The following is a 70729-nucleotide window of genomic DNA, read 5'->3' as shown; positions in this document are numbered from 1 at the left end:
CTTCAGGCTGAGGGTTAATGTTGCCTCATGGGCGACTCTACAGGAGCTGCATGTCAAAGTGTGTGTGCCTGACGTTTCAAAGTGTGTGTAGTCGATGTCTAGAATCTGGATGTTGCCTTGTTCTGATTATCATGCACTCAGCTGCCAGCTGGCCACTTATTTTAGACCATCAGTAATGGAGGTCAAGTAAAAGCTATATTATGCTGGATGCTGCTGCATCATTATGCAATGTAGAAAAGTTTTAATGGCCGGGTCATTGATGGAAATAATGGGTGCAATAATGGAGATAATGGGCAGGTCAGTGGAATGCCAGTCACACCCACCTGCCTAAAATCAAAACTGATTTGTTCATCCTGAGCTTGACATTTGTTTTGTTTTATTAATTTATAAGAAGATATACATAACTGCAATAATGATAGACCACCACCATGTTGCAGATACAGTGACTACCTAAGTACACAAATCATAAAAGATAAGGTAATACAAGGCTTCCAGATGCCCCAGTACCTATCCACACAAAATCAATGCCTCTATGAAATATATTTGAATGTAATAAATTCCTCCAGGCATTGTTTAATATCTCCTTTTTTAAAAAAAGCACATGGTGTACAATAAAACCCTTGGAACATCACACAATTATAAAATCATAAAATGCAGAATCCATTACCAACAAATCAATTCTCTAAAAAATGATGGGCAAAGAAAAACATTTTCAATAAGAGATGAGAGATCAGAATTGTAGGTGTTGGTTTGAGTGTTCCAGGAATACTGTTCCAGATGGCAGCTGCAGCTACACTAAAAGCCTTAGCTCACGTACTAACTAAAGAAATATAATCTAAATGCGGGATGGTCAGGAGGGCTTCTTCCGATGACCATAGAGATTTGGTCAGCATGCAAAGGACAAGACATTCAGGTTACCTGGTTCTAGGCCAAAGGTGAGGTACTTCTCTTTCTTTCTTTCTTTCTTTCTTTCTTTCTTTCTTTCTTCTTCTTCTTCTTTGGCTCCATGGACCAGATCCTTGTAAGGATCAGGCTTGTTAACAGGTGGGCAGGATCTCTCTGTCACACCTGGATCAAACTGGATCACTTTCCCTTTGCATCAACTATTGGGGGAGTGGAATTCCTGCACAGTGTTGAGCTCTGGTGTGTGAAAGAGCTCTCTGCGTGGAGCTCTCTGGCATGCCTAGACCAAGGAGGATCAGCATTGGCTAATGTGAAGGAGGAGCAATCCTGCTCAGCGCTGGGTCCCTGCTTTGTGCAGTGCTCCAAAGGTTCCAAATGACCAGCTGGTTGTCAGGCTTTTGGCAAGCCCTGCCCTTATCTGTATGATGTCAGTTGTGGGGCAGGTCGACATGAATTGCCCAGTATGGCCTCATGGCCCTGGAGAGCCAGGCTTGGCATGTGGACTGGAGGTTTCCCACCCCTGTTCTGAGCCATCTATGGCTTTACACACTAGCAGTTCAAGGCACAGTAGAGGGTCAGAAAGTTGTATTTGGTCTTGTTTGCATTATGTGCATTTGATGCAAGTGTAGTGTTTCTGTGTGTTGGCTTCTGCAGCCCCATGAGACTTCCTCAGCCTGAGATTCTCCTAAAGACACCATAAATCTCTAGCATTCTCTTAGTGTGCTTTCTTAAGTGCCTCCAGGAAAGCTCCTTATTGCTCAGTTCAAAACAGTGAGTGGAATTCAGTGTAGTGCTAAGGAGATCATTCAGGTAGTGCATGCATTTCTGCTTGTCCGACGGAACCACCTTCCCTTTCCTCCCACAGCATGCTGCTCCAGGAGATTTCCCAACCCTCCAGAGTAGATTTGGGGGATACTTGGGGGGGGGGGGACAACCCCTTTGTACTAGCAAGAGCCCTTCCTCTGCCTTCTGCTAGTGGAACAAGGTAAGTTAATCTGGCTCCATATGTTATCTCCGGGGCGGTGGGGGGGGGTGGAAATAGCAATAGGGTTTGCAGGGAAACAAGACTAATGTAAAGTCTTCCTGCATTCATGCTTCATTCTTCTCTGTTAATTGTTCAGGCTATTTAGACCCTGTGTACTCTGCATCTTGCATTACTGATCTCCAGTGAGTGAAGAGAACACATGTACCCACTGCCTGAGGCTCAGTTTTGCTTAATCAGCATATTCCTTCCTTCAAATGTCCTAAAATGCCTAAAGGCAAAGAGGCAACAGAGTCTTGTGGCAAAACTCCAAAGTAGTTGGCATGGAAATGGTAAAATGATAAGCTAGGACAAAAGGGTGTAGAATATTTTCTAAAACTACATATACCTTGCCCAGTTCTGTGGGAGATTGAGGCAGTAGGCAGTGAACAGGCAAGGTCTGGTCAAGAGGAGAGCATTCAGGACCTTGGACAGCTCAAAGGAGCCCTAATGAGGCAAAAGAAGTTGTCTCTGCAAAGAGCTACAGCCAACTTATATAGGCTGACCAGACCTACCATGTGGGAGACTCTGGAGAAGCTGGCTGACTGGTTAAAAGGACTTCACCTTAAGCTGCCACTGCTGCTGTTGATAAGTTTGTACATCACTCTTCATTTGTAGATCTCAGGGCAGTGCACAACATAAAAATACAAAATCAAAAACCCAACATACATAATAAAAACAAAAAAATAAACCAATAATGTCCCCACCCCCAAGTTGAATCTTACTTATGAGACAGCATCTGAGAGCAACCAGCTTCCTTAGGGGAAAGACATAACCCTGTCCTCACTGCCACTATGTGCCCCCAGCATTCCTCACCAGAGAGGACTTCTTAATGGTGGATCTGACCCTGCATCTTGGGGAAATGGAGTTTCAGAGGCACAGTACTCTTGAAAATGTTCGAGAATTAAGGCACAGCTTCCAATTGACTACAGGAGCTTCCTGCACTCAGTCGGAAGGTGCGGAAACTGCATCAGACGTTCAGCTTCCAAACAACGTTCACAGACTGGAACACTTCCGGGTTTGCGGGATTCGGGAGCCAAATCATCCAAGTTCCAGGGCGTTTGAAAACCAAGGTACAACTGTATATAAAATTTCCTTGAGGAATCAAGAATCCCTTACTCCTGACAGATGTGTGCTGATTTTGTTTTTATTTTTAATAGATCAACTTGTTTTGAACACCTGGCCTTCATTGACAATTTTAATGTATATTTTGTATAAAAGTGCATATAGGCATTTACCATTAAGCAGGGCACACATTTAGTTACATAAATCAAAATGAAATAAACAGTGATGGCAGTAAGGCTGAACCAAACCTTGTTCTCAGTGGTACAGCACACACTTAACCACATGTCAGAGTCAGAGAACATGCCATACTCATGTCAGAAGGCCGGGGGTCAGAAGGATGGTCAGGATTGTGATTCAGCTAGTTTTCCATGAATTAGTGTGATCTTCTCCAAACAGGTGCCCTCCAGATGTTTTGATCTACAACTCCCATCATTCCTGACCACAGCCCATGCTGGCTGGAGCAGTTGAAAGATGTATCCAAAACATCTGGAGGACACCAGGTTGGGGAAATCCACACTCCTGGATACAACTGGGAAACACTGGCCTGCGAACGCTCCAGTTGGAGAACAGTCTTTACCAAAGGTGTCATGGGCTTTGAAGATACTCGAACTCAGGATGAAAGTGAGAAACGTGCTAAGATGAAGGCATGCTTAGCAAACCCTCACCATGATCAACTCCCGCCCGGAAACCTACTGTAGAAGGACGTGTGGATCCAGAATTGGCCTCCACAGTCACTTACAGACTCATTGTTAAAACCGTGCTTATGGAAGACAGTCTTTCTCGGCTACAAGTGATCACCAAAGAAGAAGACTCTTGGATCTGCTGGGCTGTGTACTTCATCCCTCAGTTGCTGCATGGAAGTTCATGGTGGAACAACCTCCACAGACATAGTCTTAGGCTTAAAATCTTCTGTACAGCTACACTCCTACTCAGTCTTAGGCCTTCTGATTGTTAATACAGCTGGACAGCTCCCCTGCTTGGTTGAAAAGGCCCACATGGGACAACTGGAAAGCTTTATCATTTATTGATCTGAGGACTCAATAAAAAACTTACAGCCTGCTAAGAAACAAATGACTACATGTATTTTAAACTTGGGAGAGGCATTGCTTTGAGAGCTTACTCTGAGAAAGTCAGAGTTAAATGATCTGCGTGAGAAGAGAGTGATTCGCTGGAGGATTTAATCAACTGGGATATCCCAACGACTAATCCATCAACTCAAGTGTCAATTGTGTGTTCTATTTCAGGGTGTACTAAGGCCACAATGTATTTGGCTCTGCTAATTGATTATCCTATGGAGCCTTGGGAGGAAAAGCCCTGGATTTCGTAGGCAGCCGTTCCAGATGATGAGCAAAATGGATGGATTACGCTACGCTTTCCTATGAGCTCTGCAGAGAAGCAAGAAGCCTATAGGTGTTGGGTATGCACTTATTTATTAAGAGTAGGGTTTTTTTTTAACCCACTCTTCCTTGCCAATCCATCCAAGGGCAGGGCACAATAAGAACCAAGCTAAAAGCATGAGTAGAGTTCTATCAAAATAAAATAACAGGGCTGGTTGTCATGAACCCTGGGGAGCTGTCACAGTATAGCTGTCAACCTTCCCTTTTTTTGTGGGAAATTCCCTTATTCCAGCGCTGTTTCCTGCTGCTTCCCACTGCTATTCCAGATTGTTAGATATCCCATAGACTGTCCCTGGGACAGGTGAGGCTGTTGATCCCTTATTTTCGAGGCTACTGATCCCTTATTTTCAAATCTGAAAGTTGACAGCTATGTGTCACAGTTGGCTTGGGTTGGCCTGCTTTGACAGAGGAAGAAACAGAAGAGGGAGGAATAGTAAGCTCCCGGCTGTGAAGGTGGCACCTTGTTCTAGGCAACAAGGTTGCATCCTCCTGCCTGGGCTCCTATTCAGCCTCTGCTGCCTTCTGTTCAGCCTCTCCACTTAGCTGATCAAAGTCTTCCCTGGCCGCCACTGAGGCTTCCCACTCTGCAGGAACGCCGTGGTTGGTAAGTCAGCATCTCTACTCCCCCTTCCCACCTCCTCCAACCCAGATATTGCATTTCTATCCCACCTTTCCTCCAAGGAACTCAGGCTGGTGTACATGGTTCTCTTCCTCCTCATTTTCATCCTTATGACAATGCTGCGAGGTAGGTTAAGTTGGTCCAAGGTCACCCAGTGGCTTCATTCATGGCTGAGTGGGGATTTGAACCCTGGTCTTCCAGGTCCTGGTCCAACACTCTAACCACTATGCCATACTGACTCTCAAGCCCTCCCCGTTTCTTCCTTCTGTGTTAGAGCTGGTCAACCCAGTCCCAATCCCGGCAGAACTGCAGGTCACATGTCACCCTTATAAGCCACCACAAATACATTCAATTGGTCAATACTGGCTGCCAATGAAACTCTTTCATGGCTGGCATTGTATGGTACTGATAAGCTGGTCCACTCAAGAAGGGAGCAGCTGCATTTCGCACAAGCTGCAGCTTCAAGATGTTTTAATGTGTGGTGTTCTGTTCTGCTGTTGTTGCTGTTGTGTTTTTGTATATTATGTTGGAAGCCTCCCAGAGTGGCTGGGGCAACCCAGTCAGATGAGCAGGATACAAAGAAGAAGAAGAAGAAGATCTTCAAGGGCAGCCCTATATAAAGTGCATTGTTGTTGTTTAGTCGTGTCCGACTCTTCGTGACCCCATGGACCAGAGCACGCCAGGCACTCCTGTCTTCCACTGCCTCCCGCAGTTTGGTCAGACTCATGCTGGTAGCTTCGAGAACAGTGTCCAACCATCTCGTCCTCTGTCGTCCCCTTCTCCTTGTGCCCTCAATCTTTCCCAACATCAGGGTCTTTTCCAGGGAGTCTTCTCTTCTCATGAGGTGGTCAAAGTACTGGAGCCTCAGCTTCACGATCTGTAATGCACGATAAAGTGCATTACAGTAGTCTATCCGGCAGGTTACCAGTACATGGACCACTGTGGCAAGGCTATCCATGTCCAGCTGCAGCTGCTTAAAAACACTCCTTTTCATTGAGACTATTTGCTCCTCCAGAGACAATGAGGGACCTAGGACAAGTCCCTGCCCTGACTATCTACATCTTATTTCAAGAGGATTGCAACCTCATCTATAACAGGACTTCTGCCTAATTCCTGAACGTGGAGACAACACACTCAGGATTTAGTCTCAACTTAACGCTCTGTATCCAGCTAACAAAGCACTGGTCCACCAGTAGTCAGGAACTGCTAGCTTCACTAACTCAGGCACTCGGTCCCGGCATTATTACACAGTCTTTCCGAAGATGAAACAATCATCTTGGTTTATTGTGTTGAGGAACAGAGACCTGAGATGGGGAGCCAGCCATTTGGGTTACCATGGCTGCCGAGAGATATTTATTTTGGTCTGTGTCACAAGCCGGCATAGAGTAAACATATGCAAATGAGCCTGCCACTTGAATGTGAGCTGGAGATGAAAGCAATTAAAAGGAACTGGGAAATTCCATAATCCCTTTGATACCTGGGAAATCTTAGGGGAGCATGAAAGGCCCCTATCCATTATCTCAGTGACACTGCAGCAGCTGTTGAGAATAATGTGCAGCCATGCTCTATCAAGCTGGGTAAGCGATGAATGGGGTTAGGGGGAGCCACAGGGGATAGGAAAGAGGAGCTTCTGCCTTCAAAGCAACGCCCATTTGCCTCCGGTAAAAGCAGCTAGGAGATGAGGCACTTGGCAATATTGACACAAGGAAAGGGGCGGAGATCATGATCACAAACACACCGTCTTGAGTACTTTCAGTGAGTCCCATAATTTTCAATGGGTCATAAGTGCAACTAGCATCACCTGGATCCAACCCATTGAGTAATATCCATTGTTAGTCATGACTCAGAGCAAACACATTGAAGTCAATGGACATTCTGAGTATGATGTAGTTTCATGGCGGAGAGGGCTATCAATAGCTATTAGCCATGATGGCTGTGCTCTGCTTCCACAACCAGAGGCAGTGATGCTTCTGAATACCAGTTGCTGGAAGCCACAGGATCATACGATCATAGAACTGTAGAGTTGGAAGGAACCCCAGGGGTCATCTAGTCCAACCCCCTGCAATGCAGGAATCTCAGCTAAAGTATCCATGACAGATGACCATCCAACCTCTGCTTAAAAACCTCCAAGGAAGGAGAGTCCACTGTCAAACAGCTCTTACTGTCAAAAGGCTTTCCCTGATATTTAGTCAGAATCTTTTTTCTTGTAACTTGAAGCCATTGGTTCGAGTCCTACCCTCCAGAACAGGAGAAAACAAGCTTGTTCCCTTGTCCATGTGACAGCCCTCAAGATATCTGAAGATGGCTGTCATATCTGCTCTCAGATTCCTTTTTTTGCAGGCTAAACATACCCAGCTCCTTCAACCATTCCTCATAAGGCTTGGTTTCCTGGCTCTTGATTATATTGGTTTCCCTCCTCTGCACACGTTCCAGCTTGTCAGCATCCTTCTTAAGTTGAGGTGCCCAGAATTAGACACAGTATTCCAGGATGGGAGCGTGCTGTCACGCTCAAATCCTGCTTAGGGGTCTGGCCACTGTGAGAACAGGATGCTGGACTAGATGGGCCGTTGGCCTGATGCATCAGGATCTTCTTATGTTCAGTTCACTATCACCCGTTGTGCCTTTGGGACCAAACTCTACTTTACATTGTTTTTAATCTGCCTCATGAATCTAGATGGACAGGCAGGCGGGGGATTAAATACTGTAAAGAGACAAACAAACAAATACCGACCACCCATTGTTAATTTCCAAACTAGCTGCAGACTAGGGCCGGGATTTGATTTCCTATGCTTTGGTTATTGTTTTGGAGTGGGCGGATGTTAGTGCGAGGCTTGCATGCAAGTCGTCTTGCATCTTTCATAAGCTGCCAACCTGATTTCACGGGGACTTAGAGGCATGCTCTCCCAGGAGTTGTCCCCAGAACATCTTGATGCTTGGGATGTGCTAATGTTTGCTTTGTATTTATCCATTATCAGATCTCTGGGCAATGACATCTGCACAGCCTCCCATCTGTCAAATATCTTCAGCATGGAGGTGCTCTTTCCCTTAGCAGTGGGGTGGAATATCTTTCCCATTTGACAGGTGTTTAATTTCAAGGAACCGCCAGACAAAAAATAAAAATAAAAACCCAGCTTGTCTAGTACCCATAACCTGTGGTAGATCTTCTGGGACTAATGTTGATGGACTGTCCACTGCCCCCCCCCTGCCCCCCAGCCCATCTCCTTGGAGCATTCAGTGTGGATTTGAAGACTCGGTTGCTGTTTTACAACAGCAGCTAAATAAACCACTCTTGTTTGGGTGGCAGATTCATTTCTATGTTGCTCAGGAGGGTTGTCAACACTAGTTTGAAACGAGCCAGATTTAGATGGGGTGATTTCAAGGGGGTAGTCAAAAGGGGGACATGGCCATCTGTCATTCCTCCCACCCTCTTCAGCTCAGCCTCTGCACTAGACAACAGGCATTTATTTGTTTTTTAAATGTGAATTTGTATTCCTTGTGGGCCCCCGAGATGCTGCAAACAACTCATGGAGGCAAACTAGGGATGGGGGAGGAATTTGACTCAGTTCACACTGAAAGGCAAATCCGTCTCATTTGCGCTTTAAGGCAATGATGAGTGAATCAAAAGGAAAAGTCGCATGTCTCTGAATTTTGGAATGTTGTTCTCCAGCCAAAGAAGTCAAGCAATGTGTATGCTAGCAGAAATGCATGTATTGGTGAAAATACTGCAAGGAATTGATTATTTTGTGTATAATTGCACACCCAAATGTGTGCACTAAGAGAAATTCACACTAAAATGCTGATGAGTTTTCATCGAAAGCCTGGGAGAATGTCTGCAAACAGCATCCTGAACCCACAGCGGCCAACCAGATGTGGATGGGAAGCCGGAAAGCTGGACATGAGCCCAACAGCACTCAATGAATCAATGCTCTGAGCTTCTGTAATACAGCTTCCAATGTTCCTTTGCACATGAGCTACCTAAATTTTTACCACACTCTGTTAGCTCAGCATAACTAGGCATGGTGTGTCATTGCAGTTCCTGTGGCTTTTTAGGAGAATTGAGGAATGGGACACGGGTGGCGCTGTGGGTTAAACCACAGAGCCTAGGGCTTGCCGATCAAAGGTCGGCAGTTCGAAACCCCGCAATGGCGTGAGCTCCCGTTGCTCGGTCCCAGATCCTGCCAACCTAGCAGTTCAAAAGCACATCAAAGTGCAAGTAGATAAATAGGTACCGCTCCGGCGGGAAGGTAAACGGCGTTTCTGTGTGCTGCTCTGGTTCGCCAGAAGCGGCTTAGTCATGCTGGCCACATGACTCGGAAGCTGTACGCCGGCTCCCTCGGCCAATAAAGCGAGATGAGTACCGCAACCCCAGAGTCGGTCACAGCTGGACCCAATGGTCAGGGGGCCCTTTACCTTTACCTTACCGTAACAGTATAGAACTGAGGTTCCCTCCAGATCTTGCTGGGCTCTCAGTTCTCATCATTCTGGACCATTGTCCATTTGGACTGAGGCTGATGGGAATTGTACCCCAGCCACGTTGGGAGGGCATCATGCCAAGACTCCCAGGAATAGGAGGATCTGCCATCATCACTGTGGAGCTCGGAGATGTGGACTTCACCATACAGTGGCCCTGCAGTTTGTACAGCCACTCTGCATGCTCTTGAGTTAAGAGCTGCCCACTTACAGGTCAATGGCACCAAGTCTTCAGAGCTAACTGGAGCGACGTACTTCAGATGATTCAAAACAGGCGCAGAGTTAACGAGTGACCATGTGTAATTATTGTTAGGTGACGAGGCCTTTCGGCTAGGGAGACAAGGATGCTGATTGAGCTGAATGGCCAGACAAGCTCCAAAGGGCAGGGCGTATCGATTGGTCTGAGTTTTCCTGATGGATGGAGCATCTCTGCTGGGAGCGCTTTCTCCATAATGATTAAATGCATCCAGGCCAGACAAACAAGACAGTTCAGCTGTTCTTCGCAAGGAGAGTGGGCAGGAGGTCGACACGTTTATGGTCCAAAATTATCTTAACTGCAACATAGCAAGTTGCAGTGGAAGATGGAGCCCTACCTCAGCGAAAGCCTTATTGAACAGATCCATTTTTAAAGCCTCCAGTAGATTCTTAAATATGTTGATGCTTGGTGCCTGCCTCATTTCAGACGGTCATTGCTTCCAGAGGGCTGCAGCTGCAACACTAAGGCTGTGAACACAACAAGTGTTTGTGTTGCCTCTGGTGTGCTCTCCCCTTCAGTTAGTGAAGCTGTGTACAGGACGTAGGAAGGGGGGCAGGGGGCGGACCGCCCTGGGTGCCCACGCTGAGGGGGGCGACGTTCGGCGCACCGCCCGCCCGCCTGCAATTCCCAAGCCTACCCCGAGCCATCAGGGTAAGCGGGGGAGCTGTGCCACTTTGCTGACAGCATTCCCCCCTTCCCCCTTCATTTTGACAGCTTGGGGAAGGCTTGGGAGTCACGGACAGGTGGCGCGCCGAATGTCTGCCATGGGTGGCTTGCTCCGCCTTCATGTCTTGCTCCGCCCCTATGGGTGGCTTGCTCTGCCCCCAGCAGCAGGGCATGCACGCTGCTCCGGGCACCAAGCGGCTATCCAGCGTCTGGGAGGCACCCTCTGCGCCACACACCCCTTGGGAGCGTGCCCGCCCTGGGCAGTCCGGGCATATGTTCTGCCACTGGCTGCGTACATGATATTAACCACAACCCCCATCTACCTTGCAGTTTCTAGAGAAATACAGTGGTACCTCGCAAGACGAATGCCTCGCAAGACAAAAAACTCGCTAGACGAAAGGGTTTTTTGTTTTTTGATCTGCTTCGCAAGACGATTTTCGCTATGGGCTTGCTTCGCAAGATGGAAACGTCTTGCAAGTTTGTTTCCTTTTTCTTAACACCGTTAATACAGTTGCGACTTGACTTCGAGGAGCAACTCATAGAACGTGGTGTGGTAGCCTTTTTTGAGGTTTTTAAAGACTTTGGTGATTTAAAGACTTCCCGACACCGTGCTTCGGAAGACGAAAAAAATCGCAAGACGACAAAACTCGCGGAACAAATTAATTTCGTCTTGCGAAGCACCACTGTACTGCATTTGGATAATAATAAATAATAATAAATTTTTATTTATACCCCACCTTTCCCGGTTCAGAAAACTGGGCTCAGGATGGCTAACAACAAATTTAAAACACTTACGGTAATTGATGCTACAAAGAACAGCATAAAATATGATATAAAACATAAATTACAGTAAAATCAAAAATCAATTTAGGGGGAAATCCATCCAATAAGCATTAGATGATCACCAGGGCTAGCTGGCTAAATTAGCCCTATTTGGGCCAGCAAGGAGACCAGGGGAGAATTAGCTGTGGGATCCCAGAGCGGGTAATCTTCATAAAAAGGGGAGGGGGAGGGAAGGAAGGGGAAGAAAAGATCAGGCTAAGTTCAAATTGAAAGCCAGGAGGAATAGTTCTGTCTATGTCCCCCGCACCTTACAACCACCTTCGATTCGATTTGAAAACATAAGCCGTATGCAAACTTTCACATCCTGTCCCACCCACTGGTGTGGACAGAAAGCAGGCGACTTGGAAAGGTAGCATGTCACCATGCCACTATGTACAATGGTATGCAAAGGCAATTTGAAACATGGCAAAAGAAAAGGACCTTGCTGCCCACACAGATATTATTAGCTCAGTGATGGAAAGAAGATAAAGGTCCTACCAGAGAAGAGTGGCAGGTTAAATTCATGGATTATGCCGAAATGGCAAAACTGACCAGAAGAATCAGAAATCGGGAAGACCAAAATCATAATAAGGAATGGGGGAAATTTATAATTTATCCTAAAAACCATTGTAAACAGTTAAAACCGTTAGTAGGATTGGAATAACACTTGTAGTTTCGTGGTGAATTTTGGATATAATGGAGAGGTAAAAGGTTTGGATTATTATAGAAGATGCAGGAGGAAATGACTAACAATAGGATCCACAAAGGGGAAGAGGGAAGTCCAGAAGATTCTTTGGAATCTTATTTTTATGTTGGATACGTGTTTGAAAAACTTTAATTTGAAAAACCCAATAAAAAATTATATATAAAAATAATAGTAATAAAATGTTAAGGGGACCAGAAAAAAGAGAAAAAGAAGAAGAAAAGAGACCTCTCTGCATTTTAATTCTGCTTGAAACTCCACTCCTCCTGTACAAACCTAGCAGAGGTCTGGGGCATGCAGTGTTTTCAGAAGTGCCCCATCTGAGGAGTGCATTCGTCAGGCAGAGATGATGCAAGCTGGTCATGCAGGGCACATGGGAGCCCGAGTCCAGCTGGCCTTGTGGAGGGAGGTGCATCATGGGAGGCCAAATTGACATGAAGTTAGCGGGCCGACAACCTCTTCAAGTAGCAAGCAGATAAGCCCAGGCTGCCTCTTCAAGAGGCATCTCTATGCGACACAGACGGTTTTTATGTAGATCCCTGGACAGATTTAATTTATAGCGGAAAATCTCTTAAGCAAATGCCTCCTTTCAAAGAATAAAGCTGTTTAAGAAAACAATTTTCTTTGCTCCAGGATTACGCACCGAACAGTTTGCTGCTGTAATGCCTTGGAGATTTCCTGGGCTGCTGTTTAGGATGACAGCCAAAGCATATCTCTGCTCCCAGCCTGCTGCCTCCTAGATTCCACCCCCCTCCCTCCGCTCCAAGCCTGAGAAAGAAGAAGCTGCATTTGAAAACAGAGAAACTAGAAGATGGGGAAGAAGGGGGCCCATTATGCTGAGGAGCCGGTGGTCCCCTGGAGGGTTTGATAAGGGGAAAAAGGAACACTGTTTAGAAATCCTTCAAGAACTGAAATGATAAGCAAATAGTCTAATCCTCCTTTTATCAGCTCCACACTCCATCTCCCACAATTGCCCCAGGGCTAAACTAATGCATGGCATTCACACGTTATTCAGGGAAGTCATGACAAAATGGCTCCCCATACTGGAAGCTGAAATTTTGCCATTACTTTTTAAAGTGTTTCATACATTCACTACATAAATAACAGTGTGTGAGAGAGAGAGTGAGAGAGAGATGCACAGTCTACTCTATAACCATCAGAACCAATACAGACCCTCCAAGTGTCCCTATTTTCCAGGAACTCTCCCAGATTTACAGAAGCCACCCCGGTTTCTGATCTGATCCTGGCATGCCCCAATTTTTCCTTAGGACGTCCCTATTTTCATTGGAGAAATGTTGGAGGGTATGGAGTTATGCAGCCCCCGATCCAAGGAGATAAGGTAACTATACAATCTTTAGAAGACACCTGAAGGCAAAGCTGTACATTTGTTTTAATGTTTTAATGTTTAATGTTTTATTATGTTTTTATACATTTTGGAAGCCGCCCAGAGTGTCTGGGGCAATCCAGTCAGATGGGTGGGAGATTATTATTATTATTATTATTATTATTATTATTATTATTATTATTGAATAGGTGGTCCCTATTTTCATTAGGGCACAAGGAGAAGGGGACAACGGAGGACGAAATGGTTGGACAGTGTTCTTGAAGCTACCAGCATGAGTTTGACCAACCTGCGGGAGGCAGAGGAAGACAGAAGTGCCTGGTGTGCTCTGGTCCATGGGGTCACGAAGAGTCGGACACGACTAAACGACTAAACAACAACAACAATTTTTATTAGAGAAATGTTGGAGGATATGCCAATAAGGGTTTTGACATTGGGTCCAAAGGTCTTTACCCTTCTGTCCTAAAGCCTCTGGGTCTCCCCCACCCCCTGCCCTGCCCTCTTGGTCTTGAGTTGGCTAGAGTGCTTACAGTATGTTTCTGTCTCTCAAAAAGTGCATAGATCTGGAGGTGGAAGTTGGAAAAAGTAACAGATTTCCCTTTTCAGCTCTGTGTGCTTTTCAAAGCTCATATTAATGTAACCTCTCCTCACAGGGGAACTGCTCCAACTCCTTTTTCATTTTTATTCCCCTTTTCTGTACTTTTCCCAGCTCTACAATATCTACAGTAAGATTCTAGCAAGGCACAGAGAGAGAGAGAGAGAGAGAGAGAGAAGGAAAAGGGTCATAGCTCAGTGGTGGAGCATCTACTCTGCAAGCAGGTTCAAATCCCAGCAGATCCAAGGTGGAAAATACTGAGCAACATAGTCCAATGTTCTGACTCTGTATAGGGCAGATTCCTAAATTCCTAATAAGGGCAGTTATCAGGGACCACCCCTGATCAATAGGAGAATCTGGAGCTTATGGAGCAGACCACCTTTGTCTAGGCCCTGCCTGGGCTGTGATGGTGCTGAGCGCGTTCTGAGCACCACCCTTCCCGTGATTCTTTCATCTCGAAGCGGCTTTTTCTCGCTCCGCAGTTAATTACTCTGGCGGTCCCTGACTGGGTGATTTAATTAATAAGATGCACACTGCTCGCATTTATTGTTCGGCTGTTATGTTTTTATATTGGGTAATTACTTGTAAAGGCAGCTGCCTTGCAAGGGCACCCTAGCAAATGAAGGTTTTGGTCTCGAGGGCTTCCTTCCGGTGGCAAGGCTAATAAAGCAGGATGAGGCTGCAGGAAGGGCTTAATATTTCACGTGTGCTTTAACTCCCACCTCTGAGTGCATAAAGGGAGCAGCAACGACCACAAGGCTGGATATTCCTGAGGATAAAAACTGGCACTATAAAAATGATCAGTCCCTCCCTTCCTCTCTAACACAAATCACTTTTTGGTGGGAAATAAAAAGTGCTGCTGTGATGAGAAATCATAGATAGTGCCATTTTTGCTGGGCCTTTAGGGATGTGGTCAAGGTGTTGGATTGTTGCCTGCTATAGAGACTGATTGCAGGCGGCGCTGTGGTCTAAACCACTGAGCCTCTTGGGCTTGCTGATTGCAAGGTTGGCGGTTCGAATCCCCATGATGGGGTGAGCTCCCATTGCTCTGTCCAAGCTCCTGCCAACCTAGCAGTTCGAAAGCATACCAATGTAAGTAGATAAATAGGTAACACTGAGGCGGGAAGCTAAATGGCATTTCCGTGCGCTCTGGTTTCTGACACTGTGTTCCCTTGTGCCAGAAGCGGTTTAGTCATTCTGGCCACATGACCCGGAAAGCTGTCTGTGGACAAACGCTGGCTCCCTCAGCCTGAAAGTGAGATGAGCAACCCCATAGTTGACTTAACCGCCCAGGGGTTATTTACATTTACCTTTTACTTATAAAGACTGACACAGGAGAGACATGTTTATTTGTAGCTGGGGCAGATGAAGATGTCCAGTTGTACTGCTGCAGATGCACTATCACATTTCTTCTCTCTGTTCTGCCCCCAGCAGCCATTTCTCCTCACTTTATTGACCAGGTCTGTCTGGCTTAAGGCAGGCAGAAGTTGACTAGTGAGACACAATGATCTGATGTCTCCCACCGACAGAGGCAACCCGTAGCTCTCATACCTTATGCCAATCGGGTTGAGCTTATGACTTGAAACTACTGCCTCCCATGTTGTTTTTGCAGTGTTAGCAGCACTGAAGTGACTTCTATGGGGTGCAAGCTTCGGCAGTGTGTATGGAGGTCTTAGGCTGCCCAGACGACAGGACCCCACCCCCCTCACTGATGTGGTCCAAAGGAAAGAAAAGCAAAACATTTGGCATCAGCTTGGCTGCAGGAGTTGCTGGGAGGAGGTGTGCGAGATGCCATCCAACCAACTTAGGGAGTCCAGATTTGTGTTTGCAAAGGCTTGAGAGCATAAATAAGGCTTTTAATGGGCAGTGATACATCACCAGCGTTGGCACCTGCCTGAGCCGGGGTTGCCCAATCTGCCTTTCAAAGGTCTCCAAGTTGGCAGCCATCACTACATCTTTGTAGCATCAAGTTCCTTTTTTGGGTCTGTCCTGAATCTTCCACCATACTGCTTGTAGTGGCTGGTGCTGGTCCTTTTATTTTGAGTGCAGGAACATATGCCCCTCCATGTGGGGAATGAGAGACACTGACTTTGTCAGAGGTGTGTGTGTGGTTTGGGAGCTGCACGGTCAGGGAAAAAACAACACTGTCCAGGGTTGTAAAGACCGCGGAGAGAATAATTGGGTGCACTCTTCCCACCTTGGATCAAATCTATGCTTCCAGGTGTGATAAGAAAGCTGCAGAGATAGTGCAGGATAGTGCACACCCCGGAAATGATCTCTTTCAGCTTCTGCCTTCTGAAAGAAGGTACAGGGTTATAAAGATGAGGACTAGCTGCCTGAGAAACAGTTTCTATCCAAATGCGCTTTTTGGTTTTAAATGCAGTGTAAGGTAGTCTCTATGGGAGTATATTGTATTTAATTATGGGGTATCAGAGTTTTTAGGGGGTTAACCAGGCTGGGATAGCTGGGATAGCAGGTGTGGTGGTTTTTGAATGTCTGATGTAGATTTTTTCCATTTCATTGTTCTGTATGGGACAATGACAATAAAGATTATTGTATTGTATGGTTGCATGAGTCAAAGCCATCACAAACTGAGCTCCCCACATTTACCAGTAACCTTACCATTCCACCAGACTGCCTCAGTGGGATAGGTAGGAAACAGGGCTCACTCCATCAGCTTTGCTGAAAAAGCAGCTTTATCGGTCACCTCCTACTTCTGAACTGTGCTAGATGCTCATTAAAAGAACTGTTTAGGGATTGGTGCCTGAGTTTGATTTCTCCCCTTCCTTCCCTGCCCCTTTCCCCTTGTGAGTCTTTTTTCTCTCTGATTGTAAGCCCACAGACAGGGACTGTCATGTTTCAATTGATTAAATGTAAGCCTTTTGGCGGACAAGTGAGGTACAAATGCTTAAACCATGGGCAGGCAAACTAAGGCCAGGGGGCCGGATCCGGCCCAATCGCCTTCTAAATCCGGCCCACAGATGGTCCGAAAATCAGCGTGTTTTTATATGAGTAGAATGTGTGCTTTTATTTAAAATGCATCTCTGGGTTATTTGTGGGGCATAGGAATTCATTCATTATTATTTTTTTCAAAATATAGTCCGGGCCCCCACAAGGTCTGAGGGACAGTGGACCGGCCCCCTGCTGAAAAAGTTTGCTCACCTCTGTAAACTAACTAACTAACTAACTAACTAACTAACTAACTAACTAACCTAACTGTCTCTCTGTCCACTGTCTCCACACTATGCGTAATGCTATTTTGTCATGCCATCTGCTTTAAAAACAAACTGCATAGCCCTAAACTCAGAATTCAGGCCAGACTTCGTCTGACACAAATCAGGAGTTGCCATATGACTCACTTAAGCCGCATTGATCTCAACGGATCTGTACTAAGCATGACTAAATCCAGAACTGGCCCATCATCATTGTTAATCATCTGAATCAGTGCTTACAAGTCCCTCCAATAAATACACAGCCTTCCTTGGGGACAGCCCAAGGCAATTTGGCACTGGAGGTGAACTGCAAAATGGCACATCCCCCACCGGGGAAGAAGGGGCAAGTGAAGATCTACATCAGGAACAATTGGGGGGGGGGGATAAAGATCTACATTGGAACGAGGGTGGGAGACCAGCAGCACCTCCTATTCACCAGGAGGTTGCTGTAGAGATGGCATTGTGGGATCTGCTTGGGGGGAGTGGCAGTGGCGGCGGCAGCAGCACTCCTTGGAGACCAGATCTTTTGCCCCTGTGGATCCTGCCACCCGAGGCAGTTGCCTCATGGGTGAGCCAGTCCTGGCCTTCCTTGATTTTCAGCTAGCTGCACCCTGAAGTGGCCCAGCCCAGAGTCATCGCCTCTGTGAGAATTAGGCCATTCTTTCCATTATGCAGTCCCAACGGCGCAGCTGCCAAAATCCAAGTGCAGATTGGTGTAGCCACACGCAAATGCGCTCCAAGCGACCTCTGCTCTCCTTTGTTACCAGTATTGCTTACTGACATGAAAATCTTCTACGCAGCCAGAAAGCTTCGGCATATCTGGGTGACACTGTCATCTCTAATTAACATCAATCAGCCTTTTCCCTTATTAGTCTCGAGCTGCATGGGGCATCTTCAGTGCACATGTCAGTCATCACTGATCAACAAACAAGATCTCTCCTTATAATCTACACCTCTCATTTCCCTTAGGATGCTTCTTAGAGGGGAAAGCTAGGATATAGCATTGGTGGCGGTCATAAAACCGTGATGCAAATATTCATTCTTTTCCAGTGGAGAGAGCTGGTGATCTTGCAGAGACCTTTGTCTCACTGTGGACCGGTGCGGCACGATGGGCTATAGACACAATTTTTTCCCCGTGCCCTCCCTGCTGTTGTGAAGCACTCTGGTACTCTGGGGACTTGCAGGCAAAGAAACAGGCTGGATGATGACAAGAGCGCAGGTGGCATAAATCTCATTCTTGAGGCTGATCGAACACTGGCTAGAGCGCATAATTGCATCTACCATGTGGCAGCAAGGATAGCAAAGGCAGCATACTTTACTGCTTCTATTGTACCCTCAAGTACCCATCTAGGGTAACTCTTCAGGCTGGTTCAGGGCTTACTGTTCCTGTAGGACACACCACTGGACTCCTCGAAGTCCTGTTGTGACATGTTCACATAGCACTTTGTAGATAAAGCTGCCCATTTTCAAAACAGCCTTGATGCTATATGGCTATGGCAGCTCCTAGCGAGACAGCCACAATAGCTTTAGCTTGTTTTGTGCGGTTAATTTCAGCGGATGCAGACCAAAGCCACAGGCAAGGTGTCTGCAGTAATGTTCAAACTACCTGTACCCTCAATCCCTGTCCCACATGGCTATTTAAATCTATTTAGCAGGGGATGAACAGAAGGGTCCAGGGTGACAGTTCCTACTGTCTTCAAAGAGGCAGTAGTACAGCCACCCCTAAAGAAGGCCACCGAGGACCCAATGGTTTGTGACAGCTACCAACCATTCACAAATAACCTGCTCTGAGGAAAGGTGACCACAGGAGACAAAGTGACAGAGGACACATTGACTTAAGACACTGATCTTTGACTAGTGGGCCAAGACCTAGTCACAGATTGCTCTAAGGTGGGTCACAACAGCAACACTATCACTATACAAAATAATAATACATTTTGTTTTATTTTATTATTTACCAACCAACCACCCTATATAGGTCTCAGGGTAGTTCACAGAACAAAATCAAAATTTAAAGCCACAAAATATATAATGAAAATAAAAAAAACCCAATAACACCCCCCAATGTTTTTTTAAAAGGCACAGCATGTCAATCAAATCAAGCAAAGGCCTGGTTAAAAAGGAACATTTTTGCCTGGTGCCTAAAGGTGTGTAATGAATATTAAGATATCAGTCCCCCAGATGCATGCTTTGCCTTAAAGCTTAGATTGAAGGCTGCTGACTTAAAGGAATCCCTCGCTGGATTAGATCAAAAGGAGTTCAAAGTGGCAAGCTCTTATTCTGTGCAATAGGTATTTCAATTTATAAGGGCAATAGCAATTCTAGAACCACTTACAACACAACAGTGCTAAAATGAAAACATTTGTCTCATCCGTTTTGGAAGATCACTGGAGGATTGGGGGATAAGGCAGCTGCACCTTATGGAAAACAGTATAATCCATATATGCTCATTCTTTACATGAGGGATAGCCAAAGTGGTGACTTCCATTTGCTGCGGGACTACAACTCCCATCATGCCTTCCCATTGGCCATTCTGGCAGGGGCTGGTGGGAGTTGCAGTTCAGTACCTGGCAGGTACCACATTGGCTAGCCCTGCCCTCCCTCTTCTCCTGCAGCTCAACAGGTTGCAACTTCTGCTTTACAGCTGTGTTTGCTCCCTGTACAAAAAACTGGATGGTAGGTGCCTGCGAAAGTGACTCAGACACTGAAAGTGGTGGGAGCTCTTTAATTTACAGACACAACACTACTTCTATTACTGAGTGAGCCATGCCACGTGATTCGGTGCACACTATACTGAAAAGATGAGAACATCCAGTTTTGGGTTAGTGAAGATCTTTCAGAAACATTAGTCTCATTGACCCCCCGTTTTATCCCAATAAGAATCAACCTGCAAATCTTAGAAGCTTGGGTCCTGGGATGTATATGGATTCATAAAAAGCCAGCTTCCATCCCACCCTCAATATAGAAACAGGCCAATCTGGTTTGCAAGCCACAATCAAGTATAGACTAAGCCAGATTTCTCCGTTGTCACCTACAAGCTGTTGGGATGAACAATTCCCATTTTAATACACTGAAGAGTTCTTACACCCAAATTACGCAGATGTTTTCAAACACTTTAGCCTCCATTAACCTGAGACTCTTCTTTTCTGTTTGTGATTTTGGCAGCAAATTGGCAAAACGGCTGCTTTTCTGCTTTGCCACACTACCAACCACACATTTATATACATATTTATTCTCTCATAGGAATAGCAAATTCTGTGCTTTCCAGAAACCCTTGAGAATTTGTAAAGACGTTTCCTACCCTTAAAAACAATGGAAGAAACAGACTATCATTTTGCCAACTAGAACAGATTCGCTGAATGACACCCTGTGAAGATCCACAAAGAAGGTATGTGCTGAAACAATACTTCCTGGAAAACAATTCTGGAAGCCACCCAGAGTGGCTGGAGAAGCCCAGCCAGATGTGTGGGGTATAAATAAATTATTATTATTATTACTTGACCATCATCCCAGTACATCAATGGAACATTATTAAAAGAAAGTAGAATATCATCTGTGGGGCATCATTGCCGCCTGTGAAATTAAATTTTATACTATTGCTTATTTAGTTGTCCATTTTCTTTTCTTTTTTGCCCTTTGTGTGATGTTCTCTCCCCCCTGCCCTCTGTAGCTTAAACACTACTGAATAATGGCAAAAAGTATACATAGCAATAAATTCCATCGACACACAGTTTTTGCAAAGTATTCTATTTATTTTCTGTATAAAAATGACAAGCAAACCTGGAGGGAAACATGAAATATTAAACGCTCCACATTTTACAAGTGTCAAATGATTTCAATAACAAGCCGAAAGCACATTGTACAGGGAAAAATAAGAAATCTGTATGTCCATCTCAAAAATCTTAATGTTTCGAAACCAGAAGCCTTTTTAATATTCTGCATAACATGGTCAAGAATTCAAGGAGGGATCCTCTAAAACACAGGTGGTTAATATTTAACTCTGTACATGAAAGGGCATTTTCTGAAGTCTCTTCATCTTCCAAGACTTTGTGCAGAAAGATCTAACTTGGCCAGAAGCAATCCAGTTCCACACATCCAAGATGACAACGGTGCTGGCTCTCTTCCTCACTGGATCTCCCCCATATACAGCCTTTTGTCACTAGATGCAGAAAGTACTAATGGGAAGAAATACAAACACATTTGAAGAAAATGTGAAGGATCAGTTTTGACCATCTTATTCCACCCCTCTTGTACTTCCAGTATTGCTTGATAACTAAATTGACTCTCACACGCATGCCTCAACGTGTATGCTCCGACCAGAATGGCCCAATTTTTCTAAAATGCAGAGTTTGCATCTTTCATCTCCTACTAAAGTTCAGGCAGCTACATAATTCTAACAGTAGCAATGTTATGACTTCCTCTGCAAAACAAAACGCTAGAAACTGTCAATACTAGAAAGTAGCCACAAGAGGGTGCAGCCTCTCAAGAATCTTTTTCATCAACGAAACAGAGAAGGGATGAGAAGTCTGTGGCCCTCCTTGCGCTGTTGAGCTCAAACTCCCATTGGCCCCAGGCAGCATGGACAATGGTCAGGAATAATTGGAGTTGCAGCCCAACAACATTTGAAGGGCCACACAGCACTATTATGGCACCAGTAACAAATTCTGAGGTCAAGCATGAGAAAGAAAAAGTAGATCTCTTCCAGCTTGATGTTTGCCTGCTCCCATCTTAAAATTTATGTCACCCCGTTAAGGGGCTGAAAGTTCTCTGGAGAGGACAGATCCAACCTACTGGAGTTCAACTAAATCCCCCCCCCCCCCGCCCAAAGTATGTTATATTTCTGTTCGTGTTTTGTAGAATTACTATACCAAGACAACCCAAAAGAACAGGGCAGGGAGGGAAAGAAAGAAGGAAAGAAAGAAAGAGACTCTCTGTGCTGGCTAACAGATTCTCTTTACGATCATGAATTCACAGAAGTCATGTTCCTTAATTAAAAGCACCCACTTCCAGGCTTCCTGGCAATTCAAAGAGAACTTACTAATTGGCTCCTCTGGATGAAAAGCCACTTCATTTATTGAACCAGCATGGCCTGGCAGCTTGTAGAGAATTCTTCTGGAGGTCGTATCCCACACATAAACAAACCTGTAATGAGAAGAAACATGAGTAAGAGCCTCCCAATGGAATGAACTAAAAATAAAAGAGCAACTCTGTTTTGACCCAGTTACTCAATATTTCAAGATCTCTTATAGCTATGAGCGGCTGTGTTTACTAGAGACTACCCAAGAAGCCCTTTTGCTGTACCTGGATCTGGTATCAGCCTGTCATATTACTGTAGAAAGAAAACCTGTTGCCTGCATGACCTTAGTTTGACACCACCTGCTGCTGGTTTTAAGTTAGTAAAAGAAAACCTAGCTAATTGACAGATATCTTGAATTTGGAGATGCAAGTCACTGAGTCTGAATGTAGCATTGCACGTTCAGGTGAACAGATGTATTCACTTAATGATCTACAACCTGAAGACTGTTACTCATTTCATGACTCATGAAGCAAAACTACTGCATAATTTGAAAAACCAGCTTGCTTGCTTGCTTGCTTGCTTTAGTGATATCATGGGATATATATTTCTGTAAAAAACTAATATTGCATCACTGTCTGACTCAGTACTGTGGATAAAGTAACACTGCTTATTTCTAATATCTGAAGTCTGTCTGTATACAGTAAGCCTGTAACTTATTTTTAACTGGTGTGCATTCAGCTTCATTATTTGTCCTCAGTACTTAATCTTCCACAAAAACTATGTGCTGCTGCATTTGACAGCCTCGAACCTTAAGACTATAGGCAAACACGTCTTTTCATTTGCAATGGAAAGTTGCAATTTACAGTTCACAAAAGTTCACTAAAATGCAATGTCAAATCTTTCAGAACTTCATTTCTGATCATCTGCTGCTTTAGCAAACAATGCTGTCCTGTAACTTACAAAAGCATCTCTAGTCACAAGGTGTTTTTTCTGAGCATCTGAAAAATTCCAGTAATTTGCTAATAATGCTTTATGAAAATCTGCCCCTCGGATCTTTGCACAATAAATATGATGCATTATATTTTCTATTACATTCTGGCAACAGACACAAAACGCTCATGATGTGGAATATTTTTGTTTCCCATCCAAGTATGTTGTAAGATATGGTTTGAGTGTACTCAAATGAGAATATGTCTTCTCCAAAAGGGGTGAGCAATTTCAAACAGAATATAGGTACTCTGGAAGACAATAATGGGCTTTTTAAGTGACAAGAAGTGAGGAATACTACTCTGTGAATGACATATGAACCAAACTTAAATGGCTCACTAAGGCGATGGCTGAGCAGTCCTAGATAAGGACTTTGGTCACAATCCTATGCACAGTTAGTTAGAAGCAAGATACATTGAACCCAGAGGGGATTACTTCCAAGTAGCCATGCACTGGCTGCTATTTGACCTAGAAGTACAGATGTCACAAGACTTGTTTGTGTTTGCTGCAGCGGATGAACACAGTTACTCCTTCAGAAACCTTATGTTGATATGCATGGGAGGCTCAAGACGCAAGATTTAACAAGTTGACTCTTCAGTGCTAATCCTAACACCCTGCACTCAGATTCCTTCTGTGACTTCAGCCAGTTAAGCTCTCAAAGCTATTGGGTATTAAAAACTGGTTAAATAGCTACTGCCTCAAAAATGTTTCACTGCCTTTCAGTTCTTTCATCATTTGAACCTTGCAGTACGGGGACTGGAGATGAGAGACTTATGCTGCAGAAAGCCTGATAACCGAAACTTTCTAAAATTCAGTGCCCCCCAACTTTAAGAAGTTGCCATTCTGAACTGAATTATGACCTTGTTATGGTCTGATTCATCAAATCCATTAAGTATTTTCCAATGTGTCTGCACTGTTCCCTCTCATCTTGCTTTGGTTGTGTCAACTTTGATGCACATGGCAAAGGAACACAGAAGTATTTAATGCGCTTGCTTAGTGCCATCAGTGAGTCTCCAAAGAAAAGCCCAGCTTTTAAGCATATCACAAAACAGGGAAAGAAATTTTGTAACACCCCATAAGACAGGAACTAATGCTCAAAATTCAAGGATTTTACTACAAATTGCATTATGATACATACTGAATATTAGTGATGCTGAAAGACCAGTTTTTCAGTAGTTATGACTTTCACCAGAAAACAGGATGGAGACCTGTCCTGTTTGTAGCTGGAATTCATATCCTTTACTAAGTTGTAAAGGTGCCCTCAGCAACATATTGTAAGCAACACAAAAGAGCAGCATACCCCTCCTACCATAATTACTACCTTCCGGATACACCCCCCTTCTTCCCCCTTTATAAGATCACCAGATACATAAGCCACTGCTCATCACCAATCCATCAACATGGACTGAAATAAGTTAACCAGCAGTTAATGTACTATATTTAGAAAGCTGTCTCACTTACTCTGGCACCAACATTTGCACAGGAGGTGGGGAAGGAAAGCATGATCGCAAAGCAACTGGCTGGACTGAGCAGGCCAAGGTGTCCTTGAGTTAGGAAATGTCACTATGTACATCAAAAGAACATATACTGCATATATTTTCAAGGACTGCAGAGAGCACTGCTTGAACTGTTAAAGCCAAGTACTTTTCACCCCTTTCATGCCCCCCCCCGACCCCAGTTCATTATGACTAATAGAAAAGATTCTGCTATTAAGCTTCCTTTCCTAGAGATGAACAAGTCTCAGAAGAACAGTTTGGTTAGATATCTAGATTACATAGCCAATAAAAACTTATGTGTTGAGTAGGTCTCTAGAACAGTGTTTTCAAACTGATGAAACAGAGAAGCCCCCTTCAAACATGCACACACTCCCAGTCAAATATCCAATAATTATTCTACATGGAACACACTGAGTGCAACCAGATACCTTCTAGGGTTTAGAATGTTGCTTTCTGTGACTTTATGTTCTTCTCACAACCTAGACCACAGTGTCATAGAGTTGGAAAGGACCACGAGGGTGAGTTAGTTCGACCCCCTGCAATGTAGGAATCTTTTGCCCAACATGGGGCTTGAGTACACAACTCTGTGATTAAGAGTCTTATGTTCTACCGACTGAGCTATCCCAGGCTAAAGAACAGATTCCATTCCTTTCAAGTAGTATCGTGCTACTGCAACACACCTATAAGGCGATACCAGTCTGTCTCCGAGCACAATGGAGAGTGTGAGTGTTAAAGTCCCATGCAGCTTGGTACCTAGAGCACTGGTTTTCAGATGAAAATAAGAGGGCTTTACCTGTCTGCAGATCCAGCAGCTATTTTACTTCCATCTTGTGACCAGGAGCATCGCAGGAGATTCTAAAGAACAAGAAAACTTAGTAGCACAATTCCAGGCATACCTTCATTTCCCCGATTCTTTTCGAACTAAAAACTCGCCAAGGCTTTAAGACATTAACACCACTGCAGTAATAATGGCTTGCCTTTGGAAGCTTAGTCTGCAGATATATATTGTATTTTATTGCCAGAAATACACAGTATCTTGTTATCTTATGTGAAATAGATTGTGAATGTCAAGATACTAAAATTTATAGGCCATTACAGCTGCACTTGGGGGTTAAAAAAAACCTTGTTGCAGCGGCTTTAATTGGAATTTCTTCTCTCACATTAATCTTGAGCACAGACCTTGTTAAGAGGTTTGTGGCAATCTGAAATTTTAAAAGCCATTTACTTATGAATTAATTCTTAGCTGCCATCCATAAACAAGGAGCATTTCAACCAACACAGAACTCACCTTCTCAAAATTATGTACATTCCCTTGGAGGATCTTTACACATCTCTCTTTAGGGGCAAAGGGCCGAACATCCCAGATACGAACTAGAACAGAGCCCATACAAGCAGTTAAGAACCGTAGTAACAAGTTGAGTATTATTCCACAATATCGCAGATTTGATGGTAAGTAAGCTGATAGGTTTAAAGACATAAGGAATGATCTGCTCGATCTGACCAGAGAGCCATCTAGTTCAGTATTTTGTTTCCCACACTGGTTAAACAGATGCCTCTGGGAAGGGCAAAAACAGAGGATGACAACAAGCACACAGCAGCACGATGTTTTTGAACATGCAGGGTCCATATAGCTATTGGTAGTATTTAGGTAAAGGGACCCCTGACCATTAGGTCCAGTCGTGGCAGACTCTGGGGTTGTGAGGCTCATCTCGCTTTATTGGCCAAGGGAGCTGGCGTAAAGCTTCCGCGTCATGTGGCCAGCATGACTAAGCCATTTCTGGCGAACCAGAGCAGCGTATGGAAATGCCGTTTACCTTCCCGCTGGAGCGGTACCTATTTATCTACTTGCACTTCGTGCTTTGAAACTGCTAGGTGGGCAGGAGCAGGGACCGAGCAACGGGAGCTCAGCCCATCACGGGGATTCGAACCGCCTACCTTCTGATCGGCAAGCCCTAGGCTCTGTGGTTTAACCCACAACACCACCCGCGTCCTCTTGGCAGTATTTACCCACCCCAAAATTTGTCAAAATTCCATTTAAAGCCATCTAAAGTCAGTGGTGGTTACCACATCCTGGGGCAGTGAATTCCATACTTTACTTATGCATCATGTGAATAAATATTTCATTTGTCCAGAATTTACTGGCCATCACTTCCATTGGGCAAGCCCAAGTTCTAGCATGGTGAGTTCAAGAGAAGCTGCTTTCATTATACACTCCCATCTAAAAGCTACACAGTCTCAAAAATTCCAGCCATTTTTCACAGGGAAGGTGCTCCAACCACTCAATCATTTTGGGTTACTCTCCCCCCCCCCCCCAACTTTCCCAGACCTGTAACAACCTTTTTGAGATGGCAGCAACCACAACTGCAGACAGAATTCAGCTAGAGCATGGTTTCAGCCACTGACAAGCAGCCTCTAGATGGTGACATGGCTACAACTTCACACACACAACTTCACACACACAGTGAAGCCTTCAGTGTTGATTGACTGAACTGGTGTAGTGGCAGGGAACATTCAACTGCGCAGGGAACAGAGGGAACATTTTTGCAGTCTAGCTTTTAGTGAGGGAAGGGGTGAAACTTCAATTTGACTGAGATTGTCATTTCACAGAGTTGGGCTGAGGATGTTGTGCCAGGGTGTAGGGAACCTAAGGGTCAGGCAAGCCAGAGACAAGGAATCTGAAGGATGGACCAAGAAAGAAGGACTTGAAGGAATGGTAGGTGGATTGAGGAAAAACGTAGTCATCAAAGAATTTGTTAATCAGAGAAGCAACTTAAAAAACCCACTGTGGTGCTTAATGGAGGGGTGCAGAACCTCCAGGTGTTTAAACTCTCACAACCTCTGACCATTGACCATGCTGACAGCATCTGAAGGGCTGCAGGTTCTCCAACCCCAAGTTAAGATCAGGAAAACAGTATGCTATGATGAATGCGGGAGGGAGACAAAAGTCCTACAGAAGCTTGTCTAGAGATGAAAGTTAAAGGAAGTCAGTGTCAAGTCTGCATTTTGACAAGAGAATCTGCCAATTGTGGCTTCTTCTATCATTGTAGCAGTGTGCCCTGGCGGCCCTAATGGGACACAAAGCAGGCTTCTGGCAATAATAAATCGCATCACACTTCACTTATAGTTTTGGCAACTACCCAAAGTCTTGGTGCATTTTAGGAGACATTTCCAAGTTCTGACATACTGGCTGCAAACTAGTAAAGACTAGGAGTAGTATGGTTGGTTACATGTTCCTTAATGCTTAATTTTCCAACAGAAACAGTTACCTGTATTGTCCATGGCATTAGAAAGCAAGTAAGAGCCTTCTGAACTCAGACTGAGACCTGTGACAGAATCAGCATGTCCTCTCATCGTGTAAGTTAGCTTGTTCTGACGAAGGTCCCATACCTTTAAGGATATATGAGCAGATATATGGTGTCACATACACATACATACACACAAAGAGAGGTCTTTAAAGTAGTTAGCTCTATATATGTTGAAGCTTTCAAGTGAAGTTGCAAAATGAGGAGCAGAGCCCAAAAAATTCATGGTGATTTATTTATTTGTGATATAGTCTCTTAGACTTCCAGTGTCCTTGCAAGACAAATAACCTATGCCAGGTCTTGAAAGACAGAAATCCCAGCATATGTTGACCAATTGCCCTTTTAAAGGGAAGGGACAGCCCATAACAATTAATTAATGGGTCTCCTGTTTCTGATACAAGGCCTTTCAGGTCTCACTGTGTGCCATCTTCCTGGCACAGGGAGAGCTGGCACTGCCTACTCGTCTTCACAGTAGAACCTTACTTCCACCACCCGAGAGAATTAGAAGCTACCACTGTTGTTCTGTTTCTTCCTTGCTCCTTCTGGAGGTGGCTAAGTGTTCTAAGGAGAGAAGAGAAGGGTCTGGGGCAATGCAAAACTTAAAACTCGTTTGAAACTAGTTTATTTTTCAAGTGCAGATATGCCCTTTGTCCAAGTTACAAATATGGAATCTAAGGAAGGTTCAGTTCAACAAACAGCTTACCTTGATATCATTGTCTATGCCTCCAGATATTATCTGATCACTGGTATCATTGAAGGTCACTGCTAACACCTGATATGTATTTTGAAATGTTTGAACAGCAGCTTTTTTCCTGATGTCCCATAACTGGAAGCGAAAGCAAACAAGATAGACATTCATAACCCACCCTTCACCACAGGGTCCAAAAATAGCTCAATACAACTAAGCCATGAAAGGTCTCGTAATCCTGAAGGCCTGTGCACAAAAGGTGCACCCTGATTCAACATTAAAAAGTACTTACTGACAAGGGCAGCTGTCCCTGGGAGGGGATGGCATTCAACAAACTGGGAGTCAACACAGAAAAGGCTCTCTCACACACTGCTGCCCCATGAACTTCACATAGTGTCAGAACTGAGAGCAGGGCCTCCTCTGCAGATCTTTTAAAAAGTCTACATGGGAGGAGGTGGTTCTTCATATATTTGGGAGCCAAGTCTTTTAGGGCTTTGTAAATGGCGGCACCTAGAATTGGGCTCAGAAGCACAATGGCAACTGTAAAAAGCTATTTAAGAACTTGTGTCCTGTCAGTTGTGCCCACCAGCACCTTGGTCTGTGCACCAGTTGCAGCTTCTGAACAGTCTCCAAGAGAAGGCCCACATAAAGCACATTGTAATAGTCCAGACTTGAGGTTTCCAGAGCATAGATTGGTGCGATTATCATGCTCACATTAAGAATGAGTATCTTCAAAATGATAAGTCTACAAGTGTAGGTTTTCACAGAAGCTGGAACCGGGTTCACATTTGACTAGCTGATATTGGTGGAAAGAAAATAACAACTCCGTATCCAAAAAGAATGTACCTCTTTAACAGAACTCTTTACTCAGCAAGCAGCACCTAACAAGACAACTGCTTATTGATCACATAAACCCACACTAGTATTTACTATTTACATCGCAAGATGACAATTATCCATACTAACCTTTACTGTCCCGTCATCACTGCCTGTACAGACCAGCTGAGGTCCACGTCTTGCTGGGTAACAGGAGTTCACAAATGATGTGTGACCTTTGAGTCTTTTCACCCTCTCTCCTGTCTCACTATCCCACACTGCTACAGTTTTATCGGTGGACGCAGAGAATAGCATGCTAGGAGAAAATGAAATGCTGATGAAGTGCTGAAAAGCAGCATTTCACATGTAATAAAAGGTATTCAACATTCAAAAAAATGACCCTTAGGTAAAAGACAGTTAGGGTTAGGGTTCCTCACCTACTACTAGCTGTCAAGCATTTTGCCCAGAATGCCAGCCTTCTGATGGAGGGGGAAAGGGAAGGCAAACATACTCTTTTGGTCACTGCTTAGTGACAAAATCCAGTTATGCCAAAGGGTTTCCAAATATGCAGTACAATGGAACCTCGCGAACGTAATCCATTCTAGAAGACCGTTCGAGTTCCGAAACATCTGAAAACCAAGAACTCACTACAGAAGCCTCAGTTCAATTGAGAAAATTGAAAAGCAACAACAGAAGCCATTCGACTTCCGAGGCGCGTTCGAAAATGGAAACATTTACTTCCAGGTTTTTGGCATTCCGAAACATTTGGCTTCCGAGACATTCAAAAACTGAGGTTCCACTATATACAACTATCGCAGAATCTTTATTTAATTGAAACATTTTTACTGTTGCTCTTTACCTAAAAATGCTCTCAGAACTGCTTACAAAAACAAATAGAGAAAAATCAGTAACTGTAAAAATAGGTGGTGTGTAAGTTACAAAATCTTGTATAAATCCCTAGGTGTAAGTAAATCGCCATCGTGAATAACCTTGTTCTGCCAGGCAGCCATGCACCACTCCAGTCCCCAAAGGCTTTTACCACTATTGGCATGTTGCTCCAGGATCTGTTTGGCAGAAATCAGGAAAAGCAGCAGGAAATAGTGGAAGAGATTGAATGGCTACAATGTGATGGTGCCTACCTGCCTGCATTCCTATCCAATTTTTCTCCCTCACATCATAGGGTTGTATTCAGTGCCAGTCCTACTCACAGTAGACCCACTGAAGTTAACCCACATGACTAAATAAGGCTCATTAATTTCCATGAACCTCCTCCAAATAGAACTTAGCTGGATATAACCCATAGGAAGTTCATTTCTTGCACATGCTTTCAGAATTTGTTCTGAAATATTTTGACATATTAAAAAAAAAATCACCATGTGACTAGAACCAACAAGCAGCAAAATATAAGTACCCAAGCTTCAGTAATATACTCCAAATGACAAAAAGTCATTGCTAATCAATTAAACAACAGATAAAAATATCCACAACAAGAATTATATATGTACTAACCTGCCATCAGTGTTATAATGTAGTTCCATAACTGCTCCACTATGTCCTTTCAGAGTGGCATAATTATCACAGTCCCCATACACGTTCCATAACACTAGAATCAACACAAGATCAAGATTAAATACTGAAGTCATGTTGGCATTTCCAAGTGATAAATCCTCTTAATGAATCAGATGCACTTTTCAGATCTAATGCTTAGCCTTCAAGTAGGTATAACTTCCAGAAACAGATGGTGGGTGGTGGTTGCTTTTAAGAAAAGAGCATCATTTTTTACCTGGGGAAAACTCTTCTATACCTAACAAAGGCAGTGAGAGAAAATATTCACAATCACTTCAAAGAAACTGTATTGCAGTATGTAAGCACACGAAAATGTCTGTGGTTCATCATGAATGCAAGATCAGATTCTTTTCAATTTAAAATGTTGATCTTCACACTATGTGTGTACTTTTGAGTTCACAAGTAAACCTTAGTAGATACTAGCATGCTAGTACAATGTGGCCTATGTGTTTTTAAAAAGGCTACCATCCTACTGAGTAACAGATGAAAAGAACAGATGCTCTCATCTGGCTTACTGTTGCATCCTATGTGAACATCATGGTTTGTTTCACTTCCCAGGATTCTTGGTTCAAATTAACTGAGGTAGGGATTGTGATTTTTGCTCCCACTAGAATTAGAGGAGAAACAAACCAGGGGTTGTTTGAGCAACCATGGCAAACCATTGTTTATCATAGCATGTAAACTGGTTCAGGTATTCTTAATATTAATTTAAACTAGGGTTGCAACCTGTAACTGATTATGGACCTTTCATTAAAGCATCTATAATTAATTACTTTTCCTTATAAAACTACTGATGGCTTTTCTAGCGGATAATATCTCTTAAGATTCCCATTGTGGCGACTTCTACTCAGCCAGAGTCATCAACCTTTATGGCCTGTGGGCACCCAAGAAACTGTCATTGGCACCATGCACAGCAGACAACCACACACACATGTGTCGTCACTCCACCCCAGCCAGCAATTAGGCTTTAAAATGCCCTAATTAGTGAAGGGTGTGTAGAATTCCTGACAAGTCCAGCTGGGGAGGCAAGAGTTAACCTTCCATCCCCAGCTGCAATCTCCAGGAAGATTCCCCACCACTATTTTATTATTATTATTATTATTATTATTATTAATTAAATCTGCATACTGCCCTACATTCATAGATCTCAAGATGGTTCACAGCATAAAAACACAAGATAAAAACACAAAATACATAATAAAAACAAAACAAAACAATAACTCCCACTTCCCCTCATGCTTGGGGGTCACATAACTAGCTAGCATGGTGCAGTCTTATTTGTTATCAGAATTAACCAGACAAATTGCTCCACCAACTAAGAACTGCCATACACCACCACTATCATGGAGCCAATTGAAAGCTTTTTCTAAAACCTATTTATCAAGCAGCAATTTGGGGGAAGGGTGTCGCAGCTGGGGGAGAAGGATTGACCCTGACCTTCCCAGTCATGATCCCAATATCACTTCTCCCTAGTTGCAATTAGGCAGGGGTAAGACTATTGGCTACAATAGAAGGTTTCATTCAATGCAAATATGAGGAGAGTGAAGTGTGGGACTCCATTGCACTCACAAGCACCATGCGGGTGACCCATCACATACACCATTAAAACTTTGGTATTAGTCATACATAAGTTTACTTTTAATTAATTAAATTAGCTTACTTTGGTTGATTTACTGTTATGTGTCCTTGGTTAATTTAATATGCTGTATGCTTTTCTTTAAAAAAAGCACACAACTAACCCAATTAGTTTTAAGCAAACAAATTGTATTTAGAAGTTTATAACGTAGACTTACATATCAACCTGTCGAATCCAGCTGATGCTAAGGTGGCTCCATTAGGATGAAACTTACAACAGTAAACTTCTCCTTCATGCCCCGAAAGCAACATTATAGGTGCCTGGAGAGAGGAACATCTTGGGGGGCCCTGAAATATGAAAAAATGCAGAATACCCAACAAGCTATAAGAGAGTCTGCATCCAAATGCAGAAAAGAAGACTATTACTCATAAACCAGTGATGAGGAACCTGTAGCACACAAGATGTTGGACCCCAACAGCCTCAGCAAACATGGCTAATGATCTGAGATGATAAGAATTATAGTCCGATATCATCTGGAGGGCAACTGGCTCTCCATCCCTGATCTAATGTCTTGTGGCAAAGGTAAGCACTTCCACCAGTCTGAAAACATGACAATTTAGCTCTGAAGATTAATTCTAAAAGCTGTAACACAAACCACTTACAGTTTCAACAAGTGCATTAAAATACCCTAACCTTGTTCCATTCAGATGTTTTGGACAATAGCGCTCTTCAGTGCTAACCACTGAGCAGGCTAGTTGGGGCTGATGGGAATTGTAGTGTAATATCTGGAGGGTCTTGCAAGGATTATCCCTGGATTTTGGTATAAAAATGACTGGCAATTGGCTAACACTGAGAAAATAACTTCTAAATTACGAAAAGAACAGAAAAACAAATTTTATGTAACACGGTGGTCATTTATTCAATATATAAATAAAACTGTCCTTAAAGATAAAGCATCGTTGAAGACATGGCTATCCTGAACAGTATGGCTTGCACTACATTCTTCTCTGGAATGACTCTTTGTGATTGATAAAACAAATTTTGTATTGGGGCATTATAGGCTGGCTATTTGGATATCTTGTGCTGAGTAATAATAATTATTTATGATAATGTACAACCTAACACCTCTTATGGGGGTGGTGATGTTATATATTTGTTAGAATGTCCAAAACACCAATAAAAATATTTAATAAAAAACAACAACAGCCCAGGAGTGTGTTGGGGATGGCTGGTCTAACTGATCACCCAGGTGAAATAAAAAATCAGTAACTAATGCAAACTAATTATAGTCACTGGGTGCTCAATGGTCATTCTCGCAGCCATGTGTGCTATTAAAATACTGAGCTAGAGGAACCCATAGACTCAGCATAAGACAGCTTTCTATATCTGTTACTGTAAACACTAAGCACAGTTACAGAACCACAATGATGGCAATGAAAAGCTATTTTGACCACTCATTCAAAACGATGTAGTTCTGTGTAACAGAATGGACCTTTCCCTTTAACAACTACCTCCACTGCTTATTCTCCTCTTTTCAGAATGCTAGGCCCTCAAGACTCCCCCATTAGTTCACACTATATACACACACACACACACACGTGTTTCTGAGACTAGTGCGGTGCAGCAGTTGGTATGTTGGACTGTAACAGACTTTCAGTGTTGGGACTATAACACTGCCAGACGTTGTTGGACCACCATCATTCCTGGACCACTGGTCTCTCTAGCCAGGGATTATGGGAGTTGTAGTCCAACCATACCTGGCGACCCCCAGGTTGAGAAATGTGGACTATATACCATGTGCACTTGGACTACTTCTGGGTGGCGTAGTGGTTAGAGTGCTGAAGGGAAAAAACGCGATATAAACGCAATAAACAAACAAACAAACGGACAGGGAATCGCGAGGCCGTCCAGAGGTCGCACCGCATCTCCCGTCATCCCTAACCGTGGGCTACGCTGGCAAGGGCTGCTGGGAGTTGTAGTCCCACAGCATTTAAGCGGCCTCAGGGTTCCCCGTCTCCGCTTTAAGGCCTCACTCGCTATAACGGCGAGGTAATAATGCATATTAAAAGAGAGCGGTTGGGCGCGCGGCCTCCGCTCCTCAGGGCACTCACCGCCTGCAACAAGGCGCCCGGGGGCGGCTGCCCAGCGCCAGGCCCCGGCCCCAGGATAAGCTCGTGGCGGGGCTTCTTAGCCCCGGACGCCGTCGCTACCAGAGCCATATCCGGGCCGGGCGCTTTCCGTTTCTGCGGGTCGATCATCGTGCTCCTTCGTCGAAAAGGTCTCGATTCCCCTCAAGGCCTCAAAGGCGCGTCAAATTGAGGGGAAACTGACGCCTCCCCGTTCCGATTGGCGGCTCCCTACCAAGGCCCCGCCCCCTCCGCGACGTCTCATTCGCGGACGCTATCCTTCCTCCTCGCGGCTGCTCTCGCGCCTCTTCAGCACGGAGCCCGGCCCTGATTGGTGGAGCCGGCGCAGACGTTAGACCTCGCGTGGCCGGCGCTGGAGAGGAGAGGCGGAGCGGGACGGGTAAAGGAGACGGCGGTTGCTGTGGGGATTTTCGTTGTCTCCCGAAGGTGGTAAGTCGGTGGGAGAGGGAGGAAGGGCTGCAGGGATGGGAGAGAGTTCGGGCCTTCACTCCACGTAGGCCTACTCGGGAGTAGGCCCCACTGTCTTCAATGGGCATTGCACGCAGGTAACTGGGTGGAGGTGGAGGAGGCGGCCTTCCAAAATAAATCAACTCGGATCATTTTTTTCCTCGGTGGAGTCGAGATTCCTGTTCAGATCCGGCGAGTTATTTACATGGCCTCTGGGATCCCAAAATCATTGAGGAGAAAGTGATAGTTCACAGTGTCCACCCATACAAGACCATTCAACAATAATCGGTTGAGGCAATCTCTCCTAATAAACATTTATTATAATGACACCACGCAGGAGGAACGTCTGGGAATGGGAGGTTTCCCTCCCATTACAGAACAGCTACAAAAATTATTATTTTTAGCTGACAAGCTGACAAATATTTGTAAACATTCAGCGTTTGAATTCTAGGGGTGGTGAAGATGCATTTCAAACTGCACAAAGAATGTAACTAAGGACCACAGTGTGTAATGGTAACTTTATTATTTATACCCCTCCCATCCGGCTGGGTTTCCCCAGTCACTCTGAAAACATAATGAAAACATCAAGCATTAAAAACCTCCCGATACAGGGCTGCCTTCAGATGTCTTCTAAAAGTTGAGCAATTCTTTTATCCCCTTGACAGTTCAACAGGGAGGGCACCACTACCGAGAAGTCCCCCTCTGCCTGGTTCCCTGTAACTTCTCTTTTCACAGTAAGGGAACCAGCAGAAGGACCTCAGGGCTGAGCGATGGGGGTGGAGACGCTTCTTCTGGGCTGAGGCCATTTAGACTCAGAAATGTACCGTGTAAAAGGAACAGGGTTTCCACATGGTTAAATTTGGGATTTTGTGAATTATTGAGCATTTTAGGTACAGTGGTACCTTGGTTTACAAACTTAATCCGTTCCAGAAATCTGTTCTTTAACAAAAGCGTTCTTAAACCAAGGCGTGCTTTCCCATAGCAGCGGGGGACTCAATTTACAAATGGAACACACTCAACAGGAAGCGGAACATGTTCTGCTTCCAAGGCAAAGTTCACAAACCCAAACACCTACTTCTGGGTTTGCAGCATTCTTAATCCAAGTTGGTCATAAACTAAGCTGTTCTTAAACCAAGGTACCACTGTACAGTGGTACCTCTGGATACGAACTGGATCCGTTCCGGAGCCCTGTTCGCATCCAGAAACAAACGCAACTCGTGTGCGCGGGTTGCGATTTGCCGCTTCTGTGCATGTGCGTGACATCATTTTGACCATCTGCACATGTGCGATGGGTGAAACCCGGAAGTCGCCGCGGAGTGCAACCCGAAAGCGCTCAACCAGAAGCAACTTCAACCCGAGGTATGACTGTACTAGGGTGCCGCTAATAATGAGTGAAGGAGAAGCACTTTAAAACATCTGGGTACTGCCTAAATAATTTGGAAATTAGTATATGAGTGGGTGTCTTTGATTGCATTTCAGCAAAAGAGATTTATGCTTCCAAGGGATAACGAAAAATCTGGCCAGGAGATTTGTGGGAACTTCTCATAATTTAAGGCAATGGAAGTAATTCCAGAACTCTATGATATTTTCCAAGGAGAGGTATGTGCTAAAACTGTTACTTTTCAGAATGTAATGAGCTTTGAAATATTTGTGTCTGCATCAGATTGAACTATTTAAATTGTCTTATGGACACAGCCCAGATTTAAAATATATTCAGAACAAATGCTTGAAAAAAGTAAGAATATCAAATGACCCATGTTTAGCATTATTTGCGTATATTAAAGGATTAGATGTGCAAGAAGGTCAGAAAGTTATCATTCATCTCTCAACTGTAGCCCAAATGACTAGCAGAAACATGGTAAAAGCAGAAGACCCCCAAATAGCAAGACTGGCTAATTAAACATTGCCCAAATAGTTAAATTAACTAATATCATTAAAGTAAGGCAGATGGGACAGCAGGAAATAATGTTATTGAAAAGTTGAGCTTTTATATAGCTTATTAGAATGAAAAAGCTAATGAAATAATGAAGCATCATGTGCTTTTGAGCGAAATATAATACCATAATGAAAAGCTATATGTTCCTGGCAGAAAAATAAATGCTATTTAATATAGGCAAATATTATTGAAATTGATTGTTAAATATTGAGATATGATATAACCATACACATGATTAAATTGACTTTGGGGAAGGGAGAATATTATTACTAATAATGAAAGTAAGGATAGTAAAAAATGATAGTAGATAAATGCATGCAAATATAAGAGGAGAAAGTACTCTCATCATGAACTTATTTAAATAAGTGACCTTATTTTGCAATTTTCCTTTTCCCTTTTCTACATGAATTTATATGTTTTACGTATGTGCTTATATCCGTTTTGGAAAGCTTTCCGCTTTATAATTTGGCAACTGGAAAAAAAGAGAAAGTAGTAAAAAAGCTGCAAGCCTGAACAAGGAACTTATGTCTGAGTAAATAAGAATGAATAGTCTTAATATTCCTCTTAACAGCGCAGTCATGTTATCTTTTTACTCCTGAAAAAATCCATAGACTTGGATAGGATATATCTGAAATAGGGAATTCTTCCTTTTGCAGCCTTGTAAATGAGCCCATAAGTTTCTACCCTGTAAAATGTTTTGGTACCCTGCTGGGGTCTGACAGAAGAGGAATGGAGAGTTCAATCCTTCCTGCAGCAGCTTGCTGAATTTTTCTGATGGTTATGGAGGTGGGGCCTTCCATTCTTCAAAAGCTTGCTTAGTTGCTATTCTGATCTCAGAGGTGAAACAGAGTGCTCTTTTCCTCCTCTTCTAGTCTCCACACATGCACACAGAATTCCATGTAGTTGCCTGCATGCAATCTCATTGTCACTCATTACTGCTGGCCTGGTGCTTAAATACAAGGGTTGGATTTTGGCAGGCTTCATTGAGGCTAGGTATTCAGGTTTCAAATGTCTTAGTGGCTATTTTTGGTTTGATACCTTATAATTTATAACTCATAGTTCAAACCTGGGTATCTCTGCTTGAAAGTAAGCCCCACTGACTTCAGTTAGACTTGTATTAAGATAAGAATACATTGGATTGCAGTCTAAATAGTAGACTGCTTTTGAAATGTACAACATGGAATGAGATGGGGAGGAGCCATACCTGCACATAAACACCCCAAGTTCAGTTCCTGCCATGTCTAGGTAAAGAGGTCAGATAGCCATTGATGAGAAAAACTTCTTCCTGAAACTCTGATCAGCCAGTGTCACAGTAGACAATACTGGATTAGATGAAAAGTTACTATAGGGAAATAGAATGCCAACCCTTTTTGACCAATAAATGTTATTTTCTTTACAGGTTGCTTCTGTGACAGAATATGGAGCATTCATTAAAATTCCAGGAACAAGGAAACAAGGTTGGGATCTCTATCAGTTGTATTAAATGGTGTTTTGGTTTTTATAGTAAAAGATTAGAAATCAAAATACAGTGTTAACCCATTAGGATTCTTAAAACATTTCTGTTCATTTCATCTGTCAAAGAACATTACTTAACAAACTTTTTTTCTCCGTCATACTTCTTCTTAGGCCTTGTACACAAAAGTCACATGTCAAACTGCAGGGTGGACCAACCCTCAGAGTTGGTGGATGTGGGAGAAAAAGTGTGGGTGAAACTTATAGGAAAAGAGGTAAACATTACTGTCCTGTTTCTGAGGTGATTGTAAAATAGGATTTTGCACTTCAACAAATTACATGAAGGTTTTTGTTAAGAAAGAAGTACACACTGATCAGCTTTTTACTTTGAAGAAAGTACCCCACAGTCCTGTCAATGGCTGATGTTGCGTTTATGTTAACGTTGAATTAATGATGAGAAGCCCGGTGGGAAAACAGGAGATGCAGTACTAGCTGTGATGACTCTTTGGTCGGGGTGTTTTCCCTTCTGTGTAGAATGTTCCTCATCACAAACCCCTGGTTGATTTGTTCTTTGAGGTCTGACCAAAAAAAAAAATTCAAAAGAATATTTCCTTGTCTTTCAGAAGACAGATGAGAAGTTAAAATTGTCTCTTTCGATGAAGGTTGTTAATCAAGGAACTGGAAAGGACCTGGACCCCAACAATGTGACCCTTGAGTAAGTAAAATATGTTGCACTTATGTGGGAGTATGGATTTTTTTTATTCTTTCATTTTCCCCTTTATCCCCAGGATGTGTGGCCCTCCAGATGTTGGACTGTAACTCCCACCCCACCCTATCAACATGACCATTGGTCAGGGATGAGGAAGCTATATTCCAACAATATCAAGAGGCCATGGTTTCCCCATCCTTGCTGTATCCCAATGGGCAGTGGTGCAGCTAGGGCCAAATTTCTGGGTGCATATCTGTGACTTTGCAGCCCAGGTGGCTCCAAATGACCCGAGAGACCAAGCAGCAGCCAGCAGGACAGGATGTGGTGATTGCACTGTGACAACAGCCAAGATTCCAGCAAGTTGGAATCCTTTTTATTGATTTCCCCCAGGGCAAGAGTGACAGTGAGGAGAGCCATTCAGATTCTGCCTTGGGGCTGTTGGACCAATGAAGACACAGGGGCAGCCGCGGAACTTTCATTGGTTCATCTACCGCAAGATGATGTCTGATTAGCTTACCTTGCTTTCACTCTTGTCCTAGGAAAAATAATTTTAAATTAAATGGTGTATAGGTCGCTGGAGCAGAGCCTCTGTTGCCAGGGCAGAACTATCTTTTTTTGTGTATCCTGGAAGGTAACCTGCATCTGCCCTGAGATATCTCCTCTTCCCAAAGACTACAGAACCCCCCCAAAGTCGGATGGCCATAAGCTCCCCTCTGTCAAAAAGCCACACACAAAGAAAAGGAGACCTGCTATTCCCATTTGCTTCAAAATAGACCACATGAGAAGCAAAAGGCAGGGAGCAAGGATGTGCCTTGCACAGGGTGCTATTGTTGCATGAATCCTGCTTGTTCCAATTGTCTGGGGAGAGTACCCTGTCTGCATTGATTTATGTGGGTCCCCTGGAAGACACATTGATTGGTGCTCCCCCAAAGCTGCAGGCCCTGTTTAAAAATGTCTGACTTAATTTCTGACATAAAGCTCCTTAGAATTTTGCTATTGGCTTCAGCTGAACTAGGATTACACCTCAAAACAAATGGTTTTGTCTGTGACTAAAATCTTTTATGTCTGCACACAGTCAAGATGCACGGAAGAAAGGCTCATTCAAAGACTACACCAGCCAGAAGATCACTCTAGAAGCAGTCTTAAACACAGTTTGCAAAAAGTGTGGTTGTCCAGGTATGTTGAGGTCAAATTCCTATTTATTTATTTTAAACATTTGTGTCACGTTACCTTTGTGTTTTTACAACACAAGTGAGAACTGTGCCACTTCTTTCTAACTGAGATACTGGGGTTCAAATAGTAACTCATCCCTGTAGCTCTTGCTTGGTGGCCGTGGTTCAGCTACTGTATCTCAACCTAAACTATCTCACAGGGCTGTTGGGAGGGTAGAAAGGGGTGGGGTGCACTTTTTTTGCCAAAGGGTGGGATAATTGTTTGTTTAATAATAATGCAGCAAGGGCAGCGAAGTTTTGAAATATTGTTCACAACATCTTCAAACTTAATTGTGAGGCTATGAATGTTAGAAATATTTAGGGGGTGTTATTACAGCACAAGTGAGAACTGGACCACTTCTTTCTAACTGAGTTTTGGGGTAGTCAAGTCTGCTCATTCAATTATACTTGCAAATATACCTTATACAAATTTACCTTAAGCCAAAGGGCTGGGGCGTTTTGTTTGGGGGAGAGTTGTTGCCATTGGTTCTTTGTATACTTTAGGTTTTCTTGTGATTATTTGGAAATTTTTCAGTTTGGTTTGTATTTTTTTTAATGTCTTTTTATTAAAGTTGGTTTGTATTTTTAATATTTATTGTCTGTGACTATTTTTGTTAATTGTTTTTTATGGTGGTTTTTATGTTGTAAGCTGCCTTGAGGATGGTTTGAATGGTGGAAAGGAGGCATACAAATAAAATTACGTATGTATGTATGTATGTATGTATGTATAAAAGTAATAAAGTCCTCAGTCACAAATACCAGCATGAGTGGATGTGGAAATCAGCAGTTCCTAGGCATGCTGTAGGTAGAACTCTTACCTCCTGCTCCAGTATAGCCAGCACAAACTTGCTTTGCAGCCTTCAAAGACTGAGGATACAGGGAATGGCCTCTTGCAGTTTCAGGAAATACAGGCCATAATGGCAAAACTTTCCATAGCTAGAAAAGATGAATACTGCTGTTTTACTTTAAGGTACTAGAAAACACAGTAGGGGCAGAGAGGTGGTAAGCAACAAGGTTTGTTTTAGTTTTTTAATTTTTTTTAACATTGCGTTGAAGGTCATTTTGCAAAAGATTGCTTTGTGCAGCCAGGAGGGACCAAGTATACTCTGATTCCAGAGGAAGAAGAAATCCCTCCAGAAGAAGAAAAGAAGGCACATAAATCTGAAGATTTTGTGAAGAAGAGAAAAAAGGTAAAAGATTGGCTGACAGGATTGAGAACAGGTAACAGTTCTGTTGCCACATTCATTGAGAACAAGCTCAGCAAGCTGCCAGTTACAGTGATGTCAGCAATCTTGTACATAAAAGTAAGTCCATTTGAATCTCAGTGTCTATAGGGAGTGGGCCTTTGCACTTTTTAAAAAGCTCTTTTTTCCCCCAAAGGCCTATCTAAATATACTTAAAGAGTAAAAAATATTTGGTGCTCTGTGCTTAGGATGTTTAATTTTCTTATCCGGGGGCAAAACTAGGCTTTATGTGACCCAAGTCAAAGACCCAATTTGGCGCGCGCGCACACACATACACACACACACACACACACACACACACACACACAGGCTGGGAGCGTCAGTGACGCTCCTCTGAAGGCGTCAACTGGGGCAAAAACCTGGCTAGCTCCCCCATAGTTACAGCACTGTTGTACCTTTACTTTTTCCTTGATTTTATTCTTATAGTTTCTGTATTCTTATCCTGCCTTGGATATTTTATAAAAAGGTGGGATATAAATCTTGGTAATAAATAAGTGCTGCCCCTTTTTCATCTTAGCACTTTGTATTTTGACAACTGTTGCTGCTTTACCATCTTAAGGGTTAGGAGCTCTGTATCTGACTTCTTTTTAGGTTTCTGTTCAGTTTTTGCAAATACTGTTGCTGCAAAATGCAGCTTGGATCAGTGAGTAGCAAGGCCTCTTTGCACATAACATTAAGCCAAATAATAGTTTGGCGCGTATTAGCAAACATGCAGGTTTAGCTACTCAGCATCAGTACTGGGTGAAAAGCGCAACGGCTCCAATCTCCCCTTAAGGAACCTGCCCGTTTGCTAGCTAGCGCTCAGCCATAGTTCTTCTTAGTATTACATGTGAAGCGGCTTTTAGGGAATCATTTCCTAATACCCTCCAACAGAAAATCTTACGCGCACTAATGTATTCTCTCTAACAGGAAAAAAAGAGAAAAAAGAAACACAAGAGCAAAACTCCTTCCGAACTGGGGGATTCTGACAGTGGTGAGTCAGATGCTGGTGATGTTCAGCCATCAAGGAAGAAAGCAAAACGGACTGAAAAAGCTAGTGCATCCCAAAAGCGAAAAAAGAAGAAGCATCATAAGAAGAAGCACAAGGACTGAGAAGCGGATCCAAGGCCTTAGGCTGTGCTGACACAGTGTGCACCCTCTGGGCTCCTCTAATCTGCTGGAGAAAAAAATAGTTGAGCTAGTGCAACTTGCATTATAACAAAAGGGGATTCCTCCTTTGAAAAGCAACGTTGTTTTCCTACGAATTTTTTCCACAAGGACTGCCACTTTTCTCTACATGGAAGAAGCCAGCTGCAGTTGGGTGTTCCTTACCACAGATGTTGCCCTCATTCATGTGAAACGCTTCTCCTTCTGTAGCTCCTTTTTCTTCTGGGCTTTGTGCCAGGCAGTTCCTTTGGAACAACCCAGAGCCATCTCCATGAAGCATGCATGGCACTGGCAATCAGTGCAGCTTCCTTAGCCAGGGTGGCAGCTGTGTGTTGAATCAGCATCTCGCCAGTCATTCTCCGCACGTCAGCAGAAAGAGCAGTGGACTCATCATCTTGGCTGGTCGATTTGTTCTGCACCGGTCACTCCACTGCATTTTTGCCCCATTCATACTGCAGTACTGGAGGAAGAAAAAAAATCATAAACTGAGTATCCCTAGGGGTTGCAAAAGCACAAATCAAAATGTGAAAACAAGCTTTGTGCTTATATTGCTAGCCATTTAAACTCTGAAATAAAGCCTTTTTTCCCTCCCAAGGTGTGATCCCTTTCTGTTACATTTTGGCCAATGGAACAGCTGGGTAATAGAAAGGAAGTAGTCTTTCTGTTGGATACAAAATAGTCTTTAGGGTGTGGCTGTTTTCCCAGGCTTGCTTCCCTTGTCTATTAAATGGCAATCTATGGTCAGCTTGTTTGTTTATTACACTTATCTGTGCTTCTGTCATAATGCAGCTGAAGGTAACATGGTCTTCCTTTGAGACAGTGACCTAGCACAGCTTAGTTTCACTGGGGTTACTATATTGTTTATTTTAGACTACCACCTAGTCGTCGGTTCTTTCAGAAAGAGTGCAAGGGCCCTTCTACGTTCTGCGTAAGTGCTTCTGTCAAAACCATGACAAGGAAAAACACTTTCCCATGTTGGGTGTGTCACTATGAACTAACTAGGAAGTCTCTGCCCAAATCCTCTGCTATGAGGCTGCTTCAGTTGGTTTGCTAACCACACGATGTCAGGCAAGTAGAATGAGAGCTCTTATTCCACGTATGATTCACTGCTTGTGGACATCATACACCTGACTGCCTTTCCTAATGACAATAAATCAGGCATTCTACTGGTCTGGTTTGCACATCATATTAAACTGTGGCTAAAGGAAAATGTAATTAAATGTGGACAAGCAGTCTCTGGGTTGATGCTGCTGAAATCATAGGTGCTTTGCTCCTCTCCTGCTTGGAAGGAAGCCAGTTAGGCTTGTCATGACCTGGTGTGAACCTGTGGTCTGTTTCCCCATAAGCACAAGCCTGGGTTTAGGCAACACAAAATTCTGGAGTCTTTCCCTGCAGGAAAGGAGTAAAGCATCAACACTTTGAGTGTGCTCTAGCATGCTACTCATATATATTAAACGATAGCTTGTTTTAACTATGGTTAAATGCAGTCCTCCAACCTTGGTGGTTTCCAGGTGCTACAACTCCCAACACCCCAAGCCAGGATAGCAGTGCATGGCTAGGTTGTGGGAATTGTAGTCCATAGCAATTGCAGGTTAGTAAATGGGAGAAGGCTGGTTTGATGTGATGTGCAAACCAGGTCCACTTGGTTTTAGTGAAGGGGAAACAGTCATTCTCACCCAGTGCTTTGTTGCTGGAGAATGCCAGTTGGTTCGCAATTGCCTGCAATTAGTCTTTGACCTGTCTAGTAGGCTGTTTGCTTTTTAAAAAAGAATTTTGCTCTTCACTCATGCTTCTTAAGACAGTTTACATGGGAAAAATTGATGGAGGATCTGAACTATCCAGCCCAACAGCAGTATAATGGTAGTGATGGTGGTAGTAGTAGTAGTAAAACTAAAAAGTTTGAATGAATAAGGTGGTGTTCTGGCATTGAAAGACAACCAAATGGGCACTGATAAGGTGGCCAGTCTGCCGCTGACTTCTGGTGGGGGCACCCAGAGGACAGCCTCCAAAAATGACAGTGCATGAGCAGGGTGACATGGGAACAGCTGTGGCTTCAGGTTTCCATGGGTCCCAAGCTGTGTAGGGCTTTAAAGGTAAGCAGCAGCACTTCGAAATTACCTTAAAAAATGTACTGGCAGACACTGTACTGTACTGGCCAGATGCATTCTCAAAGATCAACACCAGTTAATTACGGCATTATACAATGCCTCTTATTCTCTTTCTCTGCCCCACCCTCTGAGCATGAGGTTGTTCTAAAGGGCTGTCAAGAGTTTCTTAAGGAGTTTTGCAGACTCCTTAAGCGATGATGATCTGATGATCGGAAGATTTTTAAGCCCTGCCTTTCAAAGGAGCACGAGTTAATACATTCCTGACCACTTCTCTATCACTGACAGAATGGAAATTCACAGTAAATCATTTAATAATAAGTTTTTAAAAACCCGTTTAAAAAAACATAGGATTTTCAAGAAGCTGGATTCAATCCCAGACATACTTCCTGGCCAGTCCTGATATGCATGTTCCATGCCAGCTGCAAACATGTCTGAGAAGGGTGCTTTTAGAAAGTAACAGCTAAAACCATCTACTAGACATGTGCTTTTAAAAAGGGGAAATAGCATCATACTTGATTCTCAATGATAAGTTCATTGATATGCAAATAGATTTTACTTTTTGGTCAGCATCTTCAGTGTCCGAAACAGCTGGGTTCTGATTCTTTACTGGCATCCTTCAGTAGTAACACCTGCTGCAAGGCATAGTTCTTATGGACTGCAGCATAATCTCCAATGCAAGACCACAGCTGGTGTGTTTTAAAGCAGTATGTATACTCCACATGGATGAGGTTGAGTTGACATTATTCTAGGTGTAGTTACAATTCTCTAGTCTGCAATATTTATATTTTAATTTGTAGATGTTCCGGTTACTACTTTCTAAAAATTGGGACTCTAGTAATTAAAAATCTGGGTTTCTTTTACTTCTGATTTCTGAGCTTTTGCTCACGTTGCTATACTCCCAGCCAATATAAATGGGAAAAACCATTTAAGGATTCTTAATACATGTTCAGATGTCCCTACACCAAGGCATTGGTTTGTAGCCTTCAGTACCACAACAGTGCATTCTGGCATAGTGAGCTGGTCTTCTTTCAATAAATGTCTATATGATCTCACTATATTGTACTTTGTGTATTTTTGATGTTGAACTAAGACACTATTGGAAGTCATTTTGTGACCGGCACCCACAGACCTTTCTCAAATATGGGCCTATTGTCCCCCAAATGGTTGGTAATTCCGATTCTAAAAGATCCTGAAACCAAACATTGTAAGCAACGTAAACTGCATCTTGCAAGCAGCATCCTCATGTTTTTGTTGCCTGTATTTCTCAAAGCATAATGTAAAATAATGTCAGAATACGTTTGACTAGCCATAGAAGTGGGGGGACAGTGGAAATCACACAACAGATTTTTAAATGAAAACCACACGCGTTAGGAAACTTTAATATTAGGCATCCACAACTCCAGACAAACCTGTTTAGATCAGGTTACCTCAACTGAAGAGAAACACCAGGAAAATGCCCTATTTTAAAGTCACTGAAACTCATCTTTGCTTTGTCTGAAGCTTGGATAATGACTTGCATGGTTCAGCCACAAGAGCTTCCATATCAAATTGCTTGAAGGCATGTGTGACAGACAGGCCTCAGATCTGCCTTGTGACCCAGCAACCAGTTGGTGCTGGCATACAGATCAGCTAATCAGAGAGGGAAATTAACCATCAAATAGGGATGGGGAGTATCCAACAGCAAACAGGCAGGGATTGTATGTGGGTTAGACAGGGTCCTAGGTATGGAGTCAGGGACTTTGTATAGGCAAAAAGGGTCTCTGGCTATCTTAAGTGGAGTCTCACAGGGTTTATCTGCTAGAGGAAGCTGATAGCACACCTGTAAGTGGGCAGACAAGGTTCATTCTACCTGAGGGGGAAGGCTAAGATCATAGGAAAGAGCTGGAAGGTTTTATAGTGTAGAAGAATAGCCATCCTACAAAGAAAAAAATTATCTGACAGGTTGAAAGTGTTGCATTCAGATATTTAATACAGTATCTCTGTATCTGCTTGAAACAAAGTATTGCACCTTGCAGTGGTAAACCATCAAGTGTAAACAAAGTTTCTGCTTTGTCTTAGAAGAGCCTCATTCTTAACTTTGGTCTTCTGGGTGAGGTCCATATTCCCTTACACTCAATTTTAACCAGGCCAGCAAAAATGTCACCACAAACAGTCAATCCAAAAGCTGGGTCTTAAGACGCCACAATGCGAGACACCTTTAGCTCCTGTGGCTCCTTAATACAATACTCATCTGACAAATCAGCTTGGCTTTGTAAAACAATAGACTAAAGATTTAGTCTGTATGCCACACGCTTGAACCGCAGGACTGATTCTGCAGCTCTGTAACACAATTGCCATCCGACCAGCAGGCAAGGGTGAGGCTATAGTAACAGCGAGTACCTGTAATCATACCAATTAATTTAATTAGACCAGATAATGCTAGGGCTCTGATCTGTTTAACCACCTTAAACATCCATTTTGATGGTTGGCAGAGGAGGAGGAATGCATTTTCAGTAAAATGAACTAGGGTTGGGGAACCTTGGGATCAAGCTGTGACATTCCAGATCTACAGTGGTACCTCGGGTTAAGAACTTAATTTGTTCTGGAGGTCTGTTCTTAACCTGAAACTGTTCTTAACCTGAAGCACCACTTTAGCTAATGGGGACTCCCGCTGCTGCCATCACACAATTTCTGTTCTCATCCTGAAGCAAAGTTCTTAACCTGAGGTACTATTTCTGGGTTAGCGGAGTCTGTAACCTGAAGCGTATGTAACCTGAGGTACCACTGTATCCGTTTAGCCCTTGGGATTCTCCATAAGCCACACCCCTCACCAGACCTGGCTCCACCCCTCCTGCAGTGTTCAACTATGACAATGTCTCTTTGTTTGCATTGTGTGAATTGTGTGTGTAGAAATGTTGCTGCTGGAAAGCACCCTACTATTAGGAGTCTGTGCCTCTGGCCCAGCTCATCACTACCACATGGCTCCCTAAAGGTTGCTTGTGAAGGAATGTGGCTCCTAGGCTGAAAAGCTGCCCCCCCCCCCAAATGGAATGATTTATTAGTCATAATCCCAGTTATGTCATCAAGGGCGAGCAGACAGAGACCCAGCCAGACACCATTACACAACTATTTCAGTTTATTACTTCCACATAGCTTGTTTCTGCCTCACCCACTTCTTCAGTATTTTTTTTTTAAAAAAGCAATGAAAGAAAAGAAAACCCCAAAGATCAGGGTGAGAGAGTTCAAGTTGCATACTGAACAGATTCAAAAAGGTTCAACAACTATACAAAAAACACTTGTGGGGAGGAAGGGAATCACAAAGGCAATTTGGCAACAAGTTTGGCATTGGATGACTTGGCAAGAGAACAGGTACAGGCTCTTATTCTGCTTTTTGATAGGTACGGGTACAGACCACGGTGCCCATCGTCAGAGTCTGAAAGAGAAGAAAAGGTAAGCAAGTCTTAGCCCAGAAACACTGTGACCCCCCCCCCCCAGGAGGCCTGTTATAGACTGTATAATGACTTAGTCTTGGGGCATTACTTACAAAACCATAAGGGTGGGCTAATATCTAATGTATATTTTGGAAAGAGGTTTGACTGTCTATTCTCCATAGGTTTGGCTGCCTCTTGAAATATTGTTGCCAAACATGGCTTCCAAGCTGGGTGCAGAAGAGCGGTAGTCTCGTAATCTGGGGAACCGGGTTCGCGTCTCCGCTCCTCCACATGCAGCTGCTGGGTGACCTTGGGCCAGTCACACTTCTTTGAAGTCTCTCAGCCCCACTCACCTCACAGAGTGTTTGTTGTGGGGGAGGAAGGGAGAGGAGAATGTTAGCCGCTTTGAGACTCCTTAAAGGGAGTGAAAGGCGGGATATCAAATCCAAACTCTTCTTCTTCCAAACTTTGTCACCATCTTGGTGACACCATCTTGAATCAAGATGGCGGACCAGGATGGGACTTTAGTTTGACATTTTTTTGCACTGTTTTGGCTCTTAATTGCCAAACTTGGCACGAGGGTTCCCAGGGTGGGGCAGTTCCTCCACCGACAAGGACTGTATGTACTTGTCTAAAGCACAAATTTGAAAGAGTAAGAACAACAACCCTGCAGGCTGATTAAGTGGGCACCTCTTGCAGTTGATCAAAATGTTTCTAATTGATAATAGCCAACCAACCATTAAATTGCAGAGGCAGCCAAAGTAAAGAGTTACTTGCTTGTTTTTTTCCAGGCACATTTTCATGTGACCAGGGGTGGGGTGGGGTTGGAGGCAGGTTAAATAGTTTCCAGGAGTGATTTCCTTCCCTTGCAGTTTTCTCTTCAAATTTTTAACTTGCCCATGTAGGCCACAGGCAAAGAGCAGCGTACTTTGTCTTACCAAAATCAACTTTCCGTCCTTCAGTTCTCGGACTAGCGAGGTCTCCTTTCCATCCCATTTCTGCACATGAAGGAGCTTCCCTCCATCTAATGTCACAAGCGACTGAAAGAAAGAAATCAAATCAAGCTCATTAGAGAGCCGCAGAATTGTGGTTCGTAACAGAAAAGAATTCTGAGTTCCACAAGCGCAACACAGAGAGACTACAGAGGAGGAAGGTGGACAGACTGTTTCATCCCTTGGGTGGGTTGTAAGCAAGGCCCCATCTGCACTATGGATTTAAGGCAGTGTCATCCCACTTTAAACAGCCACGGCTTCCTCCAAAAAATCCTGGGGGCTTTGTTAAGGATGCTGAGAATTGTTAGAAAGCCCCTATTCCTGTCCCAGAGCTGCAATTTCTAGAGTGGTTTAATCATTTCCCCCAGGAAACCTTGGGAAGTGTAGCTCTGAGGAAGAACAGGGGTCTCCTAACAATGCTCCACATCTTTGTACCGGTTACTTGGCCGAAGAACCACAATGCAAAATACCGTATTTTTCGCACCATAGGGCGCACTGGACCATAGGGCGCACCCAGTTTTTAGGGGGGGAAATCAAGAAAAAAACTCCCCCCCCAGCCCCAAAGAGCAGTGTACAGGCTGCGCACAACTTCTCCCTGCCGGAGGGATTGCGCGCGGCTATGGCACAAGCCAAGGCAGCGAGCAGGATGGATCCCGCTCGCTGTTTTGGCTTCCCCTTTAGCCCCATGCAGCCTCTCCTTGCCGGAGGGGTTGTGCGCAGCTATGGAGCAAGCCAAGGCAGGGGGTGGGATGGATCCCGCTCGCTGTTTTGGCTTCCCCTTGCCGGGAAGACGCTCCCTTGTCTCCTTGCCGGGAGACGCTGCGCAGGGCTTTCCTGACTTTACTGGGAGATGGGGGGATTCCCCCACCTCCTGCAAAACCGGCAGAAGCAGCGCACACTTTAAAAGGGCTGCACGGCTTCTTCTGGCTTTCCTGGGAGGTGGGAGAAGGGAGTGATGCGGCCAGTCAGTCCCTTCTCCCTCCTGTGGAAAAGCCCGCAAGAGCACACGGAGCTTGTGTGCGGCTCTTGGGGGCTTTTCCCACCTGCCTCCCCCCTGCATTCGCTCCATAGGACGCACACACATTTTCCCTTGCTTTTTAGGAGGGAAAAAGTGCGTCCTATGGTGCGAAAAATACGGTAATTAATAATAATAATAATAATAATAATAATAATAATAATAATAAGTATACCCTGCCCATCTGGCTGGGTTTCACCAGCCACTCTGGGCAGCTTCCAACAAAATATTAAAATACAATACTCTGTTAAACATTAAAAGCTTTCCTAAACAGGGCTGCCTTCAGATGTCTTCTAAAAGTCTGGTAGTTGTTTTTCTCTTTGACATCTGGTGGGAGGGCGTTCCACAGGGCGGGTGCCACCACCAAGAAGGCCCTCTGCCTGGTTCCCTGTAACTTGGCTTCTCACAGCGAGGGAACTGCCAAAAGGCCCTCGGCGCTGGACCTTAATGTCTGGGCAGAATGATGGGGGTGAAGATGCTCTTTCAGATAAGTGTGGATTTTGAAGAATGACTGGGCCTTTCAGTTCTCATATTGTTACAGAAGGTTTAGGTTAGGCAAGTTCCCCTTTAAATGTGAACTGAGTCATATCCCCCACCCTTACATATGCCCCACGTGGGAGCCAGTGAGGCTTCCAGCTGCTGTAAGCCTATCCTATTGTTAACCTTCAGGCTCAGGTCATCTGTGCAGAGTGCCCTGCAACTCCTGTGAAGCTCTAAAGCAGAACCTCTCACAGGCCATACATGTTGTTTTAACATCTTGTCCTCTGGCTGCCTGCCAGCCAAAATCATTTGCTTCGAAGGTCAAACATGCAGCTTGCCAGTAATTCACACATGCTCGCTTTCTATGGAATGCAAATGAGATATTTCCATTGCCCCCCCCCCCGTTATGTTTTGCTTGACAACTGTCTGTACACCACTTAAAACAATATTTTTAGTCAATTAAGTCATTTGGCTTTGGCTTTAAGCAAGGGTAACTGAAACTGCACACCAGCAAGTCCTCAATACAAGCACCTTTTTGAGAATAAGGAAAAGCACTGGAAGAATTTACTTTCACCACTTGGAACAAAAAACCCTCTTTCCCCATCACATTAACATACCAGGGCAAAAATGGATTTAAAAAACAAGCTCGTGGGCCTTTCAAACTCAACCCCTCAATTAAAATCAGTTTCAGCTCACAACCCTAGTTTTTAAAATATGTTGCAGTATCATCACAAGCTGCTCTCACCAGTAACAGAGATCCTGCAGTGAGTCATGGCTATGTGATTATTGAAAAGAAGAATTGTTTTCATACGCTCTAACCTACTTTTTTATTTTAAACCCCACCCACCCCCGGCAAGGCTTCAGAGCTGCAGGCTGTGTCATTTGAGGGTAGAAACCAGTAGCACAGCTTCTTTTGACAGACAATAAATATCAACGTCACAGCAACGGAATTGGTTTGTTCAGGATCTGATAACAAGTAAGAGAAAACCACTTCGATGAATAGGAATCCAGTATACAAACTTAAGGTTGTTAATCAGTGCAAACCTCTGCTGGTTTACTAAAAAATAAGACTTGCTGAGTTCAGCATGGCCTGCTCTAGAGTAAGCATGCACCTGCCCTGCTTTTGTTACAGGTTCCACTTGTTCCAAATTGATATCAAATCTAACTCTGCTCCGAGACCGGAATAACCTAACACTCAGTACTTTTTTTACTGAAGTTGTTTCAGTAAGTGCCACACTTTTTACAACAACAAAAAGAGGTGCCGGTACTGTGTACTCTTGAGTATCCCCTTAAAAAGCACTGCTAACACTTAAACAAAAACCCAGCACTTACAGAAAAACAGGTAAGCTCGGGTCTGGTCAGATGCAATGACAGGGGTGTGACTAGGTACCTAAAGGACTCTGGTCACAAGCCCATGGCACAATTTTGAATGAATGTAGAGAAGACTTCTAGGCAAGTAAAGAGACTGGGTGAGTGGGATCTCGCCAGCTTTGCACTTTGCAGCAAGCCCAGCAGCTCTGCAAGCAAAGGGTGAAAATAAGGGGGAGAAGGAGGAGGAGAGTTTGGGGGGTGGCAGCACAAATGACCAAGGGGTCAGGTACCCCAAACAAAGCCCTTTCCATATGGACCATAAAGCTGAGTCTTCATAGTGAAACAGACCAGCCTGATTAATGACAATTAATAATAATAATAAATTGTATTTATACCCCGCACTCCCCAGCCAGAGCCGGGCTCAGGTCAGCTAACAACAGTAAAAGCATAATGGGGGGGGACCAATTTAAAATACAGGTTAAAATGCAGTTTAAAATACAGCCTCATTTAAAAAGTAGCCCATAGATCAAAACCATAAGGGGAGGGAGACATAAGGGTCAGACTGAGTGCAAACCAAAGGCCAGGCGGAACAGCTCTGTCTTGCAGGCCCTGCAGAAAGATGTCAAGTCCCGCAGGGCCCTGGTCTCTTGTGACAGAGTGTTCCACCAAGTCGGGGCCAGTACTGAAAAGGCCCTGGCCCTAGTTGAGACCAATCTAACCACCTTGTGACCTGGGACCTCCAAAATGTTGTCATTTGTGGACCTTAAGGTCCTCCATGGGGCATACCAGGAGAGGCTGTCCTGTAGAATTGAGCACGCTGCCACCTACTCCAAGCGTAGGGAACCTTTGGTCCTCCAGAGGTTGCTGAACTACAACTTCTATTATTCCTGGCTTTTGGTCATGCTGGGCTGACAGAAACTGTAGTTCAGCAACAAGCAAAGGGCCAAATGTTCCCATTTCCTGACCATATGCATTCTCTCTCCCAGGCCCTCCTCATCACTTTATGTTTCAGCAGCACCTTGGCATTTCTCCCCAAGTTAAGAACAGAAGGAAAGCCCTACGGGATCAGGCCAAAGGTCCAGCTTGCCCAGCATCCTGTTCTCAGAGTGGGCAACCAGGTGCTCATGGGAAGCCTGCAAGCAGGACAGCAGCACAACAGACATTCTCCCCACTTGTGATTCCCAACCCAGTGGAGGCAGGACATGGGCATCGTGGCCAGCGTGAGACTTCATCTCCACTGATTTGGTTCCGTCCTGGCATCTCGAGTGACAAGGATCAGGCAGCAGGCAGTGGTGGCTGGTGTCCATTTGGAATGGTAGGGTGGAAGGCAGAGTCAATGACAAGCGGAATCAATTAATTCTGGTTTTGCCCCATCCCCTGCTGAGTTTTATTTTTTTTATTTTTTTTAACTATCAATTCTTTATTGATTAAAAGATTTGCAGCTCTATACAAACATTATGTACTATCTCTTAACAGGTATATATATATATATATATATATATATATATATATGAAAATTTATAAAGAAAAAAGAAATAAAGAACAAAGATAAGAAACAAAGAAATCAAATTAAAAAAAAGAGACAAAGTTATTTACATAGTAAAAGTACTCATCAGCACAACCCTTCCTGGTGAGTTTTACAAGGGCAACTGTGGGACTAAGGATCAGGAAGCAAGCAAACAGTGCTACCCTTTTGAACTGGATGCAAGTAAGAAGGCAAGCAGGTGAGGGCTGGCTGACACCAGACCCAGGATGGTGTGGTAGTGCCCCATTTGCCCTAAATAGACCAGCCTGGACTGCTAGCAGCTGACAACATGGCCAGTCAAACTAGACAGTCATGGGCTAAATAGACAAATCAGTCTGATCAGCTATAAAACATCTTCTATATTCTTGTCTAACCCTTTTGTAGCTCCTGATGGGACCTAGCAAGGGTTGCAGTCACAATCTTGACAGCCAGAACTCTACCTTGACATGTCTGTCATCTGCGGTCGTCTCATCAAATTCTTCTCCTATTGTGAATTTGATCTCCGTGCTCTTGAAAGTGCTCTGGGTCTTGAGGGTGATCTTGTTGCCGTCAACCTCAATAATGGTGGTGGGTTTGGTCAGGTTTGCCATCTGCCTCGTGGCAAAGCCCACGCCTGCAGGAAAAGGAGAGGTTAAAAGGGGTGGGGGAATTAGCAGCCTAGAAGCTTGGAAGTCAGTGTGCCATAATGATCACAGCATTGATGGGATACTGGTATGAAAAGCAGATTTGTTAAAACAGAAGAAAGCTAATGAAGGCTTAAAAAGAAGGTGGAGGTGTGGGAATCTTTGAGGCCTTCTGGATGTTGCTGAACCACAACTCCCATCATCGCTGGCCATTAGCTATGGTCACTAGGGTTGACGTTGTAGTTCAGTGACATCTGGAGGGCCCAAGCTTCCCCCATACCTTCTCGAGAGAGCTGCTTGCAAAACCGCTTGGTTAAACACGCACACACAACAGAACACAATAACCCAACACCCAGCCACACCACCAAAAAGAACAAAGGCTTATTCATCAAAATTAAATCAGTTGCACTGAAGGTGGAGCAAGCGAGTCCTTCTTGACTTACTGAGATAGAGAAATCAGGCCCCCATCACCAGTCCTTGTAGGGAGTGTTCTTTCTGGCATTCAGCCATGTAGTGGAGAGGACTCCTAAGAGACCCACATGTTTGTATATGATAAGCTGCTATTGAGAGCTCTCCAGGCAGGATTTAGCAGTGTGGCAAGACTCTTACCATTTGCATTCCTTTGGGGGTGGACCTCTCCTCATTTAGCTGCTAATCTGATTGGATTTGTACCCTTGCTGGCAACTGCAATGGAAAGGAACAGCTTCATTGTGCTCCCACCAGAGAGCCCAGTCTTCCATACGCATTGCACCCTATGACCAGCAAGCCTTACATTCCCCCCCCCCAAGATCCGTAACTAGTGTGTTGCGTAGTGTATAGTGTGTCAGACTAGGTCTGGAGCAGACCCAGGTTCAAATCCTATTTTGCCTTAAGGCTCACTGCATGACCTTGGACCAGTGGCATTCACCAAGACTTGCACACCTCACGGGGATGCTGGGAGGCTAAAATGGGGAGCCCCTTGAAGAAAAGGTGGCCTAATAGATACAATTTTAAGAGGGTTACTTTGAAGATGGGGTGGGTGGTGGACCTCACCTCCGTATCTCCCAAAGGTGAGAACTGTCAGAAAATTTCAGAGCGGGTGAGTTTTTCCTTTCTGTTCCCCAGGTCAGTTCTGCTTTTAAAACTGAGATCTCTTCCACATCCTCTGTGATTGGGAAAAGGACCGTAAGCTCAGTGATGGAGCATCTGATTTGCATGCAAAAGATACCAGGTTTGAAGTCCCCATCATCCTCAGGTACAGCCAAGCATGCCCAACTTGTCTGATATCTAGTCAATGCAGAGCAAGGGCTAGGAAACTTTCCAGCTCAAGCTCAGTCTGCAGAGCATGAGACTCTTAATCTCAGAGTTGTGGGTTCAAGACCCATGTAGGGCAAAAGATTCCTGCATTTCAGGGGGCTGGACTAGATGAACCCTTGCGGTCCCTTCCAATTTTACAATTCAACATCCTCTTCTGGGCAGTCGTCCAAGAACAGCACAACATGGCGGGTGGGGCCAGAGGCAAAAGCCGGCAAAGCAACAAATACAGATTTTATCTTTGTACAGAAGGATTTGGCCCCTGGTCCTGGGTTTCACCACCCCTAAATATAGAGAATACTGAGCAAGATAGATCAATGGTGTGACCCGTTACAAGATTATGTTGTAGGTTCCTATGATTAACAGAAGGGTCAGAAGCTCAGGGATGTAGAACATGCTGCTTTTCTTGTAGAAAACCCCAGCTGCTGGAGGCTCCAGTTAAAAAGGATTCCAGTTAGCAGACAATGTTGAAAGCATTTGCTGAGATCCTGGATTTCTATTGCCAGTTAAATAAATGCCCTTAAGTTCCTCCAAACATGTCACAATGTCTACTGGGGCCTTCGAGTGTCCTTGGAGGAGGAAAATAATCTTGCCCAGAGTGCAATAAGGTATGCTAGTATTCCAAGAAGGAAGATAAGCACCATGGGAACTGACCTTCCCTGGAATATTCCAACCCCCCCCCCCTCTCACACACAGAAAATAAGCAAGTCTCTAACTCCTTTACTTATTGAGAGATACAACAGAAAGCAGGCAGGCAGGATTCTGCCCAATTTCTCATTAAGGTAGAAACTTGGCCACATTCACACCATACATTTAAAACACTGTTATAGGACTTGTAACACTCATGGCTCCCTCAGGGAATCCTGGGGTTTTTGTTAAGGGTTCTGAGAGTTGCTCCATTCTCCTCCCAGAGCTACAATTCTCCAAGTGGTTTAACAATCAATCCCTCTTCCCAGACAACTCTGAAAAATATGGCTCTGTGAGGGGAATAATAGTTGCCTAACAACTCTCAGCACCTTTAAACTACAGCTTCCAGAATTCTTTGAGGGAAGCCACAACTGTTTAAAGTGGTAGCATAGTATTTTAAACGTATGGCGTCATATGAACTTGATCTCATCTTCCAATTTCCTGGCCAAAGAGTGTACAGGGCCAAAAGATACTTTGTCCTCATCTGCAATTTCTTTCACATTTTTGATACTTTAAATTTTTAATCAGCATATTTTTCATGCCACCCGAAATTAGGCCCCGCCTGTTCTGTACTGATTTGCCAATCTTAGACAATCTCCCAGCAACTTTTCCCAGTTCCAACAAGCACACAAGAAGATCCCACAGAGCATCACAGCCTCCAACATTTTCCATCTGAAAAAACACCCCAGTCATCAAACCACAGAACACCACCTGAGCCTCTTCATGCCATAGCTCTGTTGAAGAGTCTATTTCCCCTGCTGTATTCTTTACCCTGCCATAGCCTCATATCCCATCAGTCTGAAATATGTTTGTTTTTGGAGTTTAAAGGAGTAATAGAAGTGGGTCCTGCAACAAAGTGTTGCAGCATAATCCCCCTCCTAATAGAAGTGCTCTTGTCCCAAGGTTCCAGCTACCCAATATTCTCTCTAAGCAGATAATTCCACTCTCCTTCCATTTTCCCTTCTCTCTTTTTGAGCTGTCATCCTACATTTCTTTTTTTTAAAAAAAAAACTTTATTAAACATTCAACACATATTTACACAACAATTTGCCATGTTGCAATTTATGCACACACACAAACTTCTGATTGTTCTCAAAAAACTAAGTCTCATATTATTTTTTACACAGTATCATATTATTATACTTTGTTTCCTTAATTTCCTTCAGAGAAATATTATTTAGTTTGTTGTCTATACATTACAAGAATCATTTAAGGTCTGCCAGGAGGTTTTTGCTATTATAATAGATATTCAAATATTCTTTAAAAACTATCCATTCTTTATTCACCTTCTGCATTGAGTAGCCTTTAACTCTCCCCATCATTATTGCCAATTGGATTTATTCTGTCATTTTTACCTGCCATTCTGACGTTGTAGGTTTAATTTCACTCTTCCAATTCATTGCGACCAGAATCCTGGCAGCAGATGTTGCGTACATAAAAAATGGTCTTACTTCTTTCTTGATTTCAGTTAACACAATCCCTAATAAAAAGGCCTCTGGTTTTTTTGTGAATGGGAATTTGAATATCTTTTTTTCATTCATTATATACAATACGCCCAAACTCTTTGAATTGTTTCACTCTTCGATTTTTTCCCTACATTCCATGGCTACTGAGCATGCTCAGTACTCATGGAGCCTTTTTTGGGGGGGGGAGGGGTTCCCCTTCAGGATTCTCTCCACATATGCCGATACCTCCTGCTTGTGTCTTAAGTGGGTTTTGTTTTTGGGGTTTTTTTGGTACCAGTCCAGCAGCACTCACTACCCAAGTTTGCAGACAGAGGGAGAAATCGTAAGGGGGAGGAGGAACAGGCCTTCAGTCGTGATAAGCAGCTCCAAGCATACCTCATGCTTTGTGCAAAATGGCAGGCTGAGCACTGCATGGTGCAAATGCTCATGCACTTAGGTACATATGCATTACAGAGCCCCGGAGAGTCTAACTACTCTGACCCCTAACTAATGACAATGGTAACAGCTAGCACAAATGAGGCATGCCCTTCCCATAAAGAGTAGGGCCCTAGATTACAATGAGGGGATGTATAGGGCTGCTCAGGGCTCACATATAAAAGTGAGAGAATAAAAGGCAGAACGTATTAAGAGAGCCAGTGTGGTGTAGTGGCTAGAATATGGGGCTAAGACCTGGGAGATCAGGGTTCGAATCCCCACTGGGCCATAAATTCACTGGGTGACCTGGGGCCAGTCACTCACAGCACAGCCTACTTCACAGGGCTGTTGTGAGGATAAAATGGGAAGGAAAAGGAACCGTTTAGGACAGCTTGAGCTCCTGGGAGGAAAGTTGCCATATAAATGTAATGATCAAACCGTAATGAACATGAAACAAAAGAAAATAAGTCAGCTCAACTCTCCATCAGTTATGCAGTGATTCTACCTGCATTTACTTCGGAGCAAGCCTTACTTATGATGGGACTTACTCCCGAGTAAGTCACTGAGTCATTTGCTTTGCATAGGACAGGCTAAGATAGGTTTAAATCCCACCCTTTCCATCTTGTGGCCTAAGAGTAAGAGGAGGAATAAATCTCGGGCGGGCAGATCTTCCAAGGCGCTGCAGGAGCTAAGCGGGCGGGGTCTGGCCCCATTCCAACCAGCGTAAACCAATCGCCCCACAGACCGAGAGAGGAGCGCCCTGGGCGGAGGCGGCGTGGCCTAGCGCAAATGGAAGATGCGCCCAAAGCGCAGCTGCCCCGGGCTGGCTTTCCCCGCCCTCTTCCCCAAACTTGGTTCACCGCTCTGACCTCGCCCGGTGCCTCCGGGCGCCTCTTAACCGCAAGACCTTTTGTGCACCGACTCGGAAGCAAGCGCCATTAAGCTTAGTTCTAGGCTAAGCACCATGCACGAGAGATAATACATCATACTCGAGATTCACGATTGGGCAGCTAGATCCGTTTTCTTGGCTCGCTGCAGCGGCAGACGCGCGTCCGCAACCCTTTCCACACGTGGCGTTTTCCTCTCTCCTGCAAATCCAGGAAAGCCCACGCCGCCTAGTACGCGCGTTCGCTATTAAGGCGCCCCAAGGCTCTTTGCTGCGTTTTGCTATAACAAATGGATGGCTGCAATCCCTAACCACCGCTAGCTACCGTTACCTGGGCGTAAGCCCCATTGAATTCAATAGGTCTCCTCCCCGGTAGACCTGGGATTATGCTGTGACGCGGAGATTCTGTTTTCTGCACCTCCGGGGGTGGGGCTGGGGGCAGCAGAATGCAATATACCCGAGCTACCCTACGCACCACCTGCAGCCACGGCAAGGATCCGAATTAAACGCATTTACACCCAGAAGGGATTAAGAGGGAAGGATTCTCCCGGCAGCCTAATCCGCCGCGGAGCTCCTTCAGTACTACAAAACGGGAAGGTTTGAATGAAATGCCGGCCCTCCGCCCACGTGGCTGGCGGCTCAACTTCTCCAAGCGATTTCCAGATGGCCGGGGAGGAGAAAACGCCCCAGCTCGCCGGCGCCCGGCGTTACCAAATGGCACCGCACCGAGCAAGCTGCCCAAGCCGAGCGCATTCCAAGATGCACCGATAACATTTCAGCCTCCCGGGCGGGCGAGTGATTGATGGTGGAAGGAAAAACCCCGCTGGCCTTCTCGGGGTTGCAGTGCCAGCAGCCTGCAAGGTTGTGCGCTCTCCTCCTAGGCAATCTCTCCCCCACCCCACCCCCAAAAAACGGGAGGAAAAATAGTATCCCTGCTCTTACCGATAGCTTTCATGTAATCGTCGAAATTGCAGCTGTCGACCAGGTTCCAGACGCCTGCGAAAGCCTCAGCCATGGCGAGCCTTGCCGGGAATGTTTGTGCAGCGAGGAGAGAGGCTTTCACGCAGCGCGCTTGCTGGCTTGGCGCTCTTTATATTTATATATATATATATTTTCCAGGCGCGGCCGCCGGCCTCCCTTAAATAGCTCTTGCTTCTGATCACATGGGTGGGAAAGAGCAAGTGATGGGCTGTCCCTCATACCCCGCACCCCCACTCCTTGTAAGTGACAAGTCGGGAGATTGGAGCAGCCCGAACGAGCTACCGAGCGCTTTCGAAGCCTTTAGGAACGCCTGCCGGGTGGAGCCGCTTTTGGTGCTGCTGCTGCAAGACAGGCTGGGATTCAACTGGTGTAGCGTCTCGACAAGACAGGCTGGGATTCACCTGGTGTAGCCTCTCGGCCATCCCAGCCCCCACACAGACGCGGTCCCTGGCAGACTTTGCTGTAGCCTATCACTGGGTTTAGAAGGGTCCAGACTGGATACGATAAAATAGAAGTGGCCACTGCAGCGTCTGGGTCTGTGCTTCCTTTTTAATTACTATTGCTATAATTGTCGTTGTACTGTAATTTTATGCCATCTTTCCTGCTAGGCAGGCCAAATGCAAAAGGGGATGAGGCTGCTCCACCTTTAATTGGGGTTAGAAGAGGGAATTTCAGCAGGTGCTGTATGATAGGCTAATCTCTTGCACTTCTGTATGAGGAGCTGCACTATACACTGTTCTCCCTCCAATTTTATTTTCACAACAACCCTGTGAGGTAGGGTACACTGTGTGTGTTTGAGAGCGGGAGAGGGACTGTCCTGCTAACAGCACCGTCTTAGATATATCTACTCAGAAGCCAACCCCTCTGAATCAAATGTGGCTTACTCCCAGGTAGGTGAGTGCGCAGCATGCCAGTCAGAGGGCGTTTCTAGACTGTCGCTGTCTCTGGGTGGAATTCATAGCGCAGACCAACCAATTGTACTCAGCAAACAGGCAAGGGCTGCAGCTCAATGGCAGAACGTCTGGTTTGCACACAGAAGGTCAGGTGGACCTTGTGCCCGGAGGAGCTGAGAGACACCCCCAGTCTGAAACCTGGAGAGCTGCTGCCAGTCAGTGTAGACAATGTTGAGCTAGATGGACCCTTGATCTAATGCGGCTTCCTGCGTTCCTGTGGCCTGAGCGAGCATCATGGCTGGGTGGGGATTGGAACTCACAGCATGCTGGCTCTCTCCCTTTGCATGTTGTTAGTTCTTGACCCCACTATCAACATTCCCTCCCCCCTTACCTGTGTGTAAATATAGACATATTCTGGTCAACTGAGGACAGCACTTCGTGCCTCTGATCTGCGAAAGAGCATGCCACAATCAACTTGTCGGCTTTGTTTTTTGAAGGTGCTGCAAGCAGTTCTCAAGTGGGTTTTGCAGGGAGGTAGGTGGGCCCTTGCTGAAATCCCCAAGCCCCACTCCCTGACTCTCACCTACTGATGGGTCAGTGCATCTGGCTGTTAACCAGAAAGTTGGTGGTTAGAGCCCACCCACCCAAAGGTGGAGCCCTGCATTGCAGGGGGTTGGACTAGATGACCGTTGGGGTCCCTTCCAACTCTACAATTCTGTGATTCTGTGCTCCATCTGCCACAGCCTTTGCAACGCAGCAGTGGATTAAAGGCCTGCAGGTAGGTGTTTTTCAGACATTCAAGTTGATAGGGGTTGGGGCTACATTCATAAGAACAGCCTTTGCCAAGCTGGTGCCCTCCACATGTTCCCATCAGCCCCAGGTTTATTAGGGAATGCATTGTGTTAAAAGGATGGGGAGCCAGTCGCGGCAATCTCACCCTCCCAAAAAAACTGTGCTGAATTTGAGGTCCCAAAAAGAGCTGCTATTCTGCGCACATGTCCCTATTTGTATCTCCCTTCTGTTCTCCTGAGTCTTAAGAGAGTTTTGACTGAAATACTTAAGGAGGCATCATTTAAAACAGGGATGGTAAAACCCCTGAACCATGGGCCTCCTCCCCTCCCCATAACACACAGCCATATTAAGGTCTCACAAGACCTCCCCAAAATTTAGTTGAATTAATAGTAGCCATTAATTATAATTTAAGTTCAATCGTTTTAATTAATATACACGGGGCTGCAAAATCCCACTCACTCCCCCCCCATTTCTGCAAAGTGAACCCCCTTGAGCATAAAAAGGTTAGCCACCCCTGATTTAAAATATTGACACCCACTCAGCATTTTCTCATAGGCTTCAATGTGGTCTATATCAACCAGCCACAGGGCATGAGAGGGGTGGACTGGCGGTGGCACTGCATTCCCCAGAATGGGGATGAGGCAAGGCAGCAGTGAGGTCATGAGCCTCTTGGGCTTGCTGATCAGAAGGTTGGTGGTTCGAATCCCTGGGACGGGGAGCTCCCGTTGCTCGGTCCCTGCTCCTGGCAACCTAGCAGTTCGAAAGCACGCCAGTGCAAGTAGATAAATAGGTACTGCTGTGGCAGGAAGGTAAATGGTGTTTCCGTGCGCTCTGGTTTCCGTCACGGTGTTCCGTTGTGCCAGAAGTGGTTTAGTCATGCTGGCCACATGACCCGGAAAGCTGTCTGTGGACAAATGCCGGATCCCTCAGCCTGAAGCGAGATGAGCGCCGCACCCTATAGTCGCCTTTGCCGGAACTCAACCATCCGGGAGTCCTTTACCTTTTACCTTTTTAGTGCTCTGCCATTCATGCAGCGTTCCTGCTTCCAACAAAGTGAAGCAAAGCACAATGAAAACGGCAATGGTTATAAAAGGAACAAACAACAGTAAAAGCCAAGGGCAGGCAGAAGCATCATAAAACATCATTAAATGCCACATGTGTCAGTGCGGGTGGTGGTGGGAACTAATGTAAAAAAACAAAGAAGGATTGTGTAGAACTATAGAAGGATTTTGTATTCTGTTTCTAGATCCATCTCGTCAAACCCCCTGCAATGGGGGAATCTCAACAAGAAGTCCCCCATACAATTTGAAACCATACCAGACCCTGTTTAGCTTTGCAAATGTGCTAGCAGATTTATTGCTGCACCACTAGGAGGATAGCCTAGGTCAGGCATCCCCAAACTCGGCCCTTCAGATATTTTGGGACTACAGTTCCCATCATCCTTGACCACTGGTCCTGTTAGCTAGGGGTGATGGGAGTTGTAGTCCCAAAACATCTGGAGGGCCAAGTTTGGGGATGCCCGGCCTAGATTATGGGTGTGAAACCTCTGGTCCACTGGGAGTCAAATTAGGCCTGTGAGGCCATCACTCTAATACACAGGGCATGATGCCAGCTGGTGGGAAGGGTTTGATACTGTGCTGGGAACTGGCACATGCGGCTAAAGCAGCAGAATTTAACCTCCGGCTAATCTGCCAATTCTAGATGAACACTGCTATCTCTACTGTGCTCAGCTTGATGCCTCTCCCCACTCGGCTGGCTGGAAGCAAAAGAGCACAGGGCTCCTGCGCCTTTAATAGCTACAACGGCTAAAATCCCCTTATCTACACAATTCTTAAAGGTGCAGGAGCAACTTGGCCACACACAGAGCCAGCCTTGATTCAGAGTTATTGCTTGTGCATATAGGGACTCTGATGTGCACATACGGATCCCATGAGCTTTGGATTGGTCCGACTGTGGGAAACTAATTGTTGCCATGAAGGTAGTCTCTGATGTGACAATCTTCTTTCGGACAGAAGAGTGACGGCGATTATTTATTCAACGGGTTTCGGCAATGCCACCAGACTATTTAGGGCATGTTCCTTTCCCAGCAAGGTCACTCTGTCCTGCTGACCCTGCCAAAGGCTGCTTTCCCAGTGCTGGCTCCCGGCCCACTGGTGGAAAGAGATGCCAGGTGGCCTCAGTCCATACTGCTACCGATTCCTGCACAAGCCATGCTGTCTAGTAGCTGCAGAGAGCAACATGGCTCCCAAAAACACTGCCCATCCTGTTCACCTTGGGCCTGGAGTCACCTGACTCAGCACTAAGAGCAGCAACAACGGCTCCTGGATCTGACTTTGATACTGAAATCTGAGTTGTGTTGGGGGGCTAAGTATCACATGGAATGTGGTCTGTGTTACATTCAATAATGTCAGCTTTCTCAAAATTATGCTTAGAGTTGTCTGCCTCGCCTTAATGTTCTGCAACTTCTGCAATGCACCAGAGACAGGAACGGCCCAACACATTTTGCCACCTGAGGCAAATCAGAAAATAGTGCACCCACCCTAGGAATCATAGTTTGTTAAGCATATATAATAATAATAATTTATTATTTGTACCCCGCCCATCTGGCTGGGTTTCCCCAGCCACTCTGGGCAGCTTCCAACAAAGATTAAAAATACATTAAAATGTCACACGTTAAAAACTTCCCTGCCTTCAGATGCCTTCTAAATGTCAGGTAGTTGTTTATTTCCTTGACATCTGATGGGAGGGCGTTCCGCAGGGCGGGTGCCACTACCGAGAAGGCCCTCTGCCTGGTTCCCTGTAGCTTTGCTTCTCACAGTGAGGGAACTGCCAGAAGGCCCTTGGCGCTGGACCTCAGCGTCCGGGCAGAACGATGGGGGTGGAAACGCTCCTTCAGGTATACTGGGCTGAGGACATTTAGGGCTTTAAAGGTCAGCACCAACACTTTGAATTGTGCTCGGAAACGTACTGGGAGCCAATGTAGGTCTTTCAATGAGGGTGCTTCATGAGAAGCAGCAAGAGCTCTGAGCGGAGAATGGCACACCCAAGCCAGTGGCCAAGGGTGGCAAACAGGAAGAGCAGTGGCTGGGGGCTGTGCACTCTGCCACTGCCCTGTGTTGGCCTCCATGGGGAACCCATGACCTGAGGTGACTGAAGACAGCCTGGGGGGCCACCGGCCTCAGAGCCCTGCCCAGGAGGGCAGCAACAAGTTCCTCATAGTGCTGCATTCACAGCCAAAGGAGAAGTGGCAAAGGTGCATGAGGACACCCCTCTTCTTCTTGATCTGCCACCCTCTCATCTGTCCCCAGCCTGCTGCACTGCTTGAAGTGACTGCCTCAGCAACCAGGTAACCTGGATAACCAATAGAGTTGGGGAACCCAAGGTTCAGAGGCCATGTATCATGGTCCGGTCTACGGGTGATCGAAGTCCCGGCTGAGGACGTCGGGACCAGGGGCAAGATGGCGGGGTGGGAGCAGGAGTGAGAGCCCAGAAGCCAGGGGTCTGAGGGTCAGGAAGCAGGGAGTCACGAAGTCAAGGGTCCGAGGGTTGAGAAGCAAGGAGTCAAGAAGCCAAGGTCTGAGGATCAGGAAGCAAGAAGCCAAAGGCAGGAAATGAGTTGCTGTGGCAAAGAGCCAAAGGGAAATGCTGACCTTGTATCCCTTCCCAGCTCTTGCCACCAGGTGCAGTGAGTTACCAAGTGGCCTCATCTGTGCGGCCGCGCCTTGCCTCTCCTGAACAAACTTAGGAAGGCCCCAGTCCTGCAAAGCCCTACTGGTCACAGGGCCTGGCTCCTGCACACACTCCTGACACCATGTGTCTTGCATATCTGGCCTTGAGGTGTGTGGCCTAAGGAGACTCCCCACCTTTCTCCACAAGCAGTAGGGTAGGAAGGCAGGGGCAGGGGTACACTGGGCAGCACCGAGGCTGCAGGGCACCAAAGACACTGTCCAGGGTGCCCACAATCTCCCCAAAAAAGCTTGGGTGATCTCGGGTGTTGGTGGGGCATGCTCCACGTGTTGGCAGGGGTTGCTCTGCCAGTGTCCTCAAGAGCTTCTGTCCTGCTGGATTGTGTGCTAGCACTGGGGTAATGTCTCTTGCATGGCACAATGGATGATGGAGAGGTGGGGGTGTTTAGAAATCTGCAGCTTTGGTGTGGCCTGCTGTACCAAATGAGAGGAAAACCCATTGCTGCACCCACTGCTACCTCTGGTGCTGCCCACTACTGTGGCCCCTGGAAGATTGTTCATGAGTGAACGTGGCCCTCAGGCTCAAAAAATTTCCCTGCTTCCTGCAGGAGAGACTTTGCAGGCACTACATAACTGCTTCTCCAGGTTTGGAGGCCTAGCTGTGCCCATGTCATCTACCACTGACCTTTTAAATTCTTGTCTGCCTGTGTTAGATTCGGACCTTGTAACCAGCTGCAACGCCCATCTGCTATATATTTTGGCAAGAGGCGTGTCTGTCTGTCTGTCCACCTCTCTGTTCCCTATGGATCCTTGATATATTTTCGTCAAACTTGGCACGAGGGTTCCTGAGGTGGGGGCGGCAGTCTTTGTTGATATTTGAAAGGCGGGTGCCATTTTGAATCAAGATGGCGGACCAAAACATGACTTCAACCATTTTTTGGCATAGGTTTGTCCAAGAGTTCCTGAGGTAAGAACAGCCGCTTTATCGTAGTTTGGATGCCAGGAGCCATTTTTGAATCAAGACCAAATCATGCCTTTGGCATGATTTCACCCACTTTTTGGCATGGTGGGCCAAAACTCACAAATCATACTACCCATTTAAAAATGAGATTTTTTGGTTTGTTTTCTTTAACTACCCCAGGTAGTGGCAAGTACTCTCCGCCAGTCTATAAAAACTGAAACCCGCAACACAATGTTGCAGCATGAAGTGCTGCTTTTCAGGGTGACAGCCAGCCATATCTTATTCCATAATACACCATTCTATTCCGTTCTCCCCTCCCCAGATTTTCCATTCCTCTTCCTCCAACAGCCAGCCAGCATTCTGTGACCACTGAACGCACTTCCCTTTATTTATCTTATACCCCCCCTCCATTATCCCTTGTTCATGAGTTTGGACTACATAAGGATTTCTCCTTGAGGAACTGAATTTCCGATTTGTATAGGATTGCTAATTGTGTAGGCTGGTGTTCAACAGGTTCCGATGCCGTTGTGTTCCATAGTGAAGCTCACTCTGCAAATTCCGGTTTGTGCAGAGCTCTCCTTCCAAATGCTTTCTTCTGCCTCTTCTGGCATAGTTACTTTTTAACATCCCTGCCCACTTGAACAAAATGATTACACAACGTGACCAGCTTGAACCGCAGTTGAAGTGGCTGGTAACAAGGTAATGAGGGGCACTGGAAGGAAGTCAAAGGGCATTTGTACTACTGACCAAACTATTTCCTTGCTCAGCACATTGTCCTCTTGGACATTGCTTGACCAAGGTGGTTTGGAATTGGCCCAAACCTTGGCTGTGGGTGGGAGGAGAGACTGCTGATTATATTGATCATGCTGTCTGGGGCTGATGGGAGTTGGAGTCCAACTACACCTGGAGACTATTACAGTGGTACCTTGGGTTAAGAACTTAATTCATTCTGGAGGTCCGTTCTTAACCTGAAACTGTTCTTAACCCGAGGTACTATTTCTGGGTTAGCGGAGTCTGTAACCTGAAGCGTCTGTAACTCGAGGTACCACTGTACTGGTTTGGTGAGTGGGAGCCACATGTTGAAAGTAGCTGCAGTTGAAAGCAGCTACTAATCTTCAATGTCCTGTGCTGCAGTGCCACCCTCGTCACGCCCAGAAAAGGTACTGCAGCTCATCTGTTGAAACCAATGGAAGCCTAGTAAAATGCTTTATTCTGAGACAAGCCTCTCATACACCCAGCTTCATGTAATCTAATTTCAGACAGCAGTCTCTCCCAGTCCTATCTGTAGGCGGCAGGGGTTAGACCAAGGACCACGCGAAACAGATGCTCCACCACTGAGTTACAACCGTTCCATGGGAATCAGTATGTGTCATGGGCCAGGAGTCAGCTTCACCTGCCAAACAGCAGCCTGAAGGTGGGGGGAGAAGAAGGAGTGGCTCCACCTGCAGCTGATCAGACTTCAAGGATGTGGAGGAGAAGGCACTGACGAGAACTAGCTGGCCCCAGCCTCCTTTCCCTTCAGGCTGCTGTTCAGCAGGTGAAGCTGACTTCTGGCCCATGAATGACACTATGGCTCTGTAGAACTATTCCTGCAGGCTTGATGGCTAAGTCTGGGAAACACAGGAACTCTGAGAATGGCAGACGAAATTAATGGACTATGCAGAATTGGACAAAATGACAGGAAGGATTTGAAACCTGCGGGACCAGAGATTTACAGAAGATTGGAAGAAATATATGAACTAGTTGAAGAGCAATTGTAGCCAACAAATTACGCTAGCAGGACTACAAGAAGTTTTGTAAGGAGAAATATATGAAGTGTTACAAAGTGGAAAGATAGAGATATTGGTAATGAGTTTTAAATGTAATAGGGAAAGTAAGAAATGCATCCTAAGAGATTAGATTGGAACATTTTCAGACAGGACTGATGGAAGTAAAAAAATTGAATAAGATGTAAAAGTATGTTTAATTACTGTTGAAAATGGTATGTTAAAAAACTAATATATATGTGAGAAACACAGGAACTCTGCTTTGCCTTGGTAATCTGGCCACATCTCTCTCCATCCTCCCTTAAAGGCTGTGCCTGCGCAGGTGGCCTAGGGAGAGTCTCAAGAGGCCTGGAAGGCTAGTTTGACCCCTGGGCCTGAGGTACCCCAATCCTTCACTAAATAAAAGCAAAGGCATTTTTGCATTTCTATCTAGTAAGCTGTAGTTCATTTTGGGCCGTAGGCTTTGATGCTTGATCATTTGTGCTTCTCTCATGGCTGGATGATACAGATATGGTTTGTGGGAAATGTAGAGGGAGGGTTCCCGTAGGATTGGAGAGCTTGATACTGAGGCTCCTAAGGAAGAGCCATGCCACCCTCTCTAGCCCCACATCCCTTTGCAGGGCCATTGGAGTCTATCTCTGACACTTGTATGGTGTTTACCATGTCACCCACCCTGGAGCTGTCCAATGCTGGGTGTAGACCTGCCTCCCTAGGGTACTAACGCACAGAGCAGAATAGCTAAAAAACCTCCGATTTGAGCTACATTTCGGAATTAAAACCAGAAAGTAAAACCAGACAGTTGTTGGAATGGTGGAAGTTTAATGAGCAGTATTAGCACGAACAGATCCTCACTAAACACGAGTGCTTTATAACTCTAGAAACTGGGGCAACCCACTTTTCTACAACATGTGCGTTCCATCTCTGAATTTTTGAATAATCTTTGCCCCGGAAGAAACCAGTCCAATGTTCTTAACAGAGGTGTGTGGGAATGAAAGCTCATCAATGTGGTGGATTTTGGGAACAGGAAGAGGTCTTTTGGGGGGGCAGCCTTTGTCTATATTTCCATTCTATCCTTTGTCTATGTTTCCACTCCCTTGTGTTTAAGCCATTGTTCTGATGCAATGGGAGGCAGGGTAATTACCTGCCAATTACTGGGATGGCAGCTATATCATAATCAGGACCATATGGACTCTGTGCTTTAAATATCTATACTACTGGAAATCTTTCTGACCCTCCCTCCTGCAATTGTAATAGTTTCTGAGGCGTTGCCTGGACATTTTTAAAGCCTGTCTTTGCTCCAGCACTCAAAGGATAGAGGAAAAGGGAGAGGGAACACCTAACAGAAGTCACACACCCTGATAATCACCTCCAAATTTTAGCAGAATGCCACCCTGTGACCTTCCAAAATATAGTAGCTGGTGTGTGTCTGTGTGTTTGTCACCTAAGGGAAGATGGTGAGACCCTTCTGTCATTTCTATAACGTGAGCATTGCTTCACAACCATGAGGACTTGAAACTTGAGTCCTTCCCTGTAAAGAAAGCTGATATTTTCAGAATGAGCTCAACATCAAATTCTACATAGACACCAACCCATATATGCCCGTGAACCAAGTAGTTACTAAGATGCAACAAGACGTTTTGCCATCTTAATGTTTTGAATTCCAAATTCATCTTCTTGAAGACCAGGTTGGTAGTGCCATTATATTTCTTTCCTTTTTTGAGAGGTTGGAGCAATTTTGTTCCTCAAACCACTGAAATTTCCTAAGTATACAGGACATAATTGCACTCTTGGTGGGGGATCAACCGGAATGGTGGATAAGCTGATCTCACATTTTGCCCCTTACATTTTGTGTGTGAAAAAGAATACTGGATCTGTTGGTGAAAAAACGACAACACCAAATCCCAAATAAATAAGTCGTTTCCCCAAAAATCACAGTGAAGAATGCACTCTCTGAAGAAGAAGAAGGAAAGAACAACTTGGATCCTTTAATAACCTTCAGGATCCTCTAAGGGATAGCAAGTGTACAGTTAGGGAAGGGGGGTCTATCTCAGGGTCAGAAAACATGCTTTGCATGTCAAAGGTCACAGATTTAACCCTCAGCATCTCCAGATACAGCTGAAAAATATGCTCATCCAAAAACCCTGGACAGCTGCTGCCAATCAGTGTTGACAATACTGAGCTGGATAGAACCAATAGTCTGTGTTGATACAAGGCAGCTTCCTAGGCTCTCTACGCATTTCAACAGACCCTCCATTTCCTTTTCTTTCGCTCCCCTCAAGTCCCACAGAAGAAAATGGTCCCTTCAAGGTTCTGCCGTCATCTTTGTAAAACAGATGGCTGTGGAATCCCTCCAGTCTTCCTCTGTCAGTCCATGCCGAGAGATGTAAGACAGCCTTGCTGGGTCATCCCACACAAACACACACACAACTCCAGGCAAACCTCTTCTGATACCGGGAAGTCCTTCCATGTCCTATGTGGCTTCCGATGCCTCCACAAGGAGGGGTTAAGTGGTATCTTTAAGCTCTGGGCTTTGAGGTACTGGTGGGGGCACCTCTGTGGCTGGCGACTGCATTTCTTGAGACCTGTCTGGGATTGGGGAGGGGAGGTGGGAAGAGGGTCAAGCAAAGAG

General features: G+C 44.8%; 4 protein-coding genes across 6 annotated transcripts in view; 1 reads left to right on the top strand and 3 right to left on the bottom strand.

Moving 5' to 3' along the window:
- Nucleotides 1-20802: 20802 nt before the first annotated feature.
- Nucleotides 20803-34887, bottom strand: SNRNP40 (small nuclear ribonucleoprotein U5 subunit 40). Its single transcript, XM_081015459.1, has 10 exons — nucleotides 34631-34887; nucleotides 32737-32866; nucleotides 30887-30980; nucleotides 29528-29693; nucleotides 28577-28699; nucleotides 27838-27958; nucleotides 25860-25942; nucleotides 25365-25426; nucleotides 22110-22213; nucleotides 20803-21246 (listed from the first exon to the last, which is right to left on the bottom strand). Exons 1-10 carry the CDS (start codon nucleotides 34775-34777, stop codon nucleotides 21197-21199), a joined length of 1080 nt encoding a protein of 359 aa, XP_080871585.1. The 5' UTR covers nucleotides 34778-34887; the 3' UTR covers nucleotides 20803-21196.
- A 60-nt stretch (nucleotides 34888-34947) lies between these two features.
- ZCCHC17 (zinc finger CCHC-type containing 17) lies at nucleotides 34948-43405 on the top strand. Of its 3 annotated transcripts, none has more exons than XM_081015467.1 (8): nucleotides 34948-35095; nucleotides 36593-36712; nucleotides 38449-38506; nucleotides 38676-38776; nucleotides 39125-39216; nucleotides 40286-40386; nucleotides 41478-41725; nucleotides 42575-43405. In XM_081015467.1, exons 2-8 carry the CDS (start codon nucleotides 36671-36673, stop codon nucleotides 42755-42757), a joined length of 825 nt encoding a protein of 274 aa, XP_080871593.1. In that variant the 5' UTR covers nucleotides 34948-35095; nucleotides 36593-36670; the 3' UTR covers nucleotides 42758-43405. The 3 variants fall into 3 exon arrangements, with proteins under 3 accessions (XP_080871593.1, XP_080871595.1, XP_080871594.1); XM_081015469.1 differs by having other exon boundaries at nucleotides 34951-35095; nucleotides 41478-41611; XM_081015468.1 differs by lacking the exon at nucleotides 34948-35095 and adding an exon at nucleotides 35125-35211.
- A 4611-nt stretch (nucleotides 43406-48016) lies between these two features.
- FABP3 (fatty acid binding protein 3) lies at nucleotides 48017-60131 on the bottom strand. The gene is made up of 4 exons (XM_081015477.1): nucleotides 59964-60131; nucleotides 54093-54265; nucleotides 49268-49369; nucleotides 48017-48331 (listed from the first exon to the last, which is right to left on the bottom strand). The coding sequence occupies exons 1-4, from the start codon at nucleotides 60034-60036 to the stop codon at nucleotides 48278-48280; spliced, it is 402 nt and encodes a 133-aa protein (XP_080871603.1). The 5' UTR covers nucleotides 60037-60131; the 3' UTR covers nucleotides 48017-48277.
- Nucleotides 60132-68899: 8768 nt separating this feature from the next.
- Nucleotides 68900-70729, bottom strand: part of LOC308482397 (cAMP-dependent protein kinase inhibitor alpha-like) — a 21106-nt gene continuing 19276 nt past the window's right edge. Inside the window, exon 3 of the mRNA XM_081015480.1 lies at nucleotides 68900-70686. Coding sequence (XP_080871606.1) covers nucleotides 70604-70686 — 83 coding nt within the window. The 3' untranslated portion in view covers nucleotides 68900-70603. The remainder of the gene's footprint in view (nucleotides 70687-70729) is intronic.

The sequence above is a fragment of the Podarcis pityusensis genome, assembly GCF_964106645.2.
Source record: "Podarcis pityusensis genome assembly, chromosome: 8".
Lineage (NCBI taxonomy): Eukaryota > Metazoa > Chordata > Lepidosauria > Squamata > Lacertidae > Podarcis > Podarcis pityusensis.
This window is presented reverse-complemented; position numbering and strand designations above follow the sequence as displayed.

Coding starts and splice junctions, on each gene's coding strand:
- ZCCHC17 (XM_081015467.1), top strand. CDS start 36,671: ATGGAAGTAATTCCAGAACTCTATGATATTTTCCAAGGAGAG. Junction 36,713..38,448: donor ATGATATTTTCCAAGGAGAG/GTATGTGCTAAA, acceptor TTTTCTTTACAG/GTTGCTTCTGTGACAGAATA. Junction 38,507..38,675: donor TCCAGGAACAAGGAAACAAG/GTTGGGATCTCT, acceptor ACTTCTTCTTAG/GCCTTGTACACAAAAGTCAC.
- FABP3 (XM_081015477.1), bottom strand. CDS start 60,036: ATGGCTGAGGCTTTCGCAGGCGTCTGGAACCTGGTCGACAGCTGCAAT. Junction 49,370..54,092: donor CAGATGACAGACATGTCAAG/GTAGAGTTCTGG, acceptor TCTTTCTTTCAG/TCGCTTGTGACATTAGATGG. Junction 48,332..49,267: donor AGGACGGAAAGTTGATTTTG/GTAAGACAAAGT, acceptor CTTCTCTTTCAG/ACTCTGACGATGGGCACCGT.
- SNRNP40 (XM_081015459.1), bottom strand. CDS start 34,777: ATGATCGACCCGCAGAAACGGAAAGCGCCCGGCCCGGATATGGCTCTG. Junction 32,867..34,630: donor CGGGCGCCTTGTTGCAGGCG/GTGAGTGCCCTG, acceptor TTCATATTTCAG/GGCCCCCCAAGATGTTCCTC. Junction 28,700..29,527: donor GTGATGACGGGACAGTAAAG/GTTAGTATGGAT, acceptor TTTCGCTTCCAG/TTATGGGACATCAGGAAAAA.